We start from the raw sequence: 72,089 nt of genomic DNA on the forward strand, positions 1-72,089 counted from the left end.
ATACAACTAACAAAACTTAAAGTATTTCTGTAAAAGTTTATGTAAGTACCAAAACTCTTTATACTATCTTATCAAACAACTTGTTGTACAATTTTGAATAAGTTTACAAGATAATAAAAAGTTATCGTGCTAAAACTAGCTATGTTTTGTTTGTGATAAGGATAAAGAAAAATTAGTTACAATTTTCATTTTTTTAACAATTTTATACCTCTAGTGTAGGAGTGGGCAAATTAAGTTAAAATGACTGGCCCCGACCGGATTTAAACTTTAATTGGATCCGGCCGCCATATGAAAACGACCAGCTCCCAAGCAAAGTGAAAGGCCCACAAAGGGTCAATATTAAAAAATATTTATGAAGCTTTGTATCAAATTTCTACAAGACAAATCTGTAAGAATCGAATTTTATAAACATGCTAAAAAGTTACTTTATAAATTTATGTGTACTAATAACTACACTATTTTGTGCTAATATTTGTGTTGTTTCATCTTAGTTGGAATCAGGGGCGTCGCGTGGGGTGTTGCACTGCCGCAACTGCACCACCTTGAAATTTTCTAAGAAAAAAATAAGTATCTATAACGTTTTCGTTATTTTTTTGAACGAAATCTCTTTTAAAACTTCAATTTTGAAAACGACCATTTTGCCCACTTCACTGCCGCAAACTCTTAGCTGACTGCCGCAAATGAACTCAAAAAAGCAAAATTTTTTCAAGAATTACCGCAAAATCAATATCTTGCGGTAAGTAAGCTAAGTTGAAAATTCCCTAAAACAGGACTTGCTTAAGTATCATCTACAAGCTATTGTAAACATATAATAAAAACAAAGCAAGCTACTGCAAAGGATTAAACTTGAGTTTAATTACCCACATGATTTTTTAAATTTAACAGATCACTTCTATTAAAAGATTTGTCATAAATTGCATATTTTGAAAAAAAAAGATAAAAACCCTAAATCACCAAAGTCTTAAAAATTTGATTTTTTATTTTAATCTGCATACATAAACTTAACTATAACTGATTATTGTTATCATAAAGTTAATAAAATAAATAATAAAATTCAAGTTCTGAAAAAAAGTTTATAATAAACTTCTAGTTCACTCTTACAAAAAAATATTTTAGATTTATATTAAATAAAAAATAGTATTATTGAAACAATCACATATTTAAATAAAGTAAATAGCCTTAATTTAGAAACTTTGATTACTTAGAGTAGTTTAACATTTTAGGAAAATTTAGTCTACCTCTACTTTATATAACTTTTGGTTTAATTTTTTCATAAACAAAGCAAAAATTTTAGATAAAATTGTTGAAACATGGTTGCCTTGCCTCATAATCAGGATAACTTAGAAATTTTAAAAACTCAAGATGACCCAAGATAAATTAAAACAGACCAAATTAGAAAAGTATTCAGGCTGACTAAAGCAGTTTTAATTTTTATTCTGAAAATAACAAGGTTATTTAAAATTAAATTATAAGTGTTTTACCCCTATGGCCACATGAAAACTAACTAACCAAACTTTTACTTCTATAATGGTTACATATTTATAAATTATCTTTAAAATTCTTGAAAAGTTCAACAGCCTCACAACTAAACTTAAAAAAGTTGAGCTCCTTAGAAAAATACTGTCATCAAAATGAAAAACAGATAAATATTAAATAAAGAAAAGATACCCTTAAAAAACTATTGAATTTTAAACCTCCAACAAAAAACATTAAAATTAGAAAAAAAGTTAATAAAAATGTTAATGTTTGTAAAAAAAAATGTGCAAATTAGTGAGGAGTAAGGGGGGAGGGTTTATAGGCACTTTTTTACATGTTGTTCTTATTTTAACTTTTTCAAAGAGCTAATAGTTACTCTTTAATAAACTTGAAATTTCCAATTAAACTTTTAGTTACAACCAGTCAAAGCCAGAGAGTACAATGGTTTATTATACAAGGAGCAAACCAAAACAGCAAAAAATACAATTTTACTGAAAACCTATATTCTCCATCATTTTTAAAACAATTTTTAATTAAACTCTATCATCCTAATTTTTTTAAAACTTTATAATTTTGTTGAAGAGAAGTTTTCAATTTTTAAGTATTAATATATATTTTTATATATACAAAAAAAAAACTTTTGTTATAATTTTTTTTATCTTGGTGTTTAAAATATCTAATTTAGCAATTTTTTTTTGTTTTATAAAAGAAACATCTAAAGACTATGAGGCCAACTTATAAAAAAAATATGATTTTAGTGATTTGATTTATTTGTTGTTTGAGTTTATATTATAAAAATAAGGATTCATTTGTACCTCTGACTGTGAATTACCGTATCTCAAAAATTTTAAGAATTTATTGTATTGATAAAAGATGACTTGTAGTTAAATTAAAACTGTATAAAGTAATTTCAGTAAAATAATTCTAAAGTAGATGTTAAGGGCATAAAGGGGGTGGGTAAAACATTTTTTTAAACACTGTTTAGTTTGTGCCTCCCATTATGAACCTTTTGTTGCCTTTGACTTTGACCGGCTATATCTTAAAACATATACTGAATTTTTAAAATCTGTAAAAAGCATCTTGTAGCTTAGTAAAAACTACATAAAATAAGATCAAATTGTTTCATCCCCCCTATGCCCTTAAAAGCAAAACTTATCTTCAGGTGTAGCAAAAGTTCAGTTGTTTTCAAACTTGTCAGTAAAAACATATTTTTATTAAAATAATTGATATTTTTTTAAATTCTGCACCACCTAAAAAAAATACCACGCGACGCCACTGGTTGGAATATCATTTTGTTAAATAACCTCAAGAAAAATGTTTTATAAGTACGATATTTGACATACGTAAAGTTTTCAGTTACAATGTCAGTACTATTTTCTAGGCTATTTAAACACTTGACATGTGTGAATCTACTTCTAAAGTTCTCAGACTTTAGAAATTTTGTGAATTTGGAGGATTTGAATAAGCGACCAACTGTATCAATAAAGTTAGATTCCGGTCGGAACCAAAATTTTTATTTAAATAAGAATCCGAACAGATCCGAATCTCGACTTAAAATTAGTATTCAGTCGAATTCGGATCTACAAATTCATTATTGGGCTGAATCCGGATGCTGGATCCAGTAAATCACTAGTTCGAAATGCTCCGGGCCTCGAAAGACAAAATTTTTCCGGACCCAGCCCGTTGAAAGAAAAAATTTGCCCAGCCTCACTCTAGTCTCAAAACAAAATTTTAAGAATAAAATGATTTGTTAATTAATGAATAAAGTTTCTTTTTCTACAAAATTTATAAAAAAAGTAATAGTTTATTATCAACTATATTTGACAAAAAAACTTAAAATTAAAAAAATTTAATTTAATTATTTTACAATCTCATGTAGAAAATTTTATAGTAATCGGCTTTCAAAAAAATTAAAAAAAAAAAGTTTTTAAAATTAATCCAAAAAGCAATAACTACTAATTTGTAAACATTTAAGTGCTCTATTTAATGGTAAGCGTCTACTGACACTGATATGTCTTTTAAGTAACGAATACATATTCCAACAACTTTTTTTTTATAATAATTAAGCAAAAAAAAGTGTCAACTTTAAATTCAAGTACAACAAAACTGCATCAACAGAACAAGCTCCAACTAAGGTTTAGTAATAAAATTTAAACCCATAGGTGATCTCAAACATTAACTAGTAACTTTACATGACTATTTAGCGTAGGAAGCTGAGTATAAACTAAATATTTGATTGACACTTACTGAGCTTCATCACAATTTTTTCTCTTTTAACACCAGGTTCTTCATCACTCGTTGAAGCTACGTCTTTATTTGTTCTTTCTTTTTTAATCTTGATACCTTATATTTACTTCAAGTTAATTTCTCATCTTAAAAACTACAGTGTCAACATTTTTTAAATTAGATATCTTGAAATTAGACACATGAAAAAAAAGCAGAAATTATAGATTTAATATGAAGAAAACTAATATAAAGTATATTTAGAGCTGTAAGTGATTTTACCATTATCTTCTCCCATTTCATGATGTTTTTTGTTTGTATTCTTTTTTATTTTATTGCATCTTTCTCTACCTTTTTTTGGTAGGTTAACTAAGTATATGTTATTAATATTATGGCTTTAACGTTAAAAGAAAATTTAAATAATTAGAAAATATTACTGGTGCTTTTATTTTATTTTAACGAATATAAACACGGAGTTCACAAGTTATTTTCCAATTTTACAAAATGTTTAGCTTTTAATGGTTTTCAATCAGAGATTCTAAAAATTTTAATCTGATATATTGAAATTTACTTTATGTTTTTCAGAAAATTTTTGAAGAATATTAATGTACATCTAAATAAGTTTTCAAAATATTAAACTAACTTAAAACATAAAATATATGAATATGAAGTTTGTGACTATGCAATCTGCTTAATAAGTCTAATTAATCTGTTTAATAAGACTCATTGAAAACGTTTTATTTGAAAATTTGTTATAAAAAAAAGTGAATCCTACAGCATACTTTGATTTTTTTTTATCTTTATTTATACACTACTAGACTAATTAATCTCAAAAAAAAAATCATCTCTACAATTTAAGTAATTAAAACATTTAAACAAGATCAGTTAACTGTTTTCAAATTGCCTTATTAACTATATGGTAAGAACACATTTTCTAACAATTAGTTTGTCACAGGTTATTTGCTGACAAATAGTTCTAAATAACTAGAATTAATAGTAGTTATATTAAAATTTAATATTAAAATAACAAACTACTTTTGAGAAACTCCATTTTTCAATTCTATTTTAAAACATTTGAATAAAGAATTAGTTCACAGAACTTAATCATCAAAATAACATTATCACATATTGTTTACGAATAATTAACCAATACATTTTATGTTTTTTGTTAGCTTTAGAATTTTGATATATATACATTTTTATAAATCAGTTAGGTGAATAAATGACAAAAATTTTTAATCAAACTAAGAATTAATTTATATTAAAACTATATATCAAAATACCATTTTGGTTAGCAGAACTCTCAGCTTTAGACACAATTTGATATGATCTTCTTCCATTTTTGTCTCCAGCAATCCGAAGAATTATTGGTTTTTTTAATTCTTCATCCATAAAAATTTTTATAAGTTTCTTTATAAAAATGTCTAAATGTTTTTGAAATTACTTTAGTAAAATAATATTTTACAAATGTAAATGATGCATTTAGTGTAAAGGTAACTGTTTAATAAATTTAAAAATGTCAGCAAATTTATTTTGTAAACAACATAGATTACTTTGACTAAACTAGCTTCGATAAATTATTTAAAAAAGTAACAATCAACATAATTAATTTAAGTTTTACTTAGGCGTTTTTTTAATTTACATTTAAAATAAAAAACCATTGTTTTCTAATATAAAATCTTAAGACGATGTTCTTATTTAAAGTGTTTTTTTTTTTTTTTGCAAAATTAATCACTCTTATGATTCAAATTTTTAATTTGTTAACTGAGTTTTTTTTTGTCAAGAAAATAAATAATGTATTTAAAAAATAAAAAAAACTTCTACTATTATTAAAAGATGAAGTAGAAAAAAAAGTTATCAAAATATAGTTTAAAAAAAAATTAAAGCATCAAACGTGAAAAAAAGAACTATATATTATACAAATTTAAATTAGTATCATTTAAAACTTTAACTAAACTACATTAATTGTTGATGGTATAAACTAAAAAATAATTTAAGTATAACATAAAATTTTTTTAACAACAGACCTTTAATTTAATAAAGTTTTGTTATGGCTAAATGTAACTAGTAAAGTTAAATATTCTTCAAAGCAAATATATGAAAAATAGCTTTAATTAGTTTATGTAAAAAAAGTACTTTAAAAAAGTATTAACTGAAAAAATTTTAAAAGTGTATTTGAATTGGAATTGTCTTTTTCTATTTGTTTTTTGCTTGTTACAAGCAACATACTTAAAAATAAATGTACAGTACATGGAGTTATTTGATAAATTTATTTAAAGTTGTCTACAGGGTTGCCACTCTTTTTTTCAAATTTTTTTCCAGGTTTTTCAAATTTCTTCCAGGTTTTTAAAAAACACATTTTTGGTTGTATTTTAGTTAAAAGTTGAATATAAGGTAACATATGTGTTAAATAGTATTAAAAAACTCAAAAGATACTGTAAAGCCTTTTAAAATGTGTTTTATAATTAAAAAAAAATTGGTGATGACAAAATTGTATTATCTATATGATAAATTAAATGAGTCAAACCGAAATTTTACAACTGAATATGTTAAAATTCTTAAAACTTCCAGGTTTTCCATGTTTTTTTTCCTAAATTTCTTAAATTCTAGGGTTTTCTAGGTTTTTTTGCCTAAATTGTCAAATTCCAGGTTTTTCCAGGATTCCAGGTAAAGTGGCAACCCTGTATCTACTAGGGTGAATAAAACCTTAAAACTAAAGTTTTGCTGAACTATATTTTAACTTAGAAAAATCAAATTTATTTACTTTAGTTAATATAACATAAAGATTAGATGTATTTTTGAAAGAAGTTTTTTATTAATGTTTGTTTAGTTTAACTAAAGTTTTAGCCATTTTTAAACCCTAAAATGTTATCATTGTATAAATGCAAAAGCATAGTTCTTAGTATCTAGTTAAACTTCTAAAACGAAATTATGAAAAACTAAAATTTGTTTTAAAACAAAACTTTTACCTTTAAGCTTTTAGTATAATAAGTAAGCTAATAAATGTTAATAATAATTAAACTTATAAATTTTAAATATCTATCTACAACAACTGTGGTATGTATAACTTTTAAAAAAACTTATACTTAACACCATTAAAACTTGTTTAGATAACATATTAAGTAATTTTATCATACTAAATTGTTAAATATTATTTAGAAATTAAAAATAAAACTAATAATTCTGTCTAAAATACCTCATTTTACCACATTTCTAAATACCTTAATTATTAATGTGTAACTTTGCTTAAAAAATATAGAAACTATTATTTGATACAAATAAAATATACATTTGAAAAATAACTTTTTATAAGAATAAAACTAAAACCCATAAAAAACTTAACTTTTATATTTTGAAAAACTTTCAGTTATATAGTTCTACAAACTAAATAAAAAAAGACAATACTATAAACGCAAACAAAATAAAACTTTTTTTTTTTTTTTGTCTTCATTAATCTAACTTTTTAGTAAAAAAAATAAATGGTAGTTTAATTAATGTAGTTTACTGTGATACACACATTAAAAAACCACAAAACTATTATGAAAAATGTAAAGCTACCATTTAAACTTGGATTTCTTTTATAAGATTAGTCTATGTTTTCTGTTAAAAGTTTACCATTTTTATGTAGTGTTTTGCATTGTTGTGATTTTTTTAGTGGTTCTTACAATTATTTCAACTTATTCTACATTCATTATTCGTCTATGTTAAACACTAATAACCTTTAGCTGATTAAAATAAAGCATCTGAAATTACTCGAGCATAAAATTAATGTTTGGAATTCAGAGTTCTGTACTATCGAAAGTCCTTTAAAACTTAAATTATAACAGGACTTCAAATAAAAATTAAAGTTCATTGCATTTACTATTCTTCGTAGGATTGTATACAAGATGTTCTGCTCTTAAGAAACAAGATAAAACAATAAAATAAAATATACAACATACAACTATCAGACTTTGAAGGTTCAAAATAATTAAATAGTTATACTTATAATAACAAAAACATTACAATCATTTCAAGTTAAAGTTTAAGATAGTTTTAAATGAAAACTAAAAAACACAGCATAACATTTTTATGCTAAAATTGGTTTAAAATTATAACTTCTTTAAAGTTTAACTGAATGAACATTAAAACTTACAAATATCACTTTTCGCAAGTTTTCTTTTAAGCTTTTTATATTTACATATTTTTCTAATGTTCAATATTCAAACATATTCATCAATTTTACTTTTAAGTTATGGTTTATAAATAGCGAACTATTCTTAATAAAAAAAAGTAAACTTTACAAGATTGTTATTAAATTGCAAGGTAAAATATAATTTCAATAGTTTTAAAAGTATATATTTTTTGAGAAGTTAAAAAACGTACTTACACAACGTAGTTTGATTGATGTTTATGTAAGTAAAATAAAAACTAGCATTTTTACCTTTACTGCTAATGAAAAGCATTATTGAACCATAATGCCAATAAAAACTTATATCATTAATAAAACTGTTAACATAAATAAAAAATTAAGACAAAAAAAAGTTAAAAATTTTAATATTTCAAAAGTACAGATGTATATTTGTGTTTATTTATAAGTTAAATTAAATTATTTGAAATTAAAAAAAAAAGTTATTTTTTTAGGTTTTATCTAACAGTTTAACTTTTTTTTTACTCATATAATTTAAGTAATTAATTAAATTTAAAAACTATAATACACTAGCTTTATTGAAAATTCCATGAAATACTTATTACAAAAAATAAATTAATATTTCTACTTACGTTTTAAAAATTATTGTTTATAAGAAGATTGATTTAAGATACTAAGTTTATAAAAATTCCTAAAAAAAATAATACTAATTTTGTAAACTTTTTTTGGATAACACTTGTTAAAGTTTATTCTGTGTAAAAAAATGTGAAAATTATGTGAAGTATTGTTATTTGACGAGCATAAAGTTAATTTTATAGGCAAACTTATAATTTTTTCAAAAAACATAAAACTTTAATGTCAACTATTTTCCTTATCTTAAAAGCTATCTAAAAAATTTTTTTCATCTTAGAGAACGCACCTTTGTCTTTAATTTAAGAAAAAAAAAAATGGTTTGGGGTTTGAATTATTTCATGGGGTCCCTCAAAAAATAAAGGGTTTTTTTTTTGTTTTTTCTATTAAAATTGCTTTATTAGCAAAATTTTTTTTTTTAATTTTTTTTTGATTTCCCTTAGTTTGCATGTTATTTAAACTCTTAAATAGTTATTTTATAATTAATATTAATATCTTTTACGATTTTGCCCCAAACAAAATGATGTATATTACACCTTGGCCATTTCCTAGATAAAAAATTGATAAAAGGAAAAAAAAACAATTAATAAGAATGTGAATTACAACAAATGTAAAGAAAAGTTTGTTTATTTTCCCTTTTAATAAAAGAGCTAAAAGTCAATATGATTTCAAAAGTTTTTCACTTTTACACTGTCGTTTTAAAATATTTAAGTTAATATTGTTTAAAAAACATTAATATGAAAATTAAGGTATTCAAAAATTTGACTCACGAGTTTTATGCTTATAATTCTATAATCCTCACATTATACTAGTATGATTGTGATTATATACTATAATGACGCCAACAAATAAAATTAAACGTCCACTAGCTATACTGTGAATGAAAGTTTAGTGTAAAAAAGATGGTCTCAAAAATTTTTAGTGGAAATATAAATATTAAACTATATATTCTGTGTCACTGTGGCCCGAGAATACTTTAACTTTCATAATTTGCGGCTTGTGGTTATGTAAATTAGGCTCATAAATAAACAATGCTTACACTAGATATTTGAGTGTTGAAATGAAGAGAGAAAAATCTTTATCTAAACTTAGAGGAAACTTAAAGTTTCTACATATTTTTGGTATGTTATGGAAAGTAAAAACTAAAGCTACTACTTTTGCCTGCAAGTATTTTCATATGCAAAAATTGGCCGGCAACCACTAAATGATTAATTGTTTGTTATAACTTAAAATGATTGTTCGAGTGTAGCGATTTGACCATAGAAGTCTGGCATCTTCGAAATAAGCTAACATAAATTTTTACATAATAGATTACATTTTAATTAATATGAATAATATAGTATGACTATATAAACTAGTTCACTTTCCACAGAGCATGTTGAAAGTCTTTAATAAATTTAGTGAGAAAACACGAGATTAGAAATAACATATTATATAATTTCCTTTTCATCATCACCTGTAGCAGATGGTTATAAACCTGTTGGTTAGCTGTGCTTAAAAAAATTGGCAGCTGTTGTGTATGCGTTGAAAGAAGAGGGCTTCTTTAATATAAGGAGTGAATTCATATCGTCTTGTTTATAAATGAAAAATCCCCACTTAATATCAGATATTTTTTAATGTCAAAAGTCACTTATTTGAATGTTGTTGTATTTTTAGATGAAAGATTATTTTATTCACTAAACTAGGGGTGGGCAACGTTTTTCAATCAACGGGCCGGATGCGGAAATATTTAGTCTTTTGCAGGCAGGAGTATTTTAAATTAGTTATTTACCGGACCCAGTGTCCGGATCCAATCGAATATTGACTTTTTAGATCCGAATCCGACAGGATGCTAATTTTAAGTCGAGATCCGGGTCCAGTCAGATTCTTATTAAAATATAAGCTTCGGTTCCGGACGGAAAGTAGTTATACTGATACAGTGAATCAATTTTTTGAATCCTTGTAATTTACAAATCTTTCTCAAGTCTGACGATTAAGATATATATTGAGACATGTTAGTTGTTTAACAATGTCTATAAATATAATTGACATTGTAATTGACAAATGTACGTATGTAAAACATCGTACTTAAAAAACACTTTGCTTTGGGTAATTTGACAAAACGATATTGAAACTAAGTTAGAACAAAAGAAAGTATTAGGACAAAATGGTATATTTATTAGAACATATTAATTTACAAAGTTATTTTTTAGCATGTTTTTGGAACCAAATTCTTACAGTTTTGATTTGTATAAAATTGATGCAAACTTTTATAAAAACTTTGTTTTATTGACCCTTCGCGGGTCTGTCAATCCGCTTGCGGGCCGGTCATTTTAAATTGCGGGCCGGATCCAATTGAAGTTTAAAAAACGGTTGGGGGGCCGGTCATTTTCACTCTGCGGGCCGGATCCGGCACGCGGGCCGTACATTGCCCACCCCTACACTAAACATTTGTAGTCTACATTATTCAGAATTACATCATAGTGTTTTTTGTATTTTTTATAACTTTTGTTTCATTGTTTAGCAAAGTGCAACTCATTTCTAACCTACAGCTAATAGTTAAAAAAAAATTGATTGTTTTTACGATACATATACTCTGTTTTTTTTGTACAATAATTTTAACATTAAAATATACACATATATATACATATCTATATTTTATTCAAACTGCACTAGCTGAAGGTTAAAATCAATTTAACTTCGTAGTTTTTTTTAACCGACTCTTCATGAAAGAATTATATTATATATACAAAAAATATATATTTACAACCATAACACATTTATGAAATGAAGTAATTTGTTTTTTTTATTAATATAAATTCAGTAAACTCTATAAAGTCATATACAAAAATAATTTTTTAAAAAGTGATTTTTGGTCGGGTTTACTCCCGTTTTTATTTTTTATCTTTTTATTTGATATTTATTTTTATTTATTTGGTTTTGCTGTTATGTTTGCGATATCAACCTACTATCACTTCATTACTTTATTGATAGCGGGGAAAGCAACTATTTATCAAATCAGACTAACTCCTCACTTCAATAAGTTTCAGAGATAATCAGCGAGACCGGGGATTTGAACCCGTGTCCTATGGACTGCAATCCACTGCCGTAAACCACTGAACCACTCTGCCTCACTGAACGTGAGCACTTTTTGAGATTTATATAGCTCATACTTGTTCCAGTGGTAAAACAAAGAGAAAAAATTGAGCTTAAATAAAAATAAAAAAGTGAGCTTAAACCTGACTATTTTTAAACCTTTAAAAGTTTATAATAATTAGCCTCTTTGATTTTATCAACATATAAATGAACTATACCATATTTTATTTTATAGACATTATTATATATAGTTGCTACTTCATTTCGAAACAACATAGTTTTTAAAGTGAAAATAACAATTTTGAAAACTAATAAGCGATTAATGATAGTTACACAAGTAAAAAGTGATCGACTTAAAAGCTTTTATTAAAATAGATATAGCAACGCTTAGACCACTCTTAGAAGTGTAAACTTTTAATGAATTTCTGTTTTTTTTAAATAAACTACTCTGTAACTTTTACTTAAATAATTGATAACAAGTAAATAAGTACTGTAAAACTCCCAAGTTTTAAGTCAAACTAAAATAAAAAAATTCTATAAGGTATAAAACTAAAGATAAATTTTTATCTTTACTTTAATCTATGATTACAGTTTACTATATTTAGTTTTAAAATTGTATAAAAAACTATTTTATTACTTCGATGGAACTTCAGATGGCTATTTGATACTTTAGAAAATAAGTGATTAAGAAATAAGAAATCGCATTTAATACAAATAATATTATTAACTAAGTTTAATTACAAAAATAAACTTAATATACTACTGATAATTTTAACAAATTAATGCTGTTTTATTTTAATTTTTGTTAAGTTTTGTAATACATAAGTATATATATATATACATAGAACAAAAAACTTTACCTCTGAAAACGACGTTTTTAGATTATTTGCATTTGTAGTTTTTTTGTTTTAAACAAGTAAATCTTTTTAAGTTCATCAACTTTAACACCTTTGTTATATCTTATACATTTATTTAGTCTTAATGCAGTGCAAAATAGAATAGTCCGATATTCTTTTAATAAATTTAATTACTATTTTGTTAACTGTTAATTTAACTTTCTACTTAAAGTAAATACATCATAATCAAAGTAAAATTGCATTTTTTTTTTCAAACAAGTAATTGGTTTTATCTGTTGATAAAAACGTTCGTAATATCAAGTTCCTAGTGTTATAAGACTTATTATTTTAATTTAAAAATTTCAAGCTTAATGTATGTAAATATCATGGTTTTTAGTAAAATAAAAACTATGTAGTATATCGAAACTTCACTTCAAAATTTATAGGTTTTAGTAATATTACACAGTACATGTTTTCAAACAAAATATAGTAAATTTGTCAAGCAAAAATTGATTCTTATTAATTTAGATTAAGGCTGTAACAAGTCTAAGCTAGAGATTAATAAAGCTTTTGAAAATCATGAATAGATTTAGATGTATATGTTTCAAAAGTATACTTATTGCTCTTTTTATACAAACTCTCTGAGTAAATGGCAAAATAGGGTTATTTTTTGTTGTAATTAGTATATTTATATTGATACTTAAAGTTTTTTTTAAAGACTTTTTTTTTTGTTATATATATAATATTTTAGATTTGAAAACCGCTTGCTGTAAGTTGTAAAATCACTGCAACCTGTTTCTAAGTGTTAAATGATAAATTAGTTTATTGGTTAATAATCAAACTCTAACATACCGTCTCATGTCGTAATTAACAGGTCTCTTTTTTTTTTTGCTTTAGTAAAAAATAGCTCACTTCTTTTAACTTTACTCTTATTAGTTGCCATCAGCCACCTATGACCGACAATCATTCAAAATGCAACCTGAAAATATCATTTTTGAGCACTTTAAAACCGCACTGCGCGGTCAACATTGAATTATTAATGCGTAAAAGGTTCTCAGTGTAATACCATCTTATTTACTACTTCAATTACAGGATAAGTAGAGTTTTGTAATTTATTGAATTATATCTTTCTATCTCATATTATTTTTAAAGATCTATAAATGCTTATAACTAAATAAACTTAAAAAACAAATAAAAACATAAAAAACTATAAATAACTGGACCCATAACAACTGAGAATTTTCACACTAAATTCTATTTCTAAATTGTTAATCTTTTTAACCAGTCTAACATTTTTATTAGAAAAATGTTTATTTTCTACTTTAAAACTTGCTAATCTTTTTCCTTTAAGTTTTAGTTATGTTCATTAAGCTATTCAGTAGTTTGTTTCAGGCCAGACATCAAAAATTCAGCGTGGTTTAAGTTTGAGAAACGTATAATCAATGTAAAACCTTTTTCATAACGCATACAACAAACATTAATTTAAACTTCTGTTTATGTGTCTGATAAACTGCTAACTTGAGTAAACAGAAAACTTTTAGTGAATTTTGGAAATTAATAACTATAAATGAATAAAATTAGCTTTCATAAAAAACATTCTTTTTTTCAAGCTCATCACTTTTTAACCTTAAATATCTTTGAAAATTAAAACTCAAAAACTAGTAAGTTTTACTGACAAAATTCGAAGTTTGCATTAAGTATAACTTAATTAATTTATTTATTTTTTTAAATTGCTTGTTCGTAATTGAAAATTTCTATTATCCTAGTTCCTATTACTTCATTTTAAATTAAATTGTTTTAACAACTCTCCTTGGTTTAGATCTGTTCAAAAAATGTACTTAATAAAGTAGTTTCATAATTATACTACATACAAAAGCTCAAGTATTAAACATTTTAAACTGAAAAACAGAAACTTTTAATTACTTTATAAAACACGTAAATAAAACTAAATTTATTTCAACAAAATGCTATTTTCAACTTTATCCATTTTACAAACTAAATACAAATCTATTTAACCACTTTCTGTTAAAGTAATATTACTAAACTTAATAATTTAAATTTTATGTGATTTATAAGTACTGTAATAAATAGCCCTTGTACAAGAAAATAAACATATATAAAATAAACAAAATAAAATTAAAAATTTGAAGAATTGTTTTTCTTTTTTCATTTAAAATTACTCACACTATAATTAAGTCAATTTTTCAAACAAATTTTGTAATAATAAAAAAGATATTGATTTCAGCTTGGTAAAAACAAAATAAAAATAAAAAAGAAACTTGCACTGGAAATTAAAAACCATTGTAACTATTATAAGTAAAGTTTTTTTTTAATTAAGTAATAAAAACTTTTTTTTCAATCTTCCAAACCAAAAACTATACAAATTTTTTATACTAGTTGATATTTAGTCAATTTGAAGTATATAAGTTTTATCTTTTGTGTGTCTTGGTAATTATCTTCTGTATAGCTTTTAACATTTTGTTCAAATTCCAACAATATAATATAGAACAAAATTTAGTCGTTGTTTTATTGAGAGTGTAAAAAAATTAGAACAAAAAGAAAAGTATTTTTTTTAACCAATTGGACTTTATAAATTAAATCCCAAAAAAAAGTATTTTAACTGCTAATGTCAGTTTTCATGAGTGTTTATTTAACTACATATCAAAAAAAGAAGTTAATAGAGTTCGAAAAATGTATATACTTTATGTTTAACTTGACAATTTAGTTTTTTGCAATGTAATTTATAAATGGCATAAAGAAATTGACAAAAGTTAAGCCATTCTAGTATTAGTTATAGTATTAAATTTTAACCTCAAACATGAAAAAAATAAGTTATAGCAAAATGTGTTATCAAGTTTTTTACTTGACCTATAACTGTAATAAAACCTGTACTTTTAAAGTTCCAAAATTTACTTATATCAGCAATATTAATAAAACCGTAAGAATATGATCAATATTGAATACAGAACTCACATAATTTATTAAAAGAAATAAAATTATTTGTTCAATAGGCTTGATATATATAATAGTATTTTCAAACTAAGTTTTTAACCACATCTAGGTAATTTTGGTTCGAATCACTTTATATAATATCTTTGAAAACAGCAATTAATGTTGATAAACCACCAAAAAAGTAAAACTAATAATAAAACAGTCACTGAAGTTTTTAAAAATATTTAGCTATAATAATTTTGGTAGAAATACACTACATAAATTTATCTTTAAAGACTAATTATGCATAAAAAGTAAACTCGAAATTTGTATAATGTATATTGTTAAAAAAGTTAAGACAGGATAAAACTGTTTACGATAATTATAACTTGCATGTGTTTTTTTTTTTGTTTTTTCAACTCAAACAAAGTATGGTAATTAAAACCATTTTATGAACACGATCAAGTGAGTCATGAATGAGACTTCATGTGTTGTTTTAAGTCAGTTGTAAAGTAAAACTTTTTATTACAATGAACACAAGAATGTTTCGGTTCATAATGAAAACGCATATGCTTACTCAGTTGACCTTTAGTTTTAAAGTATCTGTCATCAGGGCATATCTCACACTTGAACTTTCTCTCATCACTGTGAGTTGACTGATGTCTTTGTAAATTACCCTTTGTAGCAAATTTTTTATCACAAGTAGAACATACATAAGGCTTTTCTCCAGTGTGCGTTCTCATGTGATTAACAAGATCTTTCTTTAAATGAAACTTTTTTTGGCAAACTTCACACTGATGAGATGGTTCGTAATGATAACGCAAATGGTTGGTCAATTGACTTTTAGTTTTAAAGTATCTGTCATCAGGGCATATCTCGCACTTAAACTTTTTCTCATCACTGTGAGTGGCCAGATGCTGTTTTAATGTATACCTAGTAGCAAATCTTTTATCGCAAGTAGAACATGCGTAGGGTTTTTCTCCAGTGTGAGTTCTAATGTGATTAACAAGATGTTTCTTATAGTAGAATCTTTTTTTGGCAAACTTCACACTGATGAGATGGTTCGTAATGATAACGAAAACGGTTGGTCAATTGACATTTAGTTTCAAAGTATCTATCATCAGGGCATATCTTGCACTTGAATTTTCTTTCATCACTGTGAGTTGCCTGATGTCTTTGCAAAGCATCTTTTCGAGCAAATCTTTTATCACAAGTAGAACAAACGTATGGTTTTTCTCCAGTGTGAGTTCTCATATGCTTAGTAAGATTCGCAGGGCTTTCAAAACACTTCAGGCAAACTTCACACTGATATGATTTATCATGAATATTCTTGTGACCACATAGACTGCTTTTACTCGCAAAAGTCTTGTTACAAACTGTACAGGAAAAACTTTTCTTTCTGCTATTTGTCGCAGCTGTACAATCTGAAAAATAGATATTGATTGGTTGTGTTAACCTTATTTCATAAAAAAAGGTGAACTAAAATTGGTAAGTTTTATTTATCAGTAAAGTTATCAGTAATCTAAAACCTATGAATTGTAAACAAAAACTTTGAAAAGGCTGGGTCAGTCAGAGTTTTGAAAAAAACTTGCCATTGAAAACTTCTTAATTTAAATTTTAAAATTTAAAGAAAATTTATTTCCCTTTAAATATTTAATCTCAAAGAAATTTTCAAAACCAAAAAAAAAACACTTTTTCAGTCTAATATTAATAAAATTTATTTATAAAGAATCTTTCAATAACAATTACTTTTTATAAACTAAATATATTTCTTTTTTTTGCCATTGAACTTTGACTTTTTAAAATGTTCTAAAAAAAGTTTGTAAAGTTGCTAAAATAAATAAAGATGTGGAAATTATGTATTTTATTTACTTCCAGGTTTTGGCAACAAATGATTGCAGCCTAAAAACTATTATAAGTAAGTAAGTTTAAGTATTATAAAATAGTAAAGTATAAATAAAATAGTTAACTATTTTTTGTACTTGAAAAGGTCACAATTTTTTGTTAATGAAACCTAGTAGTAAGTAAAATATTTAATTTGCACATCTCTATTTGATTAAATAAGCTCTTTAAATTTTAGTAAAATGAGCAATCTTTTTCAGTTAAGACAACTTATTATATAAAGTTGCAAAAAAAAAACAGTTTTGAAATTGGAGGTTTACTTTTTAAAAAGTTAATTAAAAGATAGATTTCAAGTGAATTTTGAGGTCTTTGAAAAAATTTATAAAAAAAAGTTCATACATTTATACTATTTTATTTTCAAAAACGACTATACCTAAAAAGTAAATTCACTTTTTCCATTCTAAAAAACCCTTGATAGCTTATACTTTTAGCTTTTTCAAAATATTTTAAACTTTTTATGAGTTTTTAAGTTTTTGAAAAGTTCTTAAAAAAATTTCCCACACAATAGTAGTAAAAAGTTTTTACGAAAATGACTTTATCTCAAAAATTAAATAGAATTTGTATATTTTGCAACAAGTCCTTGATTACTCATGCTTTAAGTTTTTTTGTAAAAAAATGTTTGACCCCTATGAACTACTTCAACATAAACTTTAAACCCTATAAAACATTCTGATTGATAATTTAAAATATATCTTTAAATAACTTAGAGAACACTAGTTAAAAATTGTTTACATAAGCGAGTTTTATAAAACAGTTTTTTCTATTTTACCCAATCACACATATTTAACATTTATAATACACATATTTAACATTTAAAACTCACAAGTTCTAGTTTCGAACATATTAAAAATTACATTTAAATTCATACAGCTAAATAAAAGTATCTAGTAACAGCTAAGAGGAGATTTACACAAAAAATAAATAAAAACTAAAACCAAAAATTACTTTAAGTTATATACAGCATATATGTAGCTTGAATATGTTTTATAAGAACATAGTTAAATGAGTATATTTTCACAACTATTTGCTCAATATAAGTATTAAAACAACTCACTTTGATTTTTGTTGCTAGAAGGTTGTTCTGAATGAAAAGTTTTTGAAATTTTATGTTCAATATCAACATCAGAGTTTTGATCTGTGTTATTTTATGTTAATAGTGAAAATTAAAAATAGACTGTTTTTACTTTTTTCATTGGTATAAATCTATTAAACTATTTTGCATAAATATAATTTGAATACATTGCAATTTTTATACTTTTATAACTTAGATTTTAATTAACTACATTTAATTTTTTAATATATAAAATAACAAAAACTTTAATAAAAATAATTTTAATTAACGGAGTGTAAACAAAAACATCTAAATTAAAAAAATACTTTAAATAAAATTAAATGCATAGAAAAATTTATGCCAGAACTTTTATTTTCGTATTTTTAAAAACTTCATTTTTTATTTTTTTTAATTTTAATTTGTCACTATTTGTTTGCAATTAATTATTTTCTTTTTGGACTTTCAATAACTGGTTACAACAAATAACTTTAGCTTAAATCTATTAAAACAATTAAATATAAAACAGTATTTTAAGTTTTTTATTAAACAAAAGCTTAAACAATTTTGTGGTAAATTGTGTACTAATTAGTATAAATTAACAAAATAGAGTTTTTTTATACCTTTAGTAACTTATTAACTACAGAAAAAAATTTATTCAACATAATACTATTTCCAATTTTGTCCATTTTATTAAGTAAATACTATAAGTAAAAAAGTAATAAAATTAAATACTTTCATTTAAATTAACATTTTATGATTTAATAATTTTATTGGTAATGCAATTAATAAGTAGTAAAATTAATAGCTCTCATAGAACACAAAAACAAATACAACAAAAAAAATTAAATTATAAACTAATTGTATTTTATTATTTTACTATTCAAACTATAATTAAATTCAAACTATCAAAAAGAATAAGTTTTGTAAGGATAAAATAAAATTATCCGAGAAAAAAAAAACTAGTTAGAGAAATTTGCAGCATAAATCAAAAACCATTATAATTGTTGTTAGTAAAATTTCTAAGAATTTACTATGAAAAAAAAGTTAGATGTTCAATCATTAACACAAACAAATATACATATTTTTTGTACAAGTTGATATTGAGTCAACCTGTAAAATGTAAGTTTTAATCTTTTATGTATCTTGGTTTGATCTTCTATATCAGATTCTAAAAAATCTTAAGAAACCTTATGGTTTAGTTAAATGGTTATTAACCTGTTTTAAGTAAGTATGATGGGTATTTTAACAATTTTTAGTTTATTATTCAATAAATAATCAAAGCTTACTTTTATTCATAAGATTGTTATTTCCAAGCTGGTTCATTTTTAAAAAAGATGCAGTATAATTTCAAAACTTTCTGTTAAAAAGAGTAAATACAACTGTGGTTAATAAAACTAGTACTAAATGGCTCCTATGGAATAGAAAAACATTTATTTGATAAACTTTTAGAAAAGAAAAAGTTGTCATAAACATAAGTAATGTTTTTTTTTTACAGTTAATATAGTTTTAAATTTTCTTCAAAAGTTAAAAATAAATTTTTGCACATATTTAATCTCAGTTCATAATGAATTTATTAAAACTTTGTTGTCAAAAAGATTAAATGTGTACTTTAAATTGAAAACTAACATAAGTGAAGTTAATTATCAGTTGAACAAAAAAACACAATATAAATTCTTTAATTTGATGAATTGTTTTTTAAAACCAACAATTATAACTAATTTTAATTTTATTAAAAATCATGATGAATATTTTTTCTGTAGATTTAAGTAATAGCTACAAGTAATTATTTTGATTAAAATTTTTACTTCACTAAACATAAAATTAAAAAACTAAATTAGAGAGCTCATACAAGTTGTTGTATTAAAATTTTGATTTGTTAAATTTGCACCAACAATACTAAGAATATAAGATTGTTTTTTTATAAACATGGAAAGATAATAACTTTAATATCAGAGGAATTACTTTTGAAAATATGATTTACAGTCAAATATACCACAAGGTTATTATGATTATGTGTATTTAGAAATTTGCGTTGTTAAATTAGCTTTTTTGAAGTATGTACTTCAAATTTTCTAATTATACTTGATGATTTATAATTATTTAGTACATATTTTAATGTTCTTTTATGTGATAAATAACGTAGATATTAAAAATATTTTACCCACTATGATTGTAGTTCATAAATACAACTTTACTTAATATTAGTGTCTAATTTTATTTCATTTTACTTAAAAACTTAAATCTAAGCTTAAGAATATATGTAATGTTAATATTTAGAAGGTATTAAAATACTGATAGAAGTATAGATAAATTTAAAGGTAAATTATAATTGAAAAACAAATTCAACTTAGAGCTCATTTATAATATCAAATTAAACTTAATTCCAGTTTAAAAAGTTCACTTTTAATGGCAAGTAATTGTAGGTTTATATTTTCTTTTTCGCATTAACAACTAAATTTTAACAAAAACTGTTAAGATTGAAAAATAAATCAAACTGTTTCTATAATTGATAGAAAAATAGGAGAGATAAGTCTAATTTATTTATAGTTATATTTTAACACTGTAAAAAATGTTACACCAGTTTATATAATTTATATACTAAAATAAAAAACTATAAAATACATCTTAAATTTAAGTCAATTGAATATGGAGTTATACTAGTAAATCAAAACACAAAAAAGACTGTTTTATTAGAAATAAATTCAATAGTTAAAAAAATTGGTTTTATACTTTCTTAGTCTAAATTTTAAAGAATTTAAAGGTTTGTTGAATAGACTTTTATTTCTATTTATATTTATAACTCGCATTTTATTTTAAAATTATTGTGTAATAAAGTCTCATTTTTTTCGTTTTAGAAATTTTGAAACAAATTGAGGTCTATAGCATAAAAAAACAAACATATATATATATATACTTATTTATTTTTAAATTTTTCTTACAATAAAAAAAAAATTGTAATAACACTTCAATTGTAACAATTAACAAAAAATTAATTATGATTAGTTTTAAATATAAAACACTAAAATGATAATTACGTTTCATTAATTAAGAGTCAAAGTTACTTTTTGTATCAAAAATGTAGTAAACCTCCTATGGTCTTAAAGCAGGGAACTGGTCAAATAGGCAGCAGGAATACACTTTTGCACAAAGGGTCAAATATGCTTTAACGGTCACTTCCGCATGGGGGTCACTTTTGCACGAAAACTCTTTTTCTTGGAGGGTTACTTTTCAACAAAGGGTCAATTTAACATTAAAGTAAAAAAAAAACAGTATTTAAAAAACACGAAACAATAAAATCAAAAAAAAAAAGTTATCGACCGAGTGTAAGGGTTAGGGGTAATGATGGTAAAAGCGTCATAAATTAAATAATTCACTCTCAAAAAATCCCCGACAGTAGGATTTTTTAATATCAAATGAAAATAAACTTTTACAAAATAGTCATAATAATTATATTTTTGTCTTAAGATTTATTTTCTCATTTTGTAGACATCAAAAATAGTCTAAACAAAACTTTTTTTAGTTTCATCATTACAACATTTGATTTATAGTAAAGCAACAAATTTATACTATGTAGTTATTTGTTTAAAAAATTAGCTTATAATTTACAACTCTCATTTGTGGACAATGTATGCAATGCACGAAAAAAAACTTATTTTAATATGCTATAAATAAGACATCATTAAAGTATTATTAAAAAATATTGTTTCTAACTTCTATTAATTAATAAACATATTTAAAAGAATTAAATTTGTTTTATTTTGAAGAACTTATGTACTTAATTTTAATAAAAATTTTAAACAAAAAAAAAAAAACAATAGTCAATAAATAATAATGTTGAATAAAATATAAAAAAACAAAAGAAAATAATTTTGTACTCTAAAATTTGTTTTTTTTTAAAGCTTTGGCTAAAAATAACTTAAGAAGAACGTTAAAGTCGTTTTATTACTTATAAAACCTTTAGTATAAAAATTATGCCCTAATTTGTAAAACTTCTTAAATAAAACATTTTTGAAACAAATCAAAAAATAGAATTCTAATAATCTATGCTTTAAAATTTTTGTTTCCTGAAAACTCAAGTAAGAAATAAATATCACAAAAAAGCGTTTTGTTCTTTATAAAAAGTAAACAGTTGTTTTTATTATTAATAAATCAATCTGAAAAAATAGTTTACTAACTTCATTTTTTACTAAAATAAATTTAGTATATTTATTTTAACAAAAGAAAGTTTGTACTTCAACTAACTATTATTGCATCAAGTTAGTCTACACGTCTACCTTGTTTAATTAGTATATAAATAAATAACTTTAGATTTAAATAAATATGTAAAAATATGTCCCTAAACCATTTCATGTTGTGATTTATTTTAACTCAAAAAAACGTTTTAAATTGTTTTTTTAAGTGTTTCGAACAAATATTTTGTAACGTAGTTTTCTAAGTTAGGTAAACCAAACTAAATAACAAAGTTGGTCGATAAAGGAAACTTAACACTTAAACTTAAAATGCTTGATAATAAAGTTGTACCGTCACTGGCGCATAATATTGGGCAGGAAAGTCTTAACAGCAAAGTTTTTTATTAATCTTAATGATCTGATAGCGTATCGTCCTAGTCAAAAGCAAATCTCGGAGAGACTCTGCCGTCCGCGGAATTTAAAACAAAAGCTGAAAAAGTTGAAGAACTGAATAAAAACAAAAAGCAAGCAAGTGTTTGAATTCAAGGAAGCGGGATCTTTTTGTTAAAGACGGTTGAAGGGGTAGCTTGTATACGTTTGTAAAATTTTGGAAATTTTCCTAAACTCTGCAAAAAAGCTATTTAGAATCTCAAGATTCTTGTTGAATACAAACCAGGTACTAAAGTTTTCTTCAAAATGGCAGTTGTTAGCATCGAACATTTGATTTGTTTAAAATCACGTCTGCCCGATTATTTTACAAATGTATATGATTATATATTTTTATGTAATTATTTTACACAACTTGAATATTTACATAATTTTCAGCTATAGCCAATCTTTTTATTTTATGTGTATTTGCAATACTAACAATTGTTACAGTTCAAAACAGTACAAAGTTGTAAAACTTTTTCTAATATTATTCTTTCTAAATGACTACAGGTTTGTCCTATTTTAAACTTTACGTAAGTAAATTTACTTTTAAAACAATACAAGGCATTTAACTAACAAGCTTTTAGCATGTTTGTTCAATTCTTCTTTAGTTAAATATAAAAGATAAACTGTTAATCTGTGCCAGTGTTAACTTGGGTTTAAAACGTTTTGCTTTTGAGTTTATATATGTTTAGAATTTTTTCAGAACAATTAGACTTTATCAAAAAAACTTTCATTTCTTTCCTCGGTTTTGGTTTTTTAGCGTAGTTAATTTTATCAAACACAAATTTACTAAAGGTATGCTCACAAAATTTTTATACATACAATATAACTTTTTATGATTTAAACCGTTTACTTCGAACCCGCGATCAGCTTACATCTGATCAAAATCAAGAATCTCTTTCCGACCAAGGGTTAAGGTTAAAAGTGATAGTACAAAATAATTCAATAAAACCTTTATAGAAAAAATTAATAATGAGGTTTAGGATGCAATAAATGAGAAGTTTTTTTTGTACACCAGGCCCTTTGAGCAAACTTTGTATGTATAGAATTTTAGTGGGCATACAACTTTTGATCTGCATCAATAATTTTTTACAAATGCAATTAATTGTTGGTACCCTTATAACAGATTTATTAAAAAAAAATTCAATAGACTTTTAAAAATGTTTGATTATTTTTATACTAATTGATTTAGTTAAAAATAGTTAAATACTCCTGATTTTTTTTCTTTTTATAGTTAATTAAAGCGTTTAAGCGTTTTATTTAATCATAAAATTATCAGTAAAACACATAAAAAATATTGTTGCATTTGAAGAGTGATTAAAAACTGTTTATTCAAAAGTATATCGTTAAATTTTTTTTTTAAATAATAAATCTTAAATATATTATAAAGCTATGAATTGCAATACTTTATTTGATGCAGATTGGCATGAATACTTTAAGGTTATTGTTCCATCACACTAAAAGGAATGTTTTTTGAAAATTATCAAACACTAGAAAAAAATATGCTTATATAAATTATAGAACAAGTACAGCAACTTTACTTTTATCTTTTCTTGTACACCAAATTGATATTGCAAACTTTCAATCTTAGCAAACCTAAGCCTGTAGAATAAGTTATAAAACTGCATTTGTTTTAATATTTAGCTTACAATTTATTCATTTAACAAGCTATAATTCTTTTCGTATAACTATTTTAACCTTTTATGATAAATTTCAAAAATAACTAGTTAAACTATACGTTTCCAATACATCTTAATAAAAGAACAAAATGGCAAACTAACACTAATAGTTATGGCAACTATGCCTATATTTAACTGTCAAGTGTAAATTGTTATAGTCTATTTTTGTAAAGGATTACTACTGTCATTAAACTTCTCTTAAAAATATAAGATAGTATTTCTTTTATTAAGCTGAACATCGTTATGTTTAATAAAAATATACTAAAGTATTATTTATACAAGCTTGTTGTCTGAGTATAACTTTTTACTTATAGACGTATTTAGACAACAAACTAATTATTCAAACTAAAACAACAAAAACTTCATTCAAAGTTTTACATTTTAAATACTGTTATTTTAGCAATGTTTTTAGGGTATGTTATTACTTGTAGAAACAAATTTAATCTTGTAATATTTAATACTTTGATTATTCTTACTGCTTTAGTAAATAAACAAAAGTAAAACTAAGGTCAAACAAGTTTAAAATAACTATGTTTTCTTTTAACTACGTTGTTTTTAATTATACTTTTTATAAATCAACTTGAGCATTTAAGTTAAACCAGAAATTATATCATAACAAATCTATTTATTCTGACTATGTTAAATAAAACATATATAGTAGATATACAACTTTTAAATAGTGTTTTATAGTTTTAATTAGTTGTTGTAAAGTAATTAAAATAACTTAATATCTTTACTACTATTCTAATGGTTTTAAGTTTTTTTTAACTTTTAAGAACTAAGTCTAAAGTTATATAAGAAATAATAAACTTTTGTATTTTTTAACCAAAAATATGTTTTATTATACTCGGTTTTTTTTTGTACATATCAAACCATTTTATTCTTTTCAGTTTTTGAAAAAGAAGTTAAAGAACAATGAATCAAAATATTAAAATTGTGTCGTTTAGTCCAGATACCATAAACGTTTCTCAAGAGAGTAAAACTTCAAGCAGGGAGTCCACGCCGTACCCTAAACGAAAAAGTACCAGCATAAAGCCGGCTACTACAAAAGTTCCATTCAGCCTTGACGAGAAAGACGAGTGGGTAATCGATTCAGATGAAGTTAATGAGACATCAAACACTTCAAAAACGGCTGAGCAAAAAACAGCTGCGAATGATAAGTTGGTTAACAGGATTGTGAATGGAGGTATAACACTTCAGCTTAAAACGCTTGATAAAATTTTACCGTCACTGGCGAATGAGATTGGCATGGAGAGTCTTTTAAGTAAACTGCAAAGTATCTTGAAGGTTAAAAAGTTGACGGAGCATCGTCCTAGTCTAAAACAAAACAAGGTCGGAGATTCTCAGCAATTCGATGAATGTAGAAGAAAGAAGAAAAAAGAATCCATTATCACTGAACATGAAGTAGAAAACTTGCAGGACGAATATAAACTCAACGTTAACGCTGAAGAATTTGCAGAATTCTTAAACTCTCAAGGAGAAATATCAGTAGTTAATGATGAGAATCTAGGTGTTTTAGTTGAAGAGACTCCGGCTAGTAGCGAACCACTGAAATCCGCAGAATTGTCCAGCAAAGTTTCAGAATCTTACAAAAACAATACGGCTAATAAGAATATAATGAAGCTGGATCCGGCTGAAAGTACATTTTCGTTCAGGTTCTCTGAGCTTAGGACAATTATTTCAAATTTGACAGAATTCTGCACAAACATATTTGAAACTCTCAAGTTTATTTTTGCACGCCAAGCTGATACTGAAGAGTTCTACAGAACTGCAGAATCAAACATCAAACAACTGATCTGCTTGCAATCACGCCTGCCGGAAAATCTTGTAAAAACATACGGTGGTGCCAAAGCCTTGCACGAGTTCAACACGGGGTTTTACGTGACATATTTCTTAAAGTTCCTCAAAACCGACGGGTCTGCTATGAAATGTCATCTTCGCAGGAACCTTTTGAAGTATCTTCCAGAACTTAAAAGTTGGCTCGAACTGCACATTCCACTGTTGGTGAGTCTTGGAAACGAGGTTTCCTGTTTGAGTTCAAGCTCATCGCGTTTCATCTGGAAACAGTTTTCGAGCGTAGTTGAAAAGAAACAAGTCGATAGGTTTTTTGAATCCGGTTTGACTTATCGGCCATGTGAAAACTTCGACTTTGCCAATGAGTTGCTCATGATGATACACTTCTTTATTTGGGATGTAGATTTCTTTTTTAGGTTATTTTCGGAAATACATAAGTGAATATCAAACCGAAAAACTAGATGCCGACAGGAAAACTTTTATGTAATTTTGTTTTTCTGCATTACTTTTGTTATTAGTTGTAAAATCCTTTTAGTTTATGTACTTGCTCTCGTTTACAATGTGCCTAATTTTGTTGTCGTTAAATAAATTCAGTTGTTTCTAGTTGTGTTCTTGTAGTTATTTTTAAATTTCACTACTTCAAAAATTGTATATTTTACTAATTTACCGTCAAGGCTAGGTACTTCTACTAAGTGGAAAGATAAAAAAACAAGGTATAAATCATTTAATTTACAATCTAGAGAAAGTGTAATAAAAGTAAAATATCAAATCTTTTAATGTTTTTAATTTGACACACTTTAGAACTTGAGGTAAATAATCTATTTTATTTCCAATAAGTTTGTAACAATTAGGTATATTTCTTTTGCTTTATTTTATAGTTGACAAACGCCAACTATTGAAAAATTAAGCAAAATAACTAAGTAAAAAAGTTTCAAACAGTTCATGTATATTTTTAGAAATTTGATGTTGAATGATTTTATTAAAACACTAAACAAAGCAAGGATATATATTTAAGTTTTAAAGATTGCAATATAAAACTACTAATCTCATGATCAAAAAATTTGGTCATCGGCGCACGAAGAACCTTTCGGTTATCTAATCGCACGCCTCGGATACTTTTTAATGTCATATAATTATTACCCAGGATCGGCCCTTGCGTTTATTTAACCAACAGTTTTGATCACGCGTTTGAATATGAGTGTTTTAACGTAAGCGACGACGTGTTACCTTAAAAAGTTGTTTTAGTGAATAAAGTCGAATAGGATAAGGTAAAGACTCAAATTTTTTTCATGCGTGGTAAAAAAATCTATAAACTGTTTACGCAATGCCTAAACCTTACCTTCAAAAATAGAGCAAATGTAATCAATATCTTAGATTATGTTTTTTCATATGTTTATAAAATGCTTAAAACATAACAAAACATTTTAAATAACACGTGATTGTTTAGTAATATGTTATAAAAGTTAATTTAAAAGTTTTCTGATTTATAATATAGTGCAGCGGTTCTTAATTTTATTTTTCACATTTTGACCTCTTATTGAAGGTAATTACCAATTTTACTCCTCGAATTAAAAGTTTTTAATTAACTTTGAAGAAAAGACGAACACTTGAACTTTTGGCTTATTAAATAAAATAAGTAAATAAATTGTTTTACTGAAAAAGAATACTTATTTGAATATGAAAAAGACAGTTAATAACACTAATTTACATAATTTTAACCAAGAAAACTTCCCCTAAATCAAGACAATTTACCTTAGGGGTAAATTTCTCCAGGTTAAAAACCGCTGATCTAAAATTTGTACTAAATTATGTGTCTTAATTTATCTAACATAAAAAAAGTATTAGAAAGCATTAATAGGACAAGTTTAAATATCATTAAAAAAAAAGCTTTATTTTCGATAGGCCTTCTTAAAATCCAATAATATTTGTAGTAGAATACAATTAAAACTAACAACCGTAGATAAAACTTGTGTGAACTTAAAAACATGATTTGCATAGGTTTATGCTCAGTTTTTATAATTTTCGATAAGCTTATTTTTGAAAATTTTTGGTATAAAATATTTAAACTGGATGTTTACTTATGACACGTTAGTTTAGTATGAAGTACTTGATGCGCCGTATAACATGTTCTGCTTCGTGTTTTTCTTAAAAATCAAACTTTTTTCATAAGAACAGCATACAATATTTTATTTACGTTCAAGAGCTAAGCTGGTTTCTAGTAACTTCTTCTTTTCACCAACTAAATTTGTTGTTGTAATAGTAACTGTTTAAAACAGTACAATTAAAAGTCGGCGATATTTTATTAGTCAATAAGCTCCATTGTCATATAACAATAGCTACAAAATATTACTCTAAGAAATCTTTATTTGAGTTTATTCTTAAGTTTCTTTGAAAAATATTAAACATTGTTTTAAGCCTATTTTTTTTAAAGGGTTGACATAATTCACTTTCTGACAATTTTATTAGGTCTGAAGTATTAACTAGTAAAGGGTACAAAAGGTGTGAATATTAATTTTTAGGTAGTCGTAGAGTTTTGCTCTAATGTTTTTCGAATCGCAAGCTTACTACTAAAAATTAGAATCTGAACTAATGATAAGCAAAAAAAAATTTTGATTATTTAAAGTAATTTGCGTTTTAAAAGTCCTGCCTAACGTTACCCCTTTTATAAGTAAGCTACAAAGTTTTATCAATGCCTGTTGCGTTTTTTGACATTTATGGAATAAAACAGCTTTCAACAAAATACTTTAACAAGAAACATTCAAGATATGTAAATTATTTCTTTAATAATGAAAATAAATAACTGTTTTTGTTATTGTATCTTAGTATTATGGCAAACGTGAACCTACATCTTTTTATTATTACACGAATCACAACCAATACCTTTTCAAAAATATAATTTTAAAGTGCTTACGTTAAAAAACTAAACAATTCTAAATAACTATTTATTTTTGAATTATAATTAAAGTCTTTCAAACTTTATGTTGTTTTAATTAAGTAAAAAGTTAGTTTAACTTAGACACAATGCGTTGATTCGCTTTCTTAACAGATTTTCTCTGTTACCATGAGTTTTTGTTTCGTCTTTTAAACATTCATAGAGTGGTTTGCTGCTGCTCGAAACAAAAAATTTCTTCTCGAGGTTGGTCACAATTTCTTCGTAGCTCGTCAGAGAACCATTCAGACCGATAAACTGGGAAAGACGTCTGCGCAAGTTTGAGTTGAATTTCTTACAATCACTTTTCAGTTTAATGTTCAGATTGCTCTTTTTTGAACTGCAACATAAATTAAGTTAAAAAAAAGAGAAATAATTTATTACATTTTTATTTTAGTTAAATATATTAATTTTAAACACCTTATTTTACTGTTAAAATACAGCTGTTTACAAAGTTGATTTTCGATTGAAGGCATATTCATTTGATACTTGTAATTCGTGAACACTTGCTTTGAATAGTTCGAAACTAGATAACAGGTATCAGTTAAAATCTGTTTGTTTTTAAAGGATGAAATTTAAAAAAAATATGTTTAACTTTTTGTGAAACAGTACAAACATGTTATTGTAAAACAAGGCGCTTTTTAAGTCAATCAGTCTTTTTAACTTTCAGTTGTACAAACTAAAAGTAGTGGTTAATAACAAATATTTTAACAAGTAAGTATACTCAAATAACTTTGATTTATAAATGAAATAGTATGTGAATCTAAAGGTAATAAGGTAGGATCTGTAAAGCTCATATACTATTTATTTAACAAGTATAATACATTAGGTTCTAGCATTAAAATGTTAAATAGTAACAAGAATTAATACATTACCTGTAGAAAATCTTTTTTTAACCCATGAATAATAAAAAGCTCTAGGAGTGCGTGCAAAGAGTACTGACATGTTCCATTTGCCAACTTCCAAGTTTTTGTGTTTTTCACGACACGCACAAAGCTAACATAGCCTGTTTAGATTATGTACACTCTAAATTATTGCTAATGCATTGATCAGTGTTTTCAAAACTCATTTTTATGAACACCCTCTTTGCAAAAGTATGTAAAGTAGTCGCACCCATTTGTTAAATACCGCCCTTTACTTGCTAATTACCAATTATTTATTCATTTATAAATTGCTGCTGTAAACTTGTAAATGTAAATTTGTTTAAAACTTTTACTACAAGAAGGACTAAACCTCTTAAATAAAAATAAAAATTTAATACTTACGTCTATTTACCAATTTCTTACAAATTAAATAAACTCTGAAAATAAAAGTCACCCTAATTGCCTACTTTTGAGAAACCTGGTTGGTTGATATTTAACTTGATAATTACTAGAACTATTAGCCATACAAACTTACCTTCTACAGTTGAATTAAATATCAAAAAATCCTTGTTTATTGGCTTTGATACTCTACTAGAAATTTCGTCAACACCAACAATCACAAACTCTTCATGACTTATATCTGATTTATGGTTTACGTTTTTTCCAGTTTTTTTGTACTTATTTAATGCACTATTTCGATGTTTTATGTTTTCAGAATTAATTTTACTTCCATTCATTTTTTCTAAACCCATGCAGCTCTGTTTTAATACAAATAAAAATTAAGTAATTTCATCTAAAAACAGTTTTTACAGAATAAGAATAAATAAAATTTTCAATGTTTTGTTTATTCTGCTACCATCAAATTTCTACTGATTGCATACATTTAAAAACAATTAAAAAGAATTGTTGAATAAAAAAATAAATATATGTATTTAAACTTAAAGATATAAAAATTGCAAGTAAAAAAAATATATAACTTTGTTAACTTTTACAGATAATTTCTTTTAATTATAACAATTTTACATCTATAAAATTTCTATTCTTTTAGAAGAAACTATAAAATTGTATGAATGTTATTTGCAGAAAGAACAACATCAATTTAACAAAAGAGTACGTTATTTATTTGGTTTCATAAAATAACAAGATTAACAGCTTTCAGTATAATCTTAGGCTTTCCGAGTAAAACAGGACACGATTTAGAAATTAAATAAGTGAAATTATCAATAGAAATCGGTTCATCTTGGGTGCAAATAATTCTGTTTTCCGATCCGTGTGAAAGTATTACGCAAGTCAAACAATCTTGGTCCCTACCTGCTCTTTGCACTTCTTCTGTTACTAAATTATTTGTCATTATAAAAAGTTGCGGTATACTTGAAAGTTGTAATTTTATTTTGAGGTACTAAACTTTAATAATCATATTTCAAATGTGTTTACCTATGTACTTCAGTATTTAATTGCGAACGAATAGATATATTATATTAAAGCACATAATATGTATTTTTGTTAAGACACGAAAAATAATAGATGATTTCATTATTATAATCTTTTTAAGTCATCTTTATCAATTAAGAAAAAATTCTAGTTTTTTTAAACAATTACTGATAGTTTAAAATAAAATATTAACTCTAAAACAAATTAACTATAAAATGTTTTGTAATGTTGCAATTGGAAACGGGTTGAAATTGCACAAAGACAAAATTTCCCAAGTGCACAAAATTGCACGAAGATACTTTTGCACCAAGGGTCAACTTTGCACGATTTAAAATTTTGCACGGAGAGTTATTTTTGACAAGAATAAAAAAAAAACAATAAAAAAAGCTGAAAGAAAAATTAATAAAATAACAAAAATAAAAAAAGTTACTTACCGAGGGTGAGGACTAGGGGTAAAAGTAATAAAAATGAATTGATAAAACATATTATAAAATAAAAAATAAAAATAAATTAATTAATAATTTAGAAATATAATTAACAAAAAAAAGTTACCGACCTAGGGTAAGGGTTAGAAATAATAGTGGTAATAAAAAAAAACAAAAATAACTAGTATAAACTAATATAAACTATCATAAAAAAAAAAGTAAATAAAAATAAGTTAATTATGAATAATAATAATAAAAAATAAAACAAATAAAATAAAACTAGTTACTGACCGAGGGTAAATTTAGAGTAACAGTGATAGTAAAAACAAAATCAATCCGTGCAAAAATGTCTCCGTGCAAAACTGTCTGCTCGTGCAAAAGTGGTTTTTTGCAAACGTATCTTAATGCAATTTTCTGCCCTCGAGCAATTATGTCTCCTCTTGCAATTTTGTACCCTCGTGCAATTTCGTACGCTCGTGCAAGTTTAACAGCTACCTGTTACAATTATATCAGATTAATGATAAGTCTTATGGTTTTATTATTAGCAATAAATCTTTTTTAAATGTTTAAATCGTTGTATTGTTAATAATATTGTACTATTAGTGCAAAGTATTTAAAAAACTACTTTTTAGAACTTCTATTTTGTAAACGAACAAACCATACACTAAAGCCTGCTCTGTTTCAAGGTAAGTCAGACTTTCGAACAGAATGATGTCTTCGTGTTCAAATCCCATCACAAGGGCAAGATCTTCCAGGTACTTTACATCTTCGTAAAAAAAGTCATCTACTTTGTACACTTTTGTGCTTTCGGTAGACTTTTTTTCGTCAATTTTTGTTTTCTAAATTTTTTATTTTGATCCAAATAGATTACAAACAATGTAATAGCTTTTGTGATAGTTTTGGGGTTACTATGTTTAAAAAACATTAGGTAAACGTAACTTTTTGTTATAGCTTTAATAAACATATCAGGATTTTATAAATCAATTAATGCTTCTAAATCCAATTATTATAATAAAATATCTGGTTAACTTACACTGTAACAAAATATAACAAAAGTCCCTCTTTTTTTGTGATTCATTTTGTAACAGAGTTCCGTTATCATTTTGACTATTTTTGTTGGTTTTCGATGTACCTCTGATTATTACTCTAATCAATTTAAATTATTACTGACCATTTAAATTTGTCAATAAGCAATACTAATAAAAACAATTAGTGATCTACCAAACTAAAGAAAAAGTTAATTAAGTTTCCGGAGTCGGATCCAGGGGTCTAAGTTATTTATTTTAAGCTGCTAATAATACTTTCAATTAATATGTATAGTTGACTGTTAATCACTTTTAGTAGAACTGGAAAACACATCTAATAAACTAATCATAATCGCCTTTTACGGGCTTGATAGTGCACATAGAAGAAAAAAAGCTTTTTAAGTGAGTAATTTAAAATTTTGACTAAATTTATTTTAAAGCGTAAAACTCAAAATTAACTTTATAAGCACTATTGTGTACGTAAACTAAAACCTATAGCTTAATTAGAAATATCGGTTTAAATTTGTTTTTGTTATCAATAAGTTGTTATCCAGCAAAAACATTACTTTTTCTTCTTTCACTGGACCGACCTGCTAGCTGTACGTTAGTTGTACCTTTTTAAGCTGTTATGCACGCAAGCTGCACCTTTCTAATTGAAAGCTACATTTTGCTAAAAATTCAATAATACTAAAGAAAAGTTTCTCGTTTTATTGTTTTCAGTTTTCAAAAAATTATTGATACAATAGAAGTACAGTACTAATTGAATCTAGCCCGTCTTTAGACTTTTAATAATAACAGTTTGTACTAAACAAAGAAAACAGAGTACTTCAATTAAACAAAAAACTAAATTAATATGTTTTAGATCAAAAATAATGTTTTAATAAAGTAAACGAGTTAAATAGTTTTATTTTATTTAATTTAACTGTTGCCATATAGTTTTTGTGTTTTTTTTTCAGACAATTTAAATAAAACAGTCAAAGTACTATGTACAGTACATACAGTTGGAAATAAACAACTTATTTTACTAATACAAAGATTAAGTTTTTGAGATTATTAAAGTATGATAATCTTTCATGCTTCATAATATCGTCAATAAATCTATACTGCAGGAATTTTTTTTAGATACAAGTAATTTTGTTAAGTACTTTTAATATCCATTAGCAAATCAAGGAGATTTTGCTAAATAAGTTTTGTTGTTTTACATACTGTAATTTGGATAAATGTAGTTTTCTGATTAAATTAGATTTTTTTTTTACTTTTTGTCTAACTAAACACTAAAATATTAAATAGCTTGGTAAAACACGCTTACTAAAAAAACTATTATTTAGATAGTTTATAGTATTATGTTTGTAAGATTAAAATAACTTGGTTTTTAAATTTTCTTTTTTTAGCTTTAGGTGTTGTAAATATATTTTTAACATATCATGATTCGAAAATATAACTTATTTATTGTATATATAAACTTTATATATACTTATATCAAGTAGTTTTTTTTGTCATGATTCATTAAATAAAACTTTAATAGTCCTACATTTTAGTTTAATTTCACTAGAAAGCCTTAAATTGATTTAATTTTTTTTGACGTTGTAAATTAATGATCGATTTCTTAAATTTTATACTTCCGTAATAGGCCGAAAAAATCATTTTGAAAGTGTCAAATATACTCAAGACTAAGTTTTTTGCAGAAAATTCTGGCGTTGTCTTGCACAAAATAAAAGCGAAAAATAATTTGATATCGAATTAAAGATATATTAACGATATAACTTTGAAAAATTTCAAAAAACCTTTTTTTTTATTATGTGTAAGATAAAGTTTAATCGGTGCATCAAATTTTTTTAACTAAAGTTGACTTTGTAGGAAAAGTAGTATAAAAGCTGTATGTATTTTAGTAAGAGTGATATTAGTTTATACTTTTGAAGTCTTACAAATTCAATAAACAACAAATGAGTTTACTTAGTATTTAGTTTTTTTGAACAATTTTTAGTATAAGACGTGTAGTATTGTGTGCATTATCAGTTTATAAAAAGCAATAAAACTTATAAGTGTAAATTAATACATAAGTTATAATTAAAATTGATTAGTTACCATAGTAATACATTACAAAATATACACTCCGATTTTTTTTTTTGAGTTTTGCTCAAATATAACCACTTATATTGTCAATTGTTTTAGTTTTTAAAAATCCTTTTTTCACCGATAAACACAAAAGTTTCAATAAAAATTATCACGTTCTAACAACACTGTAAAGTGTTGTTTTGATCTGAATATATACTTTTTAGACGCCTTTATTTAAACATTTTGAGCATATACAAAGCATTTACAAAAAAATAAAATTACAGTATTTAAGCTTTTATAAAACCAAAAGAATTTATATTGCCTAAAAAAAATGCGTTATTATAAAATAAAACAAAAATTATATAGTATACCCAACTTGTTTTTAGATATCACCAACTAATCCTACTAACTGTACACACTACATATTCATACATTATTCATATAATATTTGTTTCTACACATTTCTTTTTACTATTTTTTATATGACTAAGCTGTTTATCTTGTTAAAATAAATACTGATAAAATTTAAACATTATACGTTTATTAGTTAAACATATTTATTTTGAAACTTTCGAACTCGGAAAAATAACAGAAAAAATAACAATCTAATAAATTTTAAGTACGAATAAAAAAACTGTGTTAGTAAACTAATTTTTGTAATTAACTTATGATAACTTACAACATTTTTTAAACAGTTATAATTAGCCATAGCATATTGAAGTTTAAAACCACTAAAACTGCTAACAAGTAGCATAAATAAATTAAACAAAAATGATATTAAATAAAAAATACGTTAATTAAAAATTTTCAGTTCGTAATAGAATTTTGTCATATATATGATCATCGGACGGAGCATCAAATACATTTTGCAATTGAACCATACTCGGATTGATTTCTAAGACGTCACAGGTTTTCTTCGACGCTTGTTTTTCACAACAACTCGCCTTTGTTCAGTTAAATGGCTAATAACGGAAAGCCCGTCGCTTGAAACGGTTTCAAGACTTCTATTCAAATTGTTGATTTCGAAGTTTACTTTTATTTTTTTCCAGTTGATGAAGCCTCATCGCACTCGTGATACTCAGACGGAACTTAATAATTTTGTTCGGATTTTTTTTTAACAACTCACTTCGACGTCCTCGACGAAATTATATATTGTTTTTATGTAATTAAATAATTAAATAAATATACATCTATATATACCAAGGTTACATTTAAATTTTAATTAGTAAGTTTTCATATATGTTATATTTGTTTTTTATATATAGCCCATATGCTCGATTGAAAAACTTCTAGCATCGCTACTTAATTATGAAGAAAACAGGTAGCAAATCTTTTTAATAAGTATTTATCTAATGTATTGAATGAAAAAAAATAGTCAAAACTTAACTACTTACTCCAAGTTTTTTTTTGTTATTATTATAGCTTGGATTTTTATGGAATTCGCAATATTTCAGAAAACTTTTAATATTTGTTGCACAATTTTTTTTCATTAAACATAAAAAGTAGTTGTAGGCAATTGTAACTTAGTATTGTATTGTTTGGGTAAATAACATATTAAGAGGACGATTTAAGAAAGTTTAAATATTATAACATTATTACTGCACTCATAAATAAATGAATAATTGTATAAATACTACTTAATCTGATACCGGCTTTATAGACTAATAATTAAATGTTATAAGTTTATAAAATCAGAAACAAATTGTGTACAAAACAAGAGTCTTGTAAAAGTAAGTATGCTTAATAACTTGTTAAGTAATAAAATTTGTTGATAAGAGCAACTAGTTTTAACTTAAATAAAGTATTTAACTTAAATAAAGTATTTATGTAAAAATTAAGTTTAAAAGAGTAATGTACACAATAGTATTTATTACTACTTGTAGAAGGTACTACATAAAAATACACAGATACGACACTATCAAGCTTTCAACAACTATTGAATATTTCGGGAAAATTCCGTATAGTGAAACCACTCGGAAGTTTATGCTGGGAGATAAATTGGGGCATTTTTCTTCAGCTTTAGGACAGTAACTGCTTGAGTCGGGAGTAAGGTTCACTGTCCGAGTTTTAAAGCTTCTTGACTGAGCTCTAAACCTAACTGAGAATCATGAAATAGACAACTTTTACTAATATGACGTAACGGATAACGTAATGATGGAAAAAGTTGATAACCCTAAGAAGAAAAAACAAAAACACTGTTTCTTAGTAACTTGTATTATATACTTTAACTTATAAAAAAGCCGGAAAATTTTTACTCGAATAATCGAAATGCCGCCCTGCACTAAGCAAAATTAAGCTTATATGCAGAAATGATTTGAAAGAACTGGCTTTTCTCTCAGCGAATTTTTATTTTTTGCTTCCTAAATGTAAGTTCCTTTACTTTTATCAAGTGCTTATGGAAAACTTACCAAGGCGCAAATGTATCAAGTACTTTCATGAGGCGACAAAAATGACAAACATTTAAAAGTTAAAACTTAATTCATACTTTATGACAAATTTAAATAGAGGACATTGTCCTTAAAATTATATTATGTAAAAAACTAATAGGAAATTTTAAGTTAAAAAATTATTAATCAATCTTGTGTTTGATTTGTTTAAAATTTTGTTAGCAGAATTAAGTAGTTAGTCATTTCAAATGCTAAACAACAGGAACTTTATCAATAATTGCATTTCAAACAAAGTATTTACTTTGCCTGATTGTAATTATTTGATCATAACATGAACAGAAACAAAATTTTCTTTTATATTTTGGATCAGTGTGTTTTTTGATTTTGTATTCGTTGATAAATTATTAATTATAAAGTTTTTATAATTTATTAAAAAGAAATTGTACAAAACTTTCTTCTAGGTAAACATCTTATAATTTAACTTAGTTAGATATATGTTTCAAAGTATATTAATAAAAAGTATGACAATCAAATAATAAACTTAAATATAGAAGTAGAAAAAGAAGAACAAATTTTATTTCGAGAAAATGTAAACTAGAGTTAAAATAGATTTACAAGTTTTACTGTTTTTTTTTTTGGATAAAATTTAATTTTTAGGTTATAAGATCTGTATTTAAACTAAGTAAACTAAAAACATTACATCACTTTTGTTTTTTTTTGTTTATTAAAAACACAATTGATATTCTAAACTAAATGATAAAACAAGTATAATAAAACTTTAAAAACTATTTATTCATATATAAAAAGAAAAACTTTTCTTTATTTTTAGGTTAATAAGGAAATCTCTGCGTCGAAAAATCTATAGAACGTTTTCATAGCATCTGTTACAAAAAAAAACGATTGTTACAAGTTTTTGTGAATTGAATGTTTTTAATGTATAATATTTTAGTAACAATGGTAAATTAAATTTCAAAGATAAGTTAAGTTATACTTCATATAAAGTGTGATTTTTAAAGTTTTAAAACTTATAAAAATATTTAAAAAAGACTTGCAAAAGAAATAAACTGAGTTGAATCTAAAAAGACACAAACAAATAAGTTTATAACTTATTAAAACAAGACAAACTTTATTTTATGTTATTTAAACAAAAAAATGTATTTTAGTTATTGATTTCAGTACACACAGCAATTATACATATTAGTTAGTTAGTCTGGGTTTTGTATTTACTGAGTACTGACAAAATTTTTGAAGCTGATTAAATTAAAGTATTTTATAGAAAATACAGACTTTTTTTATACCTGTTAAAACTTTATTTAAGCTTCTTCAGGAAAATATTCGTTATCAACATAGAGAACGAAAAAGTTCATGTACTTGTTGTATTTGGAGAAAACCTGAAAATTAACATTAAAAGTAAGTAGCGTAGACATTAAACTATCAAGTACAGGAGCAGTTAGTAATGATATGTGATGACGTCATATTGAAGAACAACATAAACTACCTTAAAAACTAAAAGTGTCTACATTTTGCTCTTAATAAAAATTTTAAAAAAATATATATCTCAGTTAGTTTAAATTGATTTAGATTTATGACGTCATAATCAAAATAACCAAACTCACGAGAGCACGGTCGCTAAATTTCTGGTTGCCGAAGACTCTCTTGTCTTTCAAGATGCTGGAATCTTTTTCCAGGTAGAAGGACATTGCTTTGTTCTTATTCGTTCCTTGGACGTAGTCTGGCTCGTCTATCAGCAGCACAGTGTAAACTTTGAAGGTATTTTTGAATTTGCTACCGGTTACTTGGACGTTAACATACTGAAAAACAGCAAGACTATTGAGAATATAACTAAATAAAGTACAATGATGGAAACAATATTTGAAGCTTAACTAGCTTAAAAATTTAAAGTGAAGTAAAATAACTGTGTTAATAATTTGAATTATTTTTTTTTAAGAACGTTTTGGTTATAGTATATATTACAAACATAGACTACTTAAATTGTTTGTACCTTAATAGATAGTTTTAAACTTTCTGTAACTTAGCTGTTCTTATGAAAATACACTCCTATACAAGACTGAATTTATATTTGTACTTACAGTTGGCAATTTTTGCTTTCTAGATTGGTAAAACTGTTTGACTTTTTCTCCTGCAGATTCCAACCTGCTTGTTATCAATACTCCTTGCTGAGTCAACACTTTAACGTTCAACTTTGTTCGTATTTTCAATTCGGGCGTCTGTTAAGTTTTATTACCATTAACTGTTAAAATTTAAAAGGTCTCTAGGAAAATAATTTATTAAAAACACTGTAAGTTTTATATTAATTTAAAAAATGTAAACAGTTATTCCAGTAATCTACGCCTTGATTTTTTTATAAAACTGTTGCAAAATGCATATTTAATACTTATTACTAAAATCCAAAAATTAATATGATACAACAGTTTAAATTCAATTTAAAGCTTATAATTTTAAAGAGATTGATAAACATTTTACTTATACTTTTGTACATTTATTTAAATAACATTTTTTTATTTGTGAAAAGAAGTGATTTAAAATATATTCATTTAAATTAATTTACTTTTATATTATAGAATAATAAATATAAGGTTTCTTATAACATTATGTTTTTTATAAATTAAAGTAGTAAAAACTTACCAATATTGCTGATGAAAGTACAAAAATTGAACAGAAAGCAATCAAAAACAACTGCATTTTTATTATTTTTTATTTCTGTTAAAGTACATGAAAAAAATAAGTATGGTTTATAAATAACTTAAAAGTAATAGACTTATATTGTATTTTTTTATAATTTAAAAGATGTTTTTACCGAAAGCTGGTTTTGAATAAAATAAATTATTAAAAAAAAATTTGATTGCTCAATTATAAAATAGTTTCATTTAACTAGAGCTAAGTTTCTTATATTAATAACAAGTTGAAATAATCAGAATTTATAAACCACTTTTTCAAATCTACTAGTTAAACACAAACAGTTTACCTTAAAAAGTGATTTTAATTTTTGGCAGTTAATTATTTCATTTAATTTCTGAATTTTCTGTTTGTAATACATATTTTTTAATTACCGTTGAATAAAACAAAACTTTATAAAGTTTGTTATTCCAAAAAAATCGTAGATAAATCGACTACAGACTATTAAAAGTGTTTTATTTTGATAAATTCAAAATTACCGTAGCTCTAAACGTTTATAATTTTAAAAAGTTATATGCTAAGTTTAAACATAACTGACAACTTAAAAGACTGCACTCTCTTTATACATAAAGCTATAACTAATAAGCATAGTAATGTTTGAAATTATCATTGTCATAGAATAATACAAACAGTACAAGATGAAACTAAATTTGTTTGACACAAAAATATAGTTTATTATATCGATGAACCTAAAACAAGTTTGCTTTGACACAAATGTACAGTTTATTAATAAATAGAAGTAAAACAAGATTTTTCTTTTGACGCAAGTACGTTTTTTATTAACCTATTATTCTAAAGAATTTTTCATATCTTTCTTTAACTGAAAAATTAATCTGTATTTATTAAAAATATATTTTGTTCAAACTATTGTTCTAAAGAGTTTATTCAATCTATTTTATAAAGACAAACAATATTTTATTTATTCGTTACTTATTGTATAACTATCTGTTATCAATGAAATAAAAATAATGTTCTATAGAATTCTTCTGAACTATTTATTCTACACTATACAAGAAACTCTGATTTACAATTGTATTTTAAAAAATTAAGTTCTATCGAACTTAGTAATATCTGAAATAATACTCAGATGTTTTCAAAAACTTTTCTATTGTTGCTAAAAAACCTAAGGAATACAGTGATTGTTAAAACAATGAAAAGCAATCAACAATAAAAATTAAAACTAAAACTTATTTTTAAACAAAAAAACGTTAAATTATACCAAAAAAAATATTTTAAATATTGAGTTTCACTTATTTTAAAAGTTAACTAATGTCGAAATAAAAACTTTGTTTAAATATTTAATAAATTTTAACTTATTAAAAGAATTAACTTTATTCTAAAATCACATAGTTTTACCGATTACCGAATTTTACCGATTACCGGTTTTTCAAACGTAAACTAATTCAAATATTACTATAATTTTACATATTGTTTTGTTCATTAAAAAGACTAAGCATTCCTACGTCAAAGTTTAATACATTTTTTTTAATTATGGCTTTGACGCAAAGATGTGGTTAAATAAAGTAATAATCCTCAATAATTTTACATTAAATTCAATGTTCTTAAGTTAAGTTTTAGTAGTTTTCTACATAGATAAAGTAAGGTAATCAATATGGTATGCCTCTTAAATCCATACAAAAGGACTTTATGTGCAAAAAGTATCTTACGGTTTAAAGACAAGTTTTACTTTTTTCGTAACTAATTTTTTTTTTCTAAATAACAGTTTTCTTTTTCTCATATCATATTACACATCTTAATCAATTAAAGAAAATTTAAATGGTTCCATTAATCATGTTAAGATAATTTTTTATCCGTTTGCTTCATTCGTTTATAATATATCATGTAATTTTTTTTAAACATTATTTGAAATAGATATTTTTTAGGATAAACACGTACGTTGTCGATTTTACTGTGTTTGTTAAGTAATTTTATCACTTTAAAACGTAGTTTAAAGAACAAAAACTTTCTGTTCTAGGTAATAACTATTTATCTACAATACTGTTTTCAAATACTAAAATAAAATTACGTATAGTTGTACATAACTTTAAGGATAGTTTAAAAAGTATTACAAACTCAAATTTAACTTGATATGCCTAGTTTACTCTTAAATTTGAATCATTTATTAGTATTCAGCTAATGTATATGTCATTTAAATTTTTTACCAAAACAATGCTAATAATATTTAAACAGTTTCTAAAGTAGGTCCTTTTAAAGTGAAAATAAATACTAAAGATAAACGCTAAAGTTAATAAGCCACTTAAGTAAAATTGCACACATACCTAATTTTACTAACAGATTTTTTTTCTAACAAATAAGTTTTACAATAGTTTAAGTTTTCAAAGCTTGCTATTGCACAAAATCAAGTTACATAAAAAATTGTTTTCCGTAAACAAACTAACATGGTTAAATTAATGTAACCAGTTATAACAACTTACCAGTTTATATGTTATACAAACAATTATAGCTTACTACAAAAGCAACTTTTTAAAGCGAAAAAAAAAAACAAAATAGCTTAGTCATTATCAAGTTTATGACAAAGTTATTTACTCTTCTTTATTTAGATTTGTAAGTCACAAATTTTACAAATAAATATTTTTGTATAAAATGAAGTTTCAGCTTAAATAGTTTTTAGGTAAAAGGTGTAAAACAGAATCGCAAATTTTTAAAATCTACTGAAAGACTTTAATGAAAGTAACTAATTTTATATATCGTACATTTATTTTTTTGGTGTTTTTGATGTGTATAGTGATTAATGTTATTTTACTATTTTTTCTTTTAAGTTAACAGTTTATTTAAATGTTGTAGTACAGTACAATTCAAGTGAGAGCTGTTTATTGAAAAAAATGAACTTTAAGCTTATAAGCTTTAAATAACTACTTAACAAAATTTGTGTTTAAGTAAAATTATTTTAATAGTTTGGTTTTGGTACTGGTTTTAATTAAAAAGTTTAAACATAACTGACTCATTTTCGAAAAAAGTTTATTTATTAATTTCGTTTAGCTCTCTTCAGAATAACATTGCTAAAAACTATGAATATTGTAGAGTAATTTTAGTTATATATAATGAATTTCAAAAGTCTAACAAAAAATAGTTACGTCATAAAGTATAAAAGTCTGTTTAGAAAAAGTTTGAAAAATAGAATAGAGCTGTACTGAACTAACTTGAAGTAATTTATAAAACAAAATTGCTAAAACAAAAACATTTAAAATAGTAGAAATTTTTACCTTAAACTAAATTAAATAAAAAGCACATTAAAAAATACGACAATAACGATCGACAACAAAAATAATACTACTAAAGACCCTATTTGTAAAGTTTTAAATTGTAAAAATCTCTTTGTTTGCAAATTTTTGGCTCGCGAGATCTAATAAATAGAGATTCTAGAACTGAAAGATGGTAGGTGTTTCTAGCTCGGGATAGGATTTCAAACCTGTTATCCAGGTAGTTCTCGGCACAAACAGGGTTGTTGAGGAGGTGCTGATGAATAGATGACTGTTCACCTTTAGGCTTCACGTCGTCATTAAAAATAAACCTTTTAAGCTTTTTCGTGACATGCTGCTCTCGCCTGACGTGGAAACGTTGAGAACGTGATAAATTTAAACACAGTTGCAAAGCAATAATAAAATAAATTAAACAAACATACCTAACTTAGAAACTAAAAGTGTATCTTATAAATAAAACGATTTTAATTTATCGTAGTGCAGCTTTTATGTTATGAAATTTTTACTTTTGCCATAAAATTAAAATTTAGGTACGCGTTACTGGTGAAATATAAAGTTACTGAACATAAGTTTTAATAAAATCCAAAATTATATAGTTTTGACTTACTAAAATAAGTTTTAAGCTATTCAACTTACAATAAGCTTACGGAGCAAAAATATTAAAGTAAAATGTTGATTCGTCAAACTAAGACTAACGTTTTTGTTATTTTTAGTACTTTAAACATTTATCTAATTAAACGATAAGGAATTAGGACTGTATACCTTTTATGAAAGCTTCTTAAACTCTCTTACCCTCATTTTATGTGTTTGTTTGTATACAATGAATTAAGAAGAAGTATATAACCAGTAAATAAATGGGAAAAAATAAATTATCTAAAAAAAGTATCTCATTTTAGTTTCTAACCTATAAGAATATTCAAACTTTATAAATAAACTTAATCTATTTAAACGAAAAAATATATGTTCTTTTAAAAAATATCTTTTTTATAGGAATATAAAAATTGAAAAAAATTAATACTTTAATCTTAGATACTTTTTGATGTGAAATGAAAAAAAAAAGTTCATTTTTTATTAATAATTTACTTGTATTAAATACATTCATTTTTGTAGATTTTTAACTATGCTTATGTTCTATTTAATGAAATTATTCATAAAAACGTAGCTTTAATTATAGATAGTGTTGTTTATTACTTTAACAGCAGCTTAACTTCTCATGTGTTATTTAAGTACAAAACAGAAGTATATTAATAATTTCTAGGTGCAGAGTCAAACGTTTAAAAAAATCTTTATAAGTATAAAGTTTAAATACTTGAACAATTCTAATTTTTAAATAATTAGCTTATTTAAAATGGTTTAAAATTCTTACAAGTCATAAAAGTTAAACAAGTTTTATAACAATAAAAAAATATAGATACTTCTTAAGATTAATAACGAGTCAAGTTTGTATTTTTCCTAATTTTGATTGATTTTATACAGAGCATGTAATTTGATTTTTTTTTTATAAAATTTATAACTTAGAAGTAATAAAATACAGTTAATTTTTATAAATATATGACCTTAATGATAAATTCCTAATACCTAAAATTTAAACTTAAACATTAGTTTGCAAGTGGAAAACTAATTGAGTTTCTATTAAGAGCTTAAAAATTTATATTCAGCACCTACAATTTTCTGTAAAATACAAACATTATAAACGTTTTTTTTTTTTTATAATACTAACACCGTGATTATAAACATCTAAAATTAAAGTATCAAATTAAGTTTAAAGTTTAACTCTTAAAATAAAATAAAAGTAGTTATATAAGTAAAACATACTAAATTTCAATATCTTTTTTTTTAATTCTCATTACATTGAAAACTATTTACTAAAGGTGCGATAGCTGAGCTATAATTTTAGAAAACCATAACTCACAAAAATTATAGTTAAATCATTTAAAGCTTATCAGTGAAAGCTCTTTAGAAATTAAAATTTTCTAAATATATAAAGTAATTGAAGTTTTTATATTAAATTTAAATAAACACTATAAATAACAATTAAAGCTTGGAACCAAAATACACCATTTAAAAATCTCATTTGATTAATGTAGTTAGATCTTAGTATTGTAAAAACAAGATTAAAAACAGTTTTAGCATTTTTTAAACATTTATAAAACATATAAACAGCAACACATAAAGAAAAAATTCAGCCGTTTTTTTTTTCGAAAATGTTTTATTTAAACGAAAACATTAGTGAAACAAAATCGTGTATTTGTTAATTTTTTAAATGACAGTAGAAGTAATATTGTATTTCTTCAATAATTTGGTTCTTACAGACTATAAAGAACTGTTAGTTTTATTTTTGACTTCATTGCAAAATTATATTTAAGTTAAACGATCATGGTATACTTTTGAAATAGTAAAGGTATTTTTGTTAGTTTACTAACATACAATCTATAAACTAGTATCATTTAGTAAATCAAGTCGCTTAAAAAGACTTTTACACAAACCTAACTTTATTAAAAGTGAAATAATTTGTTTATATTAAATTTGCATAATAAAGTCTTGAAAGAATAAATATGTTATTTTTCTCTTGAAGTTGAGATCTCTTTGATTGTTTTTAAAAAATCAAAACATATAATAATAAAATATTTTTTTTACGAAAAGCAGACTAAATTTATAATAGCCTGCAGTTAAATAAGTTCATAGCTAAAAAAATACAACAACTTCCTTCCGTAAACAGGCTAACATATTTTTAAACGCGGAAATGTGGGCAATTATACAATCTTAAGAAAATTTTCTATGTTGTTAAATAGTTTTGTACTTACTATATAAGCAGTTGTCGAAGCATAATAAAATCAAAAAAGTTTAGTCAGATGGAAGAGTACAACAAGAATGTTTACTAGTACTTACTGAGTGATTTTTTTTATTAAAACATATTAGCTTAGAATAATGCTGATTTTAGTTTTATTAAGTTTTATTACCCAGCTTTTTGAACAAAATACATTTTTCTATAAATAAAACACTGGTCATAATTTATAACACATTGTTACTCTCAGAAAATAATTTGTTTTTAAAAACAATTCATACACTTTGTCAAGTTTGTGTTTCGTATATAGATATTTAGTAAGATTTTAAGAATACTGAAATATTAAGGGTTTTTTAAATTTTTATGTCTTAAATATTCGAGGATACTAAACTACTTTTTCCTACTAATGAAGCAATATACTTAAAAATAATTTTTAACTATAAAATTTGTAGTTGAAAAGTTCTTTAAATTTAAAACACAGTTTATTATTTTCCTTTCTGTTATACGTATATACTTCAAATGTTTAGTAAAAACCTTACCTCGATTAAGTAATTACGTATTTTGTTTGTTTAGATAATAAAAATAATCTGATTATGGACACGTTGTTTTAAATATATAACAAATTTTTGTTTACAATAAAATTTTAAACTTTCTGTACGACTTTTAAATATTATAAACTTTCGCAGGTTTAGTATAAATCGAGTATGTTGAGTATTTATTTATCATCTGTACTTCTAATGTCGGCTTTTCTACTGATGTTTTTAAGCTTGACTGAGGGTTTGTTTTACTTCATTTAACTTTCATGTCAACAGTTTTTATCTTTATCTAAGAAAATTATTTTTAAGCTCACCACTTTTACTTACCAAAACATGATAGTATTGTCATTTGCTATTTATTCTTAATATTTTCAGTAGTTATCAACAAGTTGATTAATTTTAATAATTTCGTTTTTTTAGGTTGCACTAACGTGGTTTTTGGGTGTCCTCTTGTGGATTACATACCTGACGACAAGCTTCCTGAAGCTCCTGAAAAATAAAAATGTTTTGGTATTTAACATTAGTCAATGTATTAATACATAATAAATAAATTTTAAAAACAACACTAGTTTGTATTACTTATTCGTTTCATTAATTAAACTTGATACACTTTTGTTAATTATTTAACCATATTTAGTTTCAAAGAGTTAAGTCCTATTGATAAATTAAAAATTTTTTATGAACAATTTGTTTGGAAAAACTTTTAAAGTCAACTAATACGTAAAATACATATAACACTAACAAACTTGAACGGTGGTTTTAAGTGTTTGGAAAAAATCCATACAGACTAGTAAATGACAATTAGTTCAAACAGAAAAATGTGTTTCATAGTTAAGCTTTTTATTGAAGTTATAACTATCATTACTATAAATATTAAATTTCATTTTTTGAATAAATTTAAATTTTTGACACTTTTAAAGTTACTGTACATTAGGGTTTCTCAATTCGAGCGATTCTGACTATCGATGGCGCAAAAAATAACCAAGTAGATAAGTAGCTAGGACCAGGTTAATTAAAAAAGGCGCGGGATACAATAAAGTGTGCAGTTATTTATTGCCGCGGGGGCGATTGTAAAATTGAGTTTAGGATAATTTTCTGTACACTTATGATAAAAATTTTAAAATTTTCTAATGTAAACCTGTCAAATGAACACTTTTTAGAGAGTTTGATAGCAAATTGTTTATTCTAGTAAAACTTTTAAAAGTTTAAAGATAGCTCAGTGAATTTTAAACTGTAAAGTTTAAATTAAATTTGTATTAAATAGATATAAAGCGTTTTCGTATGGTTTAATAAAACTGTTACACGACAAATACCAATAAATCAAAGAAATGTTTTAAGTAATGCTTTCTTAAGAGAAATATGAATTGAAAAGTGTTTAACTTAAGGATAGTTTACAAAATAGGAGCACTTAATAAAGTTATTGTAATTTAAAACCTAGTTTTTAACTGGTTCTTGTTTTAAATATAAAAAAAATACATTTGTAGAAACTAAGGAGAGATATAAGTTTCATAAAACAGCTTACTAATTTTCTATTTAAATTTTTATATCTATACAAAAAGTTATAACAAATCAAATTATAAAATTTTAAATAAATTTTTATAAATCAGTAATTACTGTAATAAGTATATTAAACATCAATAAAATAATAGTTTTTCTATAAGAAGGCTACAATAATAAATATTTTGGCAAGTTATCTCTTTATCAATTTTATTTTAATATTTAATATACATTAATAAATATTTCACTAGACAGTCTGTTATAAAACATTTTTTTGTAAAACATTTTTGATACTCATGTATCCAGCAAGTGTGTTTTATGAAAAACAAATAAATATTTGGTGTTATTTTAAGTTCTTTTTTTTATTATGTTATTGAGATTTATATTGTTATTTTAACTGGATTATCAAAGTATTGTACGTTTTAACTTATTTATTCTAGCGTTTATAGTTTGTGAGTACAACATATCTTTTTCTTATACAATTTATTCATTGTAAAACAGCACAAAAAGTATAAATACATATATATAAATATTTATAAATTATAATTTAACTATATTTTTGATCCATACTTAAACTTTAAAAATTACTTATTATGTTTTAAGATAAATAAAAGTAGTTTCTTTACTTATTAACAGTATAACGAAAGGAAAAAATAACGCTAGAAGTTAAAAGTAAATAATATCAGTTAAACTGAAAAGCGTAGTGAACACACGTAGCAGTTAAAACTTTATTAAAACTTAAAAATTGAGTAGTTTTTTCAGATTAAAAATAATAAAAACAAACAATCAATGTTTTTCTAATAATGTTAAGTTAGAGTAAAACACAATCACAATAAGGCGCTAATTGATAGATTGAAAACAGCAAAACAGTCTATAAGGGTGTAACTATAATAAAACATTTTCAAATTTAAAAAGTAAAAAACCGCTATTTTCATATTCACATAAATAAGATGACTGTATAAAAGCATTTTTCCAGATCTGAGGCAACAGAAGTTATACAAAAAAAGTACAAAACATGTTTAGTTTTTATTTACCTACAAAAAGCTACTAAATGTTTGAAAAACACCATAACTAATGGTAATATAAAAAAAGCCCGTAGTTTAAAAATTTTAAATTCAAAGGAAGAACCTTTATTTGTTATATTTAATAGTATAGTTTAGAACAGATGAGCTATGTAAATAGCATTCCAAATACTAGTGAGCCATTTTTTCGTACCGTTGCATTTCAGCCACGTTTTTTGATCTGTAAAGATATTTCATGTCTTATAACTTTAACAACTAGAGTTTTTAATCTTAACGCTAAATAGTTAAAGATTTTTTCGTGTTTTTACACCTTAAAATTAAAATAAAAATAAATACAAAGCTTGAGTAAATTTGGTGTTGTATGCTTAATATACTACGACTTAAAAATAAATACTTACTCTTACAGCGAAAAGAGTAAATGCTAATTTTCTAATTTCTAGTATATTTTAAATACTATCACCACAAGTTAAATTTTACTATATAAACTTTAAACTTAAGAAAAAAATTAATTAGATATATATATAAATTCTAAAGATATTTTAAACTAAAAACATATTATTTGAGTTTATTAAATAAAGTTAATTTTTTGTTTAAATCAATATAATTGTTTATTTTAATTCATATGTTTGTTTATATCATTTTCAGCTATGCGGAGGTAAGTTATGTATTTTCGAAGTGCATTTAAACACACTAAAACTTAGATCGTTTTTGACATACAACTTAGATTTTTATTTGAAAATAAAATACAAAAAACAAGTTAACAGTGATATAAAACATATATTATACATAAACTCATGTTGTAAACAGTAGAAAGAGTAAAATACTTTTTGAAAAACAAAAATAACAAGAACCCACTTTTTATGTATTAGGTAAATGTTGACATAATAACTTATAGTTTTTTTCAACACTTTTAGTGATATATATGTTGCAAACTATTGTTTCTAAATCTAAAAAGAAAACGCTTTAAACAAATGCATATTGTTCGTTTGCATATTTGAAAGTAAGTTCATAAACTCAAACTTTGCAATCACTTTACCAGTTAAACTGTTTTCAAGCAATAACTACACTAGTAAAAAAACAGCTCAGTAAAAATAAGTTTACTTATGTTGCAGTCTTCCCCCAAAGAAAATTCTCCAGAACTTGGAAATGATTAAAATGATTGAATTAAACAGATTGTTTGTTGATTTTTCTTATACGAAGGTATGTTTATAAACCCAAACTTTGCAAATATTTTACTTTTAAAACTACTTTTGAAAAGTAACTACAATAGTTAACAACGGCTCAAGTAAAAATAAGTTTACTTATGCTGCAGTCTTCCTCCAAAGAAAAATCTCCAGAACTTAGACTTGTTGAAATGATCCACGTAAGAAGTCTCCGCCTCACCGAAAGACATCTTCAGACTCTTGTTCAGGGTTTCTGGGAAGTTGAAGTTGATCACTGCCGCCACCAACGTTATGACTCCGAAAATAGTCTTTAAAGTATTTAGAGTAGAATTAAATAGTATAAATTGTATACTTGGTTTTATTGAAATTTACACAGACAAAGTAAGAATGCATTTTTAACTGGTCAGTTAAACTACATTATTTCTTATTGACTAAGATTAAACTGTTAGGATGAATATTTTTAGTAAACTTTTTTTCATGTGAAGCCATTTCATTTATTTGTTTATTTACAAACGTTTTGCATTTAGTACAAATTTTATTCAGTATTTTAAAAAGAACAAACGGTGATTGTTTTTCAAAAACTAATTTCAAAACATTTTTTACTTATTTCAAAAGTTGTCACAGCAATATATAACAAGCTTGACATAGTTTCATATCTTTAAGATACAGCTAAATTCAGTGTTGCCAGGTTATTTGAATTTGCACATGTATGTTAGACACGTGCAGTCTTAGGTGATTAAATTCTGGAAACTATGCTATGAAGCAGAATGCTTATGCTTCAAAACTAAACGTTTGTTTATTTTCAGTTTGTGTGGCTTTCAATTGATTGAAATCTGGCAATTTTGTCAAAGAGCTAGACCTTTTTTTTTCAAATATTAATTTTAACAACTAACGATTAAGACTTATTTAAATATAGTAATTTCAACAACTAACAATTTTTATCAATAAACCATCATTTATGAGATGTGCAGTACTATATTACTATGACAGCAAAAATACTATTCGGTGGGACTCACTAACAGGTGTAACTACTTTAATATTGTCATAGCAACAGTACTAGGTACGATTTACTTCAATATTTTCATAGCAACTACTAATAGCTGTGCCCCAGTTTAACAAAATTCTATAGAAAAAACATTAACAGGTGTGACCTACTTTACTTTATAGCAAAAATAATAACAGGAGTGAGAGTGACCTACTTTCAAGTTTCATAGTAAAAATAACAGGTGTGACCTACTTCAAAGTTTCATAGTAAAAATAACAGGAGTGACCTACTTTAAAATTGTCATATCAAGAACTAACAGGTGTGACCCAGGGTACGGCTTTCTGGGCTTGGACGGTCCACGGTGAAATGATGCTGCCGATTCTAGCCGCCATCGAGGCAAGTCCCAGTGCAGTGGTCCTGTTTTGAATATAAACATAAAACATTAAACATTTGTACATTATTCTATTAGGTGCTGTTTTTATTTAAGATTTGTTATGTTGATTTATATATAAAAGTGGGATGCATTGATTTTTTGCGAATAAGTCAGTGGTCCTACGAAGATTTGAAATGTTCACGGAAACGTTAATTAGGTAGTCGGAAAAGTTATAGCTGCCGCTTACCCCTGACTACATCAACATAATTTTTGAATAAAAATGAATGTGTAATGTTTCTTAGTTAGATTTTTGTTCTATTAAATTATTTTACTTGTGGATAACTCGCTGGCAAGTTCTGTTTGACAAATTTTGGTTTATTGATGCCTGTGCTAAATCGAACTGCCATTAAGTAATGGTATAACTTATTGTAAGTACGTAATTTATAAATAAGACTACAAAATTTGATCAGGTTACCGCTCTTAGTTGAAAGCAAATAAAGGGCAATAAGTTAATCGAATTAACACTTATCCAATAAAAAAGTTTTGTTGCCAACAATTTCAATTAATGTAATTCAATTAAGTTCGTTATAAGTGCTGGCAACTTTGCAATACAGTTTTAGACTTGAGATTTCAAAGTGGTATATAGGCAAGTATTTATGTATAATCGGTATTTAATTTAGTTCATTTATTATATTTATTTATGTTTTGTGATTTTCGTTGTTTATGTTTTTTTTTTGAGACTCTGTTTTAATTTAAGAGCTAAACTGAATGTTTTTTAAAGTTCTAAGTACCGATCATTGAAACATGGAAACTATCAAAGAATAGTTAAATTACCCACATCAATTAAGATAAACAACGACATTAAGATTCAGTTCTAGACATTCAAAAACTGGTATTAAAATAAAAATAAGTTTTAGCATATCAAAACTTACTTGTCTTAAAACTTGTAACTCAAATTAAAAATCGACAGTTATACGTAAAATTAAGGGTTTAACTTTTTTTTAGTCACCATACTATACAAAACTGTCTTTTTTTGTGTCAAGGCTCGAGCATTTTTAATAATTAACAAAACTACTACGAGCTCAAACGCATGTTAGATAGTTGCTAAGATAACTTAAACAGCTTTGATAATAAAACGATGCACTTAAGAACAACAAAATAAATTGTGTAAACAAACTTACCTCCCGCAGGTAGGAAAGAGTTCCATAGTTTGCAAGAACAATGTGTTGAATGCAGCACTCGCGCCAAATCTACCGATCATCGCTAAAACCATTGCTATTAGTTTTGATGCTGAAATTTAAAGTGTTTTTTTGCAAGTTTTATAGTAACTTACTTTCATTCTCGCGAGTAGAGTTTATCATATGAAATAAAAACAACAAATTGTTTTAAACTTAAGTTAAAGTTTAAAACAATTGTTAGTTTTAGCATAAAAATGTAGTAAAACCGCTATGGAACTTGATTTATACAGATATAATGACGAAATGCTGACTTAATTTATCTGATACTTTTTAAATTATTTAATAAATTAGAAAAAAAATTATAGAAAAAAAAAATACTTTCAGGGTTGCTACCACCGAAGCTTATAACAACAGTTGATGAGAGACAAGTGAAAGAAGATAGGAGCATGTTCACGAAAACAAACTTTCTACTACCGATTCTGTTGGGTAGTATTTAGTGTTAACTCTACCAATAAAAACAAAAGCATGTAGAAAAGTAAACTTTTTGCTTATTTATAATTGATAAAAATTTTTATAAACAAAAGTTATTTAAGTAAGTTGAACTAACAAAACAGTTAAAGTTTTAATAGCAAGGTGAGAATAGGAAGTATTAGCTTTACTTATAATAAATGTTTTTATTAACGGTTTCACTGTTATAAAACGTTTTTCATCACAAGAAAAACAGTACTGTTAAGCTTCATATACGGATTCGTAAAAATTTTACGTGTTTTTTATTCAATAATTTAATTTTAGGTAAATAACTTTGCTGGTATAAATAAAAAGTTATTTATATACAAACTCATTTCCACCGAACTAGATAAATAAATACTTATCAAACCAATTGCGAGTCATACAAGACATTTAAATAAAATAAGCATTTTTTTGGGATTTACTTAACCGCTTTTTGTATGTTTTATGTTATTACGTAACTATACAACACAATAAACAGTTATGTTACTTAGATTTTATCGTAAAAAAAACTAAGCATAGTAGTTTAATTTCAATAAGGTTACTCGACTAATTTGTTTTATAAACAAAATTTTCAGACTTTAATTGTAGTTATACAAACTGTCAATGATGTATTAGTACTGCACTGTGTTGTCTTATGCAATTCAAAAGCGACATCAAAACAAACCTGGCGCACACGAACAGAGACAGAACGCAGGACAGGAACTCCATGATGCCGCCCATCAGATTGCTCAGGTAAATATCAATACCAAGGTTACCGCTGTTCAGTATCAGACCAAAGTACACCAAACTGTAAAAATTGATGTTTTCTTCTACCAAGGTTGTAAAAGCATATTTTGTAACACGCAAAGTGCTAAAATTTTTCATGTAGAAAGCACACTGTGTTTACTATATTACAAATATAAAACATTGATCACTTAAGACTTGGAAATTATAAACTATTTTTAAACACACTTGGTATGTAAGACTCCGAAAGTTCTTTTGTTTTTGAAGCACTTAATTTAAAGTTTTATTAACTACTCGCTTGCTGTAGCTAAAACGTTACCTAATACAGCTAAAATATATTTTATCTAAATTCTATACAACATAAGAGTTGAAAATTTTGAAAAAAAAAACATGTTATTTTACCTAATAGACATCCAAACAGACATGTTACAAAAAAGCAGTATTCTCGAGCAGCGGTTTTCCAGAAATCCTTTCAAAATCTCAGAAGCAGAAGGCGAACTTTCCACTTCCTGGTAGTGATAATTATGTTTAAAATTTTCAAGTTTCAATGACTGAATTTTATTGCTATAAATAAAGCAACATTTTACTTTGTTTAACTTTCGCTTGTATCTAGTTCATAATAACTATACAGATAAATATCATAGTTTAGATTAGATAAAAAACTACAATTCAAGTTGTTTTTACAGCCCAATTTTGGTAAGAGAATTAAAAAGTTTGAAAGTAAAACCCTGTTCACAAGTAATTTCCTCAGTTAAATTACAATCTACTAACTTCTTTCAAACTGTCGCATAAGACACTTTTACACGCCACCATGTCAAATTTGGCACCATTTTTGTGGGCCATCTTCTTCAACACTTCCTCTGATTCATCGTACAACCCTTTTGAGTAAAGCCACCTGAATATTTTATCTTACATTTTTATTGTGCAACACTTATGTTAAATAGCCAAATAAGTACTCTATTTAGCTTGTTTAATATACAATTCATTGAGTTATTATATACCATTTTCAAATATATCAAGCTAAAAATTTCTTTTGTTACTTCTAACTTGCAAATGTTACTTTGAACATTTTCAATACAAATATGTTTGCTTTATCGTTTACTTGACTTTTATAGTTAAATCTTTATTAGATATATAGTGTATATGTTAACATTAAAATATCAAAAATTATTTGAAAAAGTTTTTAAACGTTTTTCTTAGATATAAAAGCTTACTACCTTGATAGTAGTAAATTAATATATGTTTAAACAAAGCAACTCAAAAAAACTTATCATAACATGTTTTAATGTAGAACTAAACAGGCTTTAGTATAAGAAATTCTCTTTTTACTAAATTGATAAATTATTTATCGTTCTACTTCTCAGATACTACTTTGTTTTTCATTCTAAACAAACATGTTTTTTTTTTAACGAGCGTAACTTAAAGAAGCAAAATATAGTTATAGTTTTACTTATTCTTTAAGTAAATAAAATTTTACCGAAATGATAATAAGTAACTAATAGTACTTCTTTTTTTTCAAACGTACACATTTACTTCAACTCAATACCTTGGAGATCTGGGAAGGAAGAAGGATATCAGTATGTTGGTTACGAACGGAAACGAGATGGCGATCTGAACTTGTCGCCACCCGTTGCAGTAGAGAGCAATCAGGGATAACACGCAGCATCCAACACCGAATATCGCGTTGCACATCAGACCGCTGGTAGGCCTCCATGATCTCCGTGATATTTCCAATCCTAAATGTACGTTTGATATTATTGTCATTTTGTAGTGTATTTTTAATGATTTAAGACTAGTCAGAACAAGATTAACTATTTGGTATAGTTCTTATTGACCTCAATATATAAAAAAAATAATTTTAAAAAAATGATAGTGTATTGAACAATTAATTGTTTCTTATGGTTTTTAGAGATTACTGTTTTTTTTTTTTTGTATATTTAGTTTCCTATGTAAAAATTTAGTAGTTTGTTTATAAAACGAATTTTCTTAAATTAATTTATAGTTTTACATTGAATCGTTTAATTTTATATTAAGTCAGTTATTTTTTCAATTTGATACAACTAATGTTATCAGTATAACGTTCAAAAGTTTATATTGGTTTAAGAACTTTTTACAATCGTTCATCAAAAGTTTATAAACAAAAAATGTACATTTAACTTCTAGTTGGTCACTTTTTAGTTACTGAATTAATATTAGTGTATTTACAGCAACATACAATAAAAAATTACCATTATTATTTACTTTATAATAAAATAATTATTGTACAATTATAGCATAAACGTGCAACAACACTTTTACTTCACACACAACGTAAAAGTTTATAAATAATGGTATTCATTATAAATGTAAGAGCTAAAGACACTCATTAGTCGAAAATACATAAAATTCAATTTTCTGTTGTTTAATTTTTATTTGAAAATCGAGTTTGTTCGCTTAAATATCACTACGAAAATAATATTCAAACTTACCATACACAATGGAAGCAAGAGTGCTCTGATAAAAGAAGACGACCTGAAGTGTTCTCAGCGCAGCGAACATGTAAATATTTGTTGAGAATGAAATGAGGACACCCAGTATCAATCCTCCTATAGCTCCTCCCCTGTACGTAAACACCCTTCCTAATCTGTGAAATAATCATTGAATGATTTACGAAGTAATACGATTGTATTGATTGATTAATCATACGTATGTATGTTATAGATAAAAATTGTTAACAAAAAAAAAATTTGCAACTTAAACAATTTAACAACAGTATAATTAGTTTTTTTATTGTACATGAACACCCTTCCTGATCTGAATAATAATCTCTAGTGTAGATTTGTACAATTTAATGGTTCTTTCACTAACTTGGCAGTAAAAATTTATAGTACTGTAGTAATTTAAGTAAAGTACTTTATTAGAACTCGATATAGACAATAGTGATCAATTAGATTATATCTGTTAGAACTCATCCATAACTGCATAATTCATACATGTATATAAATTTTACCATATTAGCTAAATAAACTTACATTCTATATACTTTTAAATATCAAAACAATTACTTGTTAACCTGTCTGAAATAAGGCCACCAATTGCTGCTCCAAAGAAAAAGCCAAGAAAGAACAAAGAAGTAGACAAAGTTGCAAAATATTCTTTGTCACAAACTAAATCCCACTACAAATTAGTTCACTATATAAATGTATGAATATTTCGTGTTTGAATAAAGCTAAAACTTGAACTTGACAACTAACATTATAAAAAGCTATTTTCAGCGTAATTTACAAAATATTTTTTAACATAAAAATTTGTAAACAGAAAATAAAGAAAGAAAATTCACACTAAATTTTTTTTTTATACAAAATGCTTACATTCTTTAATTCTTATGATGTTTAGTGTACTCATTTAACTAATTTAGTATTTCTCAAACAAACACAAAAATTCAACCAACCTCCGTGACAATAGTTTCAGGGTAAAACGATCTGTCGTAAACGTAACCGTCTTGACAGTGACTTTCTTCGTAATCAGTTGTGTTTATGACGTCATATATGCAACTTTCGCGAGTCACGTTTGAATTATTGCAAGTGTCAAAGTCAAACTTTCTTAACTTGCATCTTTCTAATTTCTGTAAAAAGCAAACTTACAAATTTACAGCTTTATTTGGTTAAGTTGCTTAAATATTTAACAACTTTAAAAACAGTTTTACTTTTTAAGTCTTTCGAAAACATTTTAAGCTTCATTTTAAAACCTTTCTAACTGAAAAACCAAGTTTTCGGTAGTATGTTAAAAATCTAAGTTTGTGTTTTTGGATATTTTTAAAGCCTAGTTAATGCTCATAACAAGCTTATCTACAAACTAACACCATCAAGCGTCGGAACGAACAGCTTTAATATTTCTTCTTCTGAAAAGTTTAATTTTTGATTTGAGTCATCGACACCGCTGATAAAGCATCTTGAGTCTGGTACACCGGCTAAAATTTAAAGTATTATTTAAAAAAAAAAGTATAAATTAAAAAATTCTGCATTTGGTACACAAGTTTGACAAAGAAGTAAAATAAGTAGTTATTTAACGATTGCAAACTTATTTGACCTAGAGTTTTTGTATGAACTCGGGAGTTTTAAGCATTTGTTTATTTCTTTACTGTGTTTAGGCTCAAAATGTGTTAGTTTTAACAAATAATTAATTTTTCATAATCTATCTATAAGAAAACTTTTTGATTAAGAATCCAAATAAAGTTCGAACTTAACTTATACGTCATTAATTTTAGACTTTTAGGTTTAAAAATACACTAAATCTTACCATTTTTTTTAAGGTTGTTTCAAAACTTACCAGTAAAAATAGATGCAATAATGTTCATAGAACTGACGAAGTTTGCGTACAGAGTCAGACACAACAGCAATCCCTGATACCTTCCGTTTCCTGAAACTTTCTCTATTATTTCTTCCAAGCTTTTCATTTTGTGATTTTATTATTGAAAAAACTGTATAAACGTAATAAGTTTAGTACGTTTACTTAATTAAACTTATAAAAAGTGTATACTTTGTATGAAATTCAGTCTAAGACTGGTAAACATTAATTGTTTTTGTTTTGATTCAACAATAAACATACATCTTAAGTTTTTTTTTAACATTTTATTTGAATAACTTAAGTTTACAAGTTAAGAAGCTATTTAGAACTCTTTGATAAAATGAAGTTAAGTCAAGTAGTAACTGAAAACTTGTAAAATAAACATTTGTTTGAATTGTAACTAGCGTTTTTACTTTCAAACATAAAATATTTCGGTGCATTAACTTGAAATTACTAAAAAAACTTAACAAAACTTTTATCAACAAACTAGTATCAAACGAAATAAGAGCTTTACTTATGCAACATTATTGCCAATACACTGCGCACCAACTAACAACTCGTCTAATTAAACACAAAAGCCTCTACTACGAACCTCAGCTGTCATTAACTGAGGTATGTGGTAAGTTAGTGCTAAGCTGTGACGTAATAATGCAACTTCTTGGCAGCTAGGCGGTTTCAGTACAAGTGGTTTTAAACTATTAGTAATTTAGCATTTTGATATAAACTCGTTTCCTTTTTAATATATTCTAACAAAAAACAATGTTTAATCAAACTAGTGTTTATTATCTGTTTTAAAGGTTTTTATTTAGCGTTTCACTGTTTTGTGAAAAAATGATATGTTTAGTCCAATTGTGATAAAAAATTAATGTTTTGTGTTTTTATACATCCCATAAGTGTTAAACACTTCTTTTTAAACAAATTAGTTGTCTAATTAAAAACTTTTAATTGTTTTTTTTTTAATTGGTTTGCAAAAACAACTAGTTTTAAAACAAGTTTCTAGTATAAGTATAGCATATCTAAACTAATAATTTTTAATACTAACTTAAAAGTTTAACTTATTATTTTGAAAATATAAAGCACTTTTTTGTTTTAATAAATATCTTAAAAGATAAAGTTTTAGTGCTGTAGTCCTCAATTGTTTACTACAACTTCTTTATATTTACTATAGCTTTAAACCTCTTTAAATATAACAAATAACAGAAAAATTAAACTATTACCTCTATATTTTGCTAACTTATACAATTTTCTAAACAACCTTAACTAAGTTTTAGTTAATGTTGAATTCAAACAAAGTTTGCAAGTATACATTTACAATTTGTTTTATTTCCTGTTACACTTGAAAATGTGTGTGGTCAAAGTCCACACACATTTGATTTTATAGCATTATCTTTTAAACAAGCTTTAACTAGTTTTATCAATATATACTTTTCATATTAAAAGAAGTATTTATTATTTTAATTCTTTCTTTCTCAGTTACTATAATGTTAAGTAAGCACTAAAACCAAATTGGTTGGGATACATAGTTTTCCAATTATCACATATACCAACTTAGCAATTCTTTTGTGTTTTATCTAGCTCAATTGACTCACTTATGATGTTATTAGTCGTAAAATCCAAAACAATTGAATTTACTTTAATAAATAACAATTTTTTTTTATTTTAATAAGTAAAATAGTTACATTGTCAGTTATGTTAACTTAAATATAAAAAATGTTGTACGATTTTCATTTTTTATGTTTAATTTAAAATATCGACTTAACTAACAGTTTTTATTTCAGTTTTATTCAGTTCACCAAAACACAACATAAAATTTGTTTTGAATTGATTTTTGTATTTAAGTTTTCTTAAAAACGAACGCGGTAATACTTTCTTATTACATTTGACCAATGCTAAAGTCATTATTTTTATTTATACAGCAAATTAAATCTAAAACAAGTTTAACATAATTTACTAGTTTGCAGCAGTATAGGTTTTTATTTATAAAGACTTAGCAGAACTAGTTAAATAAAACTATTTTAAAACATACTTCTAAACAATGCTTAAAATGTTAAGTCTTTCACATACACTTTATTAGTTTGTTTTTTTAAAGTAATTTTTTTTTCAAAAGATACTTATTATAGATTAAACGTTGTTTATATTCACTAGCTTTTATATCTAGTTTAGATAATTAGGAACAAGATTTAATAAAAATAAAATGAAATACTCAGTTTTGTTATATTTTATTATAGTTATGCTGTCGCTGAAGCTGTGTTGTGTACAACTATTATTTGGTTGAAAACCGATTTTTTTAAGCAGTTTGAGTTTATAGCTTTAACATAATAAAAAAACTCCAAGTTACTTCTAATATATATAAACTTGTTTTATTTATTTACTATGTTAGTTAAGTTTTTAAAATATGGTATAAAATACAAAAAAATCTCTAGTTTCTTTTAAAGTTTATAAAAGATATTAAACAGCAAAACTGACATGAAGTTCCATTATAATTTAATATGGACAAAAAAAAATTGTTCGAAGTAATTTTATAAATTTTAACTTTGTAACAAAAACTTTGAGCAGTGAAATTTACTTCAAAGAAGAGGCAACTAAAAGTAAGAGTTAGGTCAATAAAAACGATAAATTTTATTAACGTTATAAAAATGGCTGCAAAAATTTCTTCCATGCATGTTTTTTTTATATGATTTTGTTAAAACCGTCTCAATGTAATTATATATAGGCATTTTTTATTATAGAAATTCATAACTTCAAGATAACTGTTAGATTAATCCTCTTACTACACATACTATATTTCAGAGTAAAAAATCACAAAAATAACTAGAAACATAAATATTTTGTATGCTCTTTTTACTTTTTGTCGACTTTTTTCTTTGTATCTTAAGGGGCTATAAAATACCATATTTTTAAAACTTTTACAATTTACTGCATTTTTGTCATTAGGAATAGCGTTTCGAGTTAATTAAAAAAAAAAGGTTTTTAAGTTATTAAAAAAAATCAGTTTAATTATTATTATTAGATTTAAATGGCTATTATTGTTAAAGTATCTTCATTTATAGGTTAAGTGTTTTTTATAATGACATAAAAGATTTTTTTGTACTTCTGTTATCAATTGTTGATTTCAATGTTTCTTATTAATAATTAGCTATTTAAAAGTTTCTAACATGATCCATTGTTTAACGTAAAAAACAAATTACACATTTATAGATTTTGGCAACGTATTCAGTTGGCGGGCAGGTGTAAAAAAATAATTCCTTAGTTTTGCGAACCTTTCAATTTATTTAATTTCCTGATAATTACTCTCTATTCAGTTCATGTTGAACAACGTTTTTATTTTTACAAGCTTTATTTCATACATAGGAATATCTAGTGTAACTTTGTTTTTTTTTTTTTTTTGGCTGATTGCAGGTCATACCTTTAATTGGCCGTAAGCAGAAGTTTGCCGACCTCTAGTCTTTTGTATGTTTTAATCGATCTTTGCGGATAAAATGCACACAAAACCTTAGCTTTTATTTCGCCTTGCTTTATTCCGTTTGAAAAATTGTAAGTTAAAAGTAAGTTACAGTAAAAATTGGTGAGTCTGATAAATTACTGTTTATAAACACTTTGAATTGTTACATAACATTATTTTTTTAATTTATTTGCTAAAGAATGTTTTAACTTAATTTTTTTATTTTAAATAAATTTTATTGACAAAAGGAGTACAGCTCTTGAAAACGTTTTAAACTTTTAATGTCTAGTAGAGTTTGTAGATTATTATCAAATCGTATCATTTTTACACCATCGGCCGGATCTGACCATATGTTATCCACCCTTAGATTAGATCGTTGAATGATAATTAATTGTGTTTTTTTAAAGCGCTAAAAACATTTTCTCAAAAATTATTTATATCTAGTAAACAAATTAAGTATGATTGAGGTATGTTGTCTACCAAACAACTTACAGACAAGTTTTTTATGTGGCGTATAAATTTAAATTTGTCCTGGACATTGTTTACGATGTTCAGTAATTTTTTTACCCAATATCATAAACATAAATAATCAAAAAATAAAAAAGTGTTAACAATCTACAAACTTTATTGCACATTAAAAGTTTAAAACGTTTTCAAGAGTTATACTCCTATTATCAATAAATTTTTATACTGTTTGTTAATTGATCAAAATGTTCAATTCAAAATACTTTTAACATTCAAAACATACTTTAGCAACTAAATTTTCAAAAAATTATTATTACGTTTTAATTCAAGGTGCGGATAAACAGCATTTACTCCTAATGTCAATAAATTAAATTGGAAAAAATCATTAAACTAAAACATACTTAGGTAAATTTATCAAAAATAAATATTACGTATCAATTCAAAGTGTGTGTAAACAGTAATTTGTATAGAAATAAAAATTCTTAGTAAAAGGTAATCATTTTTTTGTGTTTCAAGTTTTAATGTTTTAAATAAGTGGTACTTAAAAACTAACACAAGATAAATTGCAAAATAACTTATTTGTTTAGTTTGTTTTTAAAAACGTTCTTATAATTTATGGTCATAAGACAACTTTTAAAAGCTAATTTTTTTTAGAACTTTTAAACCCTTTGTTTGTTTAATTTTATATTTATACAGTTTCTTTATTAACGTCTAACTGAAGCTAAATAATTCATTTTGGACATTTTTTATGTTCATGTTTCAGTCATAAATGAGTTTAATGTAAAATGCATTAACCATTATGTTCTGAAATATTTAAATTTTTATTTTCATTCTTTTTTATCATATTAATCAAGAGTTTTTAAATAGAAACTACGCTATTCTATATTTCCAACTATGCGAAGTTTTAATATACTGCTGGTGTTCTAATATTTCTGGGTTATTATTTTCATCTTGTTACTTTAAATACAGGTATAATAAAAATTATTTTCTTATTTTTTATGATATTTATTATTCATAGACTTAAATAAAAACTAAAACAGTAGTAAATAGTGATTTTAACATGAAGTTGTTTCGTTATAGAGTAGGTACTCAAATGGATATGCGTACCTAAAAAATGCGTAACAAAGACAAAATTTACTGTTCTTGATAATATAGTAAAATAAATTGTGAACTGAATAAAATATAAACTAACTTTATCATATTTAACTCACGCATAAATATTAAACTAATGTTTTCAAATTATGCAAAACATCATGTTGACTAAAGCTAAACTTTTACAGTGAGGCAGAACTGTAAAATATTTGCATGGTAAAATTTTTAGAAATTAACATAAACCTTATATATACTCTAACTAACATCTATACATTACCTTAATAAATTAATTAGGCGATGTTTTGTTTCCAAGATTTTTTGTCAATTTTAAGATAAGTGAAATACAATCTATTTGAAAAAAAAACAAACTTTAAAATTCAATTTCAAGGTTTTTAAGTATATAAAGGTTTACATAGCATAAGTCAATTTCTAACATAACAACTTAGATTATAAAATATTAGTATACAAACTCTCACTTGCTCCAAATAACCGTCTTTCATGATAAGTGTACCTTGGTAACTACATACATGATTAATATTTTTAATTTTTATGATTTAAAATCAAAACTATCGTTTGCAGGCAAACATGTTACTTTAGAAGACATTTAAAGCGTAGGTTTAACTGAACTACGATTTTTGTTCCACTATAACCGCTTTTGTTGCATACAAACAATTTTAGTTGCATTTAATCAGTTTTAGTTAAATGTTAAAACTGAACTCTATTAAACTATATATATATATATTCACGGCTGATTAACATTTTTTGATCATCTTAAATATCTAGTACCTTTAAACTGCATAATTATTTTGATTATTTTATTAACATTTGTACAAACCAACCTTTAAGAAATAGGCAAAATTATATTTGTTACCAATTTCCTAAAAAATTCAAATTAGTAAAAATTGTAAATGCTTAAGTTAAAAATATAGTTTTGTAGGAAAATATGACAACTTTCAACACGATAAAAACTTTTAATCTTTTTTGTTTTATTAGTTTAAAAAATATATTTATTTTTATTTTTATGATTAAAATCAAAACTATCGTTTGCAGGAAAACATGTTACGTTAGAAGACATTTAAAGCGTAGTTTAAATTAAACTACGAATTTTTTGCATTATAACACCTTTTGTAGCATACAAACGGTTACATGACTATTCAAATACTGACAATTCAAATTCCGACAACTAAAATTCCGACAACTCGAATTCCGACAACTCAAATACGACAATTCAAATTCCGACAACTCAAATTTCGACAATTCAAATTCCGACAACTCAAACTCCGACAATTCAAACTACGACAACTCCAATTCGGACAATTTAAATTTGGACATTTTAAATTCGGACAATTCAAATTCCGACAACTCAAATTCGGACAACTCAAATTCCGATAACTCGAATTCGGACAATTCAAATTCCGATAACTCAAACTCGGACAATTCAAACTACGACAATTCAAACTCAGACAATTCAAAGTACGACAATTCAAATTCGAACTATTCAAATTCGGACAACTCAAATTTGGACCATCCAAACTCTAACATTTCAAGTTTAAACTCAACTATGGCAATTTATACTTCGATAATTTAAATTCGAACAATTCAAATTCCAGCAACTTAAACTACGAAATTTCAAATCTGACAATTTTAATTTTGACAATTCAAATGCCGACAACTAAAGCTCCGATAAACAAAACCAACATTATAAAACTAAGTTTCAAGATTAATTTAATTTTATAGCAGGTAACCTCGTGTTAGTTTTTGCTATAAAAGCTTTGAAAGCATTGATTGTTTAATTTATTATTATTTTAAATAATAAACTTTAATTTTAAAATAAATACAAAAGATAATCAAAGTAAAATTATATTTTATAAAAAGTTTAACAATAAGAATTTATTTTTATTTCAACTTTTGGTTGTATACCTCCATACTTGTCGTTTTCAAGCGATGTGTTTTGAAATTTTTTAAGTTTTGTTTTTTAGTCTTCAAGATGTTATGTTGGCTATTAATCTCCTTTTGTCATAGAGTAGGGTTTGGCAACGTATGGCCCGCGGGCCGGATCCGGTCCTCAGAGTAAAAATTACCAGCCCACTAAATTCAACATTACAAAACTTTTAATACACTTTGTATCATAGTTTTACACATAAAAAAACTGTATAAATTTGACTTGTAAGAAACATATTTTGAAAATTGAATTTTATTTTATGTATAGTGATATAAACACCATTTTTGTTGTAAGTTTTTTTTGTTTAAATCAATATCAGAGGTAATATCTTTCCTCATATTAAACCAATCTAAGAGACGTGCTTGGTTATATATAAGCGGTCCTGGCTGTTACTGACTATAACGCGCTAATAAAATGATATCTTTAGGTAGTTCTACGAAACTTTTTAGATTAATCTTGTTAAATAATAAAGTAGGTATATAAAATATTGATTGGACTAATACTATTAATTTAATAGGTTATAAGTGTTGATTAAACCTAAGCTTCTGTTTATTGCAATAGTTTTACAAAGCAGTTAGATTACTTAAACTACAATTCATTGAAGTAGGTTTATAAGATTGTTAGAATACTTAAACTACTTGTAAAATGAAATCGATTCTATAAGTTTAAACTGTATTTACAATGAATAAATGTGCGATAAACTACAACAAATTGTACTAACAAAATAGTTCGACAAGAAACACTTCGGCTTAACAGCCGAAGCGTAGAAAAAAAGAAATTTTATGGATTAATATTGTGTCGTAAGATATTTTAGAAATTTAAAATTTTTGTTAAATAAAGCATTACACTAAAATCAATAATATTTCGTAATATTTAAAAATAATAATGTTTTTAAAATCTAAAATTACCTATTCTATTATTCAGAGATACTTACAACGACTAAATTTAATATCCTTTAATTTGTGTTAATAAAAAAGTAATAAGTTATCAAGTAACTGTGGTTTTTTTAATATAAACAAAAGTTGTTCGACTTAGACTGATTTGAACAATTGTTTTATAACGAAACAATACTTTTTAATCACATAACTAAATCAAATTGATATCACCATAAGAATAACCACTATAAAAAAGTACTAAAAACGTATTCCCAAAAGTTTATAAACATTAAATTTTGAAATAAATAATTATGAAATATAATGCTTACTTTAAGAAAAGTTTGACTATAAAGTTGTATATCATAAAAGAACAAACATTTTCAGTTTAGAATGTTGATATAAATACTTATTTAAATTTTATTATCTAATTATGTTAGCATAAGAAAATAAAATAATAATGATATGGTGAAAAAGTTTTATCAATTTCAGCTATAAGATATCAAAACACTTTATTGTAATACTCGTTTTAATTTTTGCAATCAGAACTCGGGTATTGGTCTTGTCACCGTGACTCGGTTCTCAACTTCTTATTATTGACTACAATGCATAAGCCTAGTTAGACTATCGAAATATTATATGTAATCAGTTTATTGCTTATTTATATTTTATATTTTTTTGAAAAGAGGTTAAGCAGTTTCTTGTTAAGTAATGTTTTAATGATGTTTAATATAATTTCAAAATTTTAGCTTATTATAAAACAGTGATAACCAATTTTTGTTTTAATGATATCTAATAAAATAAATTTACAAATAGTATATTTACTTTATATTACTACACAAAAACTTAATGTTATTTTTTAAATCTATTTATAACAATGTTGTTAGTATTAATATTGTTTTTATTTATTTATTACTTTTGCTTATCAAAAGCAAAATTTTACAGTGTTTTTCTTTTTATTTTTATTTAAAATTATTATAGAACTATACAACAGTTTATTTATCTATTCAAATGTAAAGATTTGTTTTTACTCTTCAGGTAAAATTATTAAATGAAATAAAAATTACACTTTTAGCACAAAATACTGATAAAATTAAACGTTAAAGTGTTTCAGCGTTTGACACTTTTACTTTTTACTATAGAGGCTGTTTTTTATCATGTAAATATGCACATGCTTGCTATTAGTATTGTTGGTGTCCTTTTATAAATTAATTTAAAGTTATATAAGCTTATTAGTTGTTATGTAACTAACTAAATAAGTCTTTAAGTACATTTTTAAACAAAAAATCAGTTAATATTCTTTTAGCTTGCTTTTCTTTCATTTCGTTTGGTTAATTATTTTATTACTAAAGATTTAGATATTTAAATAATATAAAAATATGTGTAATAGCTTGTAAAAAACTCTATAAGTATATAGTGTACAACTCGATAACCAAAAAGTTCCTTTGTACCCCACGTCTTTAGACCAAATTTTTTGAGCGCTTTTTTCATCGTTCAATAAACAATATTAACAATGATAATTTATTTAATTACAAAAAAATTATACATATTTTTTAAGATCACTTAATTTTTATGTTTAAAATTATTCAAATGTTTTTAAATAATATCTATATAGTCATTTATTTCTATTACATAATATTATTTCTAATTGTTTGTTTATTATTGTTTTTAGAAAAACTTAAATATTTTTTTTAGGTAAAATATTAATTCTTTAAAAACTTTAAAATCTCAAATCTAAAAAGCAACGTTCGATAAAATTTATAATTTTTATTACATAATTCATTGTAACATATGTGTACATTATAGTCGTCTTATTTAAATAGTTCAATTGTCGTAGTTCAAATTATCCGAATTTGAGTTGTCGTAGTTTGGATTGTCCAAATTTGAGTTGTTGGAATTTAAATTGTCTGAATTTGAACTATCAAAATTTGAGTTGTCGGAATTTGAATTGTCCGAATTTGAGTTGTCCAAATTTGAGTTGTCGGAATTCGAACTGTCTGAGTTTGAGTTGTCAGAATTTGAATTTTCTGAATTTGAATAGTCGTGCACCCCATACAAACAGTTTTAGTTGCATTAAATCAGTTCTAGTTGAATGTGAAAACTAGACAAAATTAAACTATATATATATTCTCGGCTGATTAACATTTTTTGATCATCTGAAATATCTAGTACCTATAAACTGCATAATTTTTTTGACTATTATACTTAACATTTGTATAAACCGCCCTTTAAGAAATAGGCAAATTTATTTTGCCACCAATTTCCTAAAAAACTTAATTAAGTAAAAAATTTAATTGCTTAAGTTAAAAGTATAGTTTTTTACGTAAATATGACAATTTTCTACACAATAAAAACTGTGTATATTTTTTCGTTTTATTAGTTTAAAAAATAATTATTTAATTTGTAAAAATAAAATAAATACAAAATCAGTTTTGCGACATTTTGTTTTCAGGAATTTTAGGAAGATCTTATGATAAGTTAAATTTTGTTTCTTTAAAAATTTTATTAAAAGTCACTATTTTATTTAAGACCGAGGTTTTGAAATTTATTAAGTTTTACATAGCATGATTCGTGTTTGGCATAAAAACATTAATTAAAATATACATTTCAACTAGTATACAAGCTTTCGCTTGTTCCAAATAATTCACCTTTCTCAAGGCGTACCATTGCGGATACATACATGACAAAAAGTTTATTTGTTTATATCGTTAAGATTAAAACTACCGTTTGCGTGGAAATATATGTTACGTCAGTAGGAGTATTTACGCGTAATTTTATTTGTATTGCGTTTTCTAAAATTGGCCGCATTTAAACAGTTTTAGTTGCAAGCTAGCAGTTTCAGTTGAATGTGAAAAATTTATAACAACTTCAGCAAACTTCATTTATTTTCTAGGATTACCAAACTTTAAAAACGTGTATATATGGTCCGAGACAAAAAGTTAAAAGGTATCCGTGGTAGACGACTCAAAAAGCTTATTCATGGAACAGGTCCTTAAACTAAACTTATTGAGCGCTTTTTTGTCGTTTAATAAACTATAGATACATATTTTTAGTTACTAACAAATAACTTTGTAATTAATTCTAATGATAGAACTAACAATTTAAGAGCCGTCATTTTACTAATAAACGAGGCTAAGATTAATATTAAAATTTTAATATTTAATAAAAATAATAGCGTTACCTAAATCATAATAGTGTAGTAGCTTTCTATATTTTACTTTATTTGTTTCTTAAAATTTTATGATATAATTTTATATTATATTTTTATTTTATTTTATTTAATTATTTTGAATCATGAAACTTCAATTTTTATATAGCTTTTATATATATATACAAGCTGTTTTACAAATAAAAAAATACATAATTTTTAATTTAAAACTATAAATATCATTAATTAAAAAAAAAATAATATAAAAATTATCTGTGTTTGCTGAAACACTATTATAAAAATAAATATCTTTAATAAACTATGAAACTAAATGATAATTTTTATTAGGCTGACATTTAGCAGTAATGTAAGAGATTTGTTCGTAAAAATAATTTATAGACCAAATTAATTTAAAAAACTTTATTGCAAGTGCCACATACTATAAAGGTTATTAAAAAATGTTTGATAAGCTGATTAGCTCGCATAAAAGCATTGAAAATAAGAACGTATACGAACTACTAATCTTTGAAAATGCTAGGTTCTTAAAAATAAAATACCTTTGTAATAACTTATAAAATCAAGTTACACAATCAAATCTACGTACAAAAAGAACAAATTAAAAAAAATATTCTCATAATTTATTTTTTTAAATTAACATAAGTTCAACAATAACCATTTTTTCTAATAAACTATGTTTCTATATGACGTGTGTTTCTTTGATGTTAAGAAAAAATATATTTAATGAGTAATATTTTATCGCATATAAAAGCATCGAATTTTTAATAATTATAAGTTTAAAAGTTTACTCTGAAAATCTTATGAAATACTATGCAACAAGATTGCTTTCAAAAAATTGTTTTCTCAAGTAGTATCTCAGTAACTCAATTTTAAATTTGAACTTTGCAGTTTTATTTCAACTTGGATATCAATTTTACGGAAAAAGTGCAAGCAAACATTAAATAACGTAATTTAATTTAAGAACTGTTATTTTCATTTTATATATTTTTTTTCTATGTATTTTAAAACATTATACAAAAAGTAGATGAGCAATATATCATAATATCGATTTAGTTGAGAAAATATATGTTTTACTTAAAATATAAGTGGGCAACGTTTTTAATTGGCAGGCCAGACCAGCAAAGATTTAGTCCTTGGAAGGCCAAAGCTTTTTAAATTAGTATTATACCGGATCCGGTCGGATAACTCATTTTTAGATCCGAATATGGCTGGATCATAAACAAAAGTTATTATCCGGATCCGACCGGATACAAACTTTATTGAACCCGTTGACCACTATTTCGAATCCGTTTAATTCACAAAAACTTCTTAAATATGACATTTTAAGTTAATAGTTATGCAGTATTTAATAATTATAACATATTATTTTAAGCTTTTACAAAGACGTTAGATAACATATTTTAACTCAGTAAAGCTGGATTACTCTACATAAGTTGAAACCATAAAAATTAATTAAAATTACAATCTGATTAATCAAAATAAAGTAAAAACTTTGTAGCAACTAATTATTTTAAACTAAAATATACTCTCAACATTTTGTTACAATTAACTGTTTAAAAAAACTCTTAACCTTGCTATAAAAATATCTTTTTAACAAAATGAAAACAGTTGAAATGACATGAATTGCTTCAAGTGAGCATATGAAAATTATAACTTAAAAACAAAAAAAGTTATCAATTTTATATTAAGATTTAATTAAGTAGTTAACATATTGTAAATGAAAGCTTGGGCATACATACTATTTTAAACATATTTTTTATTATTAATTTAAGTTTGAAGATAAAACATCTATTATATCTTCAACTGTTTAATGTTTAGAATCAAAAGTTTTCTGGGATTTTCAGGAATTATAGTTTTCAGGATTAAAACAAATATAAATATTTATTTTTACACACGAGCGGTTGTCTTCAAACAACAGTCAGTAACAGTATATTAATAAGTTTTGCAATAATAGTTGATAGAGTTAATCAAAATTTATATTTAGAGTAACAAATCCTTTTGGGAGAGCATGTTTTGAATAATAATAAAAATGCGTTTAACTATCAATGTGCTAAAATCAAATAATAAAGTTTTAAAGAAAGTAAACATTCAGAAAGGTTTCAGAAATCTTAGAAAGTTTATCAGCTAAAATAATATTTTATTTTTAGTTCACTTACTTACAGTAAAACAACATTACTTTTATTCTTAATAAATAATACTAGTCTTGGCATGTTAGTTACAACTACTACACAATTTTTATTAAATAAAACATCTTTAAAAACACTAAGGTTAAAAAAACCTTGTACTGTTTAATTAAATTATTCTAAAAAATACAACTACTATTAATGTTGTACTTTTAACATAATAACACTAATCGTTAAAGTTTTGTCAGTAGAAAGTTTATTTAAGTATCGTTACTAAAATAAATCTACTATCCTACCAATTTAATTATATTCCTTACCAATTGATATACTACAGTCAAAATTAGTGATTTTAAGTTATATTTAAAAATATATACCAAATGTTATATTTTATATTGCTAAATTAGTTGAAATATTGTTAAAAGTAGAACAGATATTTTTGAAACGTTTAGGTTAAATAAATCCCCTAATATAGTATTACCTTCAAACTTGCACTTATAAAATCAGGAATGTTTTCTGACATAACTTTAAA

The 72,089-nt window shown here is 24.8% G+C and overlaps 1 protein-coding gene across 1 annotated transcript; it reads right to left on the bottom strand.

Annotated features, from left to right (window-relative positions):
• Positions 1-48,900: 48,900 nt before the first annotated feature.
• On the bottom strand, positions 48,901-58,586 carry LOC145842467 (solute carrier family 22 member 15-like). The gene is made up of 14 exons (XM_082949921.1): positions 58,441-58,586; positions 57,972-58,081; positions 57,563-57,736; positions 57,185-57,288; positions 56,601-56,755; positions 55,679-55,868; positions 54,904-55,027; positions 54,535-54,641; positions 54,074-54,196; positions 53,278-53,378; positions 52,903-53,011; positions 51,666-51,765; positions 50,502-50,671; positions 48,901-49,420 (listed from the first exon to the last, which is right to left on the bottom strand). Exons 1-14 carry the CDS (start codon positions 58,565-58,567, stop codon positions 49,372-49,374), a joined length of 1,743 nt encoding a protein of 580 aa, XP_082806047.1. The 5' UTR covers positions 58,568-58,586; the 3' UTR covers positions 48,901-49,371.
• Between the last annotated feature and the right edge of the window lie 13,503 nt (positions 58,587-72,089).

Source organism: Thalia democratica, chromosome 8, assembly GCF_965202585.1.
Source record: "Thalia democratica chromosome 8, ktThaDemo2.hap1.1, whole genome shotgun sequence".
In the NCBI taxonomy this organism is placed as follows: domain Eukaryota; kingdom Metazoa; phylum Chordata; class Thaliacea; order Salpida; family Salpidae; genus Thalia; species Thalia democratica.

What these genes read in the sequence shown, in the direction of transcription:
- LOC145842467 (XM_082949921.1), bottom strand. Translation starts at nt 58,567, where the DNA reads ATGAAAAGCTTGGAAGAAATAATAGAGAAAGTTTCAGGAAACGGAAGG. An exon ending in TATTGCATCTATTTTTACTG is followed by an intron (nt 58,082 to 58,440) that starts GTAAGTTTTGAA and finishes TTTAAATTTTAG; the next exon opens with CCGGTGTACCAGACTCAAGA. An exon ending in TTCCTTCCCAGATCTCCAAG is followed by an intron (nt 55,028 to 55,678) that starts GTATTGAGTTGA and finishes TAAAATATTCAG; the next exon opens with GTGGCTTTACTCAAAAGGGT.